Source organism: Quercus robur, chromosome 8 (assembly GCF_932294415.1).
Source record: "Quercus robur chromosome 8, dhQueRobu3.1, whole genome shotgun sequence".
Classification (NCBI taxonomy): Eukaryota; Viridiplantae; Streptophyta; class Magnoliopsida; order Fagales; family Fagaceae; genus Quercus; species Quercus robur.
Window position 1 is genome coordinate 7,490,371 of NC_065541.1, and position 72,089 is coordinate 7,562,459.

Sequence of the window (72,089 nt, forward strand, 5' to 3'; positions counted from 1 at the left end):
GAAAAATAAACTGTTTCCCAGACCCCTTGAAAGGAAGGACCCACTAGCTCTGCAGATAACAAAGTTATCTCAGAGGAAAAACAATCCTTCAGAAGAAGGAACCAACTATTTCACAATCGGCGGGAGACTAGGGAGAGCCCAAGTCAAACGCCAGAGGAAAACCACTCAGTAGATAGAATTATAGTTAAACGATTAAATTTACAATTTTATAATAGTTTAAACTTCAAGGATAATCGATAATTTAATATAGTATAAAAAAAAATGTCATGTTAACAAATACTCTTAAGGTAATTGTTAATAAACTATTTTAGGAAAGTTTTTAGCATCACTTTCATGGGAAATAAAAAAAAAAATGTTAGAAAAATTAATTACTTTATTGTTTTCTCATAAATTTTTTCTTAAAAGGATTTAGATCCTCTAGATTTTTCTGCCTCAAAAAAAAAAAAAAAAAAAAAATTCTCTAGATTTCCTAGGGTACTCTACTAAATAAATTTCTTTAAATCTTAATCATTCTTTAGTGATTTACTGGTTTAGATTTTGTCATGTTAGCATTCCACTAACAATAATATTAATTGTTTTGTTTGTAACATTATTTTATTATTTTAAGAGTGTTGTTAGTAGAATGCTGACATGACAGAATCTAAACCATTAAATCATAAAAGAGTAGTTAAGATTTAAAGAAATTTATTAGTAGAGTACTCTAGGAAATTTAGAGAATCTGAATCCTTCTTAAAATAGTTTCTAAACCAATACCCTTAAGACATTCATTAACATTTCCAAAAAAAAAAAAATCTTAAACTTTTAGAACAATAATTAATCTATATATAAAATAATAGGTAAAGCAAAGAGAGTGTGAAATTGAATTCCAAATTAGAACTCTAATTTTGTGCCATGTGTCTAGAATCTGAAATTGAAGTTAAATTTTGCATCATGTGGCTAAATATATGTGGGCTCATTCTCATTAAAATTATTTCTATGTATCGGGTCAAGTGAGTTACTGTGCTAATTAAGTTTTTTCTTTATTTTGTAGTCAAACGTGAAAACCAAAGAGATTAATATCGGTGATAAAAACTTGGTTTGAGTACATTGCATATTTCTAAAAAAATAGCAAAGCCAAAGTTTGCATCTTTGTTATAAATTGCTTACAAAGTTTGCATCTTTACATTTGCACTGAGTTTCGGATTAAAGTGTTTTCTTCTTGGTTCTGACACTGAGTTTTGTTTACTATTCACTTACAAAGTTTGCATATTTACATTTGTTATAAATTGCTAATATGTGATTAGATGCACATTATGCCTAAAATTCCTTATCATTATATTTGGCTTTTTGTTCAGGTTGGGCACTTATAACAATGAAGAAAGCACTGTTGTGGACTGATGGATGATACTTTTTGCAGGCTGCAAAGGAACTTAGTGATCAATGGAATCTCATGCTAATTGGAGAGGACCTGGCTGTAGATGTGAGGATGACAGATGTGAGTCACTATGTTTTTAAAATGTTTAGTAAAGGTAAAGGTTATGAACAATGCAAATTTTCCGGAGAGAGATTTATTATTCTATATGTACGCAAATTTGGTCGCCTTCTTGGAGTGGATCACTTCACCCTGTCTTTCTACTGGAATTTTTTATTCAGATTGTTACAATTTAATTCGAAATTTTATTTGAATTTTCCTATTGTTGTTACTATCATATATTATCATTCCAATTGTTCAATTAGAATCTGAAATTGGAGTCCAATTTTACTATAGATGTGTACAATCTAATTAATTTTAATTTTGCTGTCATGTGCAGAAGCTAATGAGATGAAATTAATAACACATTAAACACTCATGCTTTGGGAATCGGTAGTACCAATTTAAATTCATTGGACCTGCTTCGTGATAATACAACTATGAAGGATGTATAAAAACACGCATAAACCCATCTCTCTATAAAAAGAAATTGGAGAGAATTTCTTTTATCAGCCATGGAACTTCAAAGGTTTTTCCTTCACACAAATGCTCATCATGTTACAAAATGACCCATTGTAAAACTACAAAATGAGTACAACTCTGAGGGTTTTTTTTTTTTTTTTTTTTTTTTAATTTAAAAATTTTTAAGTTGTGAAAATTTCAATAACTAATAGAGATTGAAGATTCAAAAGCGTGAATGGATCTTTTGGATTAACATTGTCACCAAAGTTCATCTTTCTGTGTAAAATATATATACTGCTAAGTTTTGTTAATGAAATTTTCTGGTTAATAATATGAATTTAGACTTGACTGAGCCTTTTAAACATGAATAAACTCATGATTAATAACATATCAATTCCTGGGCGGTAGCACGGGGCTACATACTAGTCTATATATATAATAATAGGTGAAGCAGAGAGAAAATCCAATTAGATTTCAATTGGATTCTCAATTTTGCGCCACTTGTCCTAACCAAAACTCAAAAAAAAATTTAATTAGATTATAAATTTGACTTCAATTTTGTGTCATGTATCTTATCTAAATTTTCTAATTTTTGTGCCCAAATAAATAATGCATTAACATTTAACACGGAAGCCAATAAAACCACAATAATAATGCTCATTGGCCTAAGCAAAAACATCTTACCTGCACACTTTCATGAAGATTATAAATTGGACTCCAATTTTGTGTCATGTATCTTATCTAAATTTTCTAATTTTTGTGCCCAAATAAATGATGCATTAACATTTAACACGGAAGCCAAGAAAACCACAATAATAATATTCATTGGCCTAAGCAAGAACATCTCACCTGCACACTTTTATGGGTGATCTCAATAGAGTCTGGAGCTCTTCTAATCCCACAACCAGAACCAAGGAGTCCAACGAGAAAGACTATAAAAGTAAAACATCATCTCCTCCTAATTCCATATCTTCATCCCATGTCTCCTCCTCTCTCAACCTCTACCAACTAGATCCACACACTGCCCTCTCCTCCTCCTTACGGATTTTTTAGAGCAAGGCCGGGTTCAAACACAATGTTCAATCCCACTCTTCCTTGCTTCACACTCTCATACATTAGCGCTTCATTGGCGCCTCCAAGAAGATTCCAAGCTCAATGATTAGTTCTTATTTTTTAATAGTTTTTACTGTGTCTGGATTAAGATTTTGTTAATTTGTTAAAAGTGACAAAAATATAATCATATATATTATATTAAGTTGAAGTTCAATTTTAGAATTCAAATTGAATCAAATTAATTTCTAATTGTAGTTTAATTTTGTGCTATGTGTCCAATTTGATTTTTAAATGTTGGTGTTAAGTTATTTCCATTCATAATGCTCAATGTGGAAATTGAATCTACTAAGATAAACATCTTATCATCACAATTGTTAATATTTCCGTGCGTAAGCACGGACTACATGCTAGTTAAACATAATATAAGAATATAAAATCCACAATTTTGGGAAAAATTAGTAATTTAACCAATATTTCAAGCAATTCCACTTTGCTTATTTGGCACTTTTTATGAAATGGCAAAACATTTATAGTTGAGCACTCTCTATTAACATTTAGTTGAGCACTCTCTAAATAGAGAGTGCTCCATTCAAACAAGAATTAAATGCCAAAACATATATTAATGTTGCATATTCTACAAGCTTATTATTCTAACCAGAAATTTGTTACACTCACCTTGGAGTACTCTCTAAATTCAGCAATTTCTTCTTCGTCTAGATCTTTCATTGATTGAAGAAAAACGGCAAAGAAAGGTGAGAATCTCAAACAATGAAAGATCTAGACGGAGAAGAAATTGCTGAATTTAGAGAGTGCGCCAAGGTGAGTGCAACAAATTTCTGGTTAGAATAATAAGCTTGTAGAATATGCAACATTAATATATGCTATTTGGCCACCTATTTTCTTTAATTTTTCTGTGTTACTGCTTACTAGCAAGTTGTTGGACAAGGTGATGACGATGTTGAATGTTCTCTACTAAGCGTCAAAGAAAATTGTGAGCCATAACTTGCTGCAGATCATTAGAAATGGCGGCTGTCCGGGATTAGATCTTGTCTGTATGTATCACAGTTCTGTTTGCTTCTTTATAAAACTCTGTCTAGACTGTATTAGGATCATTTCTATTTGGAATTTGCTAGTTTAGATTAAATATAACAAATCTAAAAGTGTATCTAGTATCATGTCATTTAAAATTTTAAATAAGGTATCACTTTATCTATTATCAAGTTTATGAAATAAAGTCTTAACCATGAAATATATTTCCATTTCAAATCAACATTGCTGATAGCGTAATTTGATTAGGTGGGTACTTAGATTATTCCCTGTGTACCTAATCTAGAAATTTAAAAAAGTATTCACCAAAATATTGACTGGAATAAAACGTAAAGTGTGATTGTATATAAATGAAAAGTGATCCTTGATCCAACCAATATAAACTAATATTTGAAATTTTAAAATTGCAAATTGACATTGATTGTAAAAAATAAAATAAAATTGCCCTCGCTCCCCAGCAATTTTGTAGAAAACGTTTCGCTTGAATTTTTGTTCAGTTCTTTGGGAATGCTCTAAAATGGGATGAAAGACTTAGTGAATATATAATTTAGTAGTCATAAATATTTTTGAGAAAACATTTTCTACTAATTACTTTGATATCTTTGAAAACTGTCACTAAAATTTCTCATGATCTAGAGTCAGAGTTGGGGTTTTTTTTATTCCTAAGGCTATAATGATGTATTTTTCTTGTGATTTTTATTTACAGTTTTTTTTTTTTTTTTTTTTGGTTACATGTTATTTATTACTGTTTAAAAATGTAAACAAATAAGTAACAGTAAATTCGCTTAAAAGAAAATTCATAGTGGATTTTTTAACATCAATAGTTGGGGAGCTCATCCCTTATTTCTCTATTTTAGATTTTGAGGAGTAGCAGGTTTATCGTTAAGGTGGTTTGTGTATATCTGAAATCAAAGAAACAAAAAGAAGATGCTAGATTAGACAGACCAGAAGTTATAGAAGTTGCAGAAAAGAATGAAGGCTAGACGACAATAAGTAGCTTAAGCAGTTTTGATAAAAGCTACATGTAGTTTAACTTTGGGTAGTGAACACGTGAGCAGCATGTGTGTGATTAGTTGTACAGTGTATTTAGTTAGTTAGAAGTTACAAGTTAGTTAGGCTTATATGTGTAATCGTTATTTCCCAAGTTAATGAGAATTCACTCTTTATAACCAAATCTTCGGAGATTCTAGCCTTTTGCCCTTAATTTTTAAAAAATTTAGCAATATGCCCCTATTTCGAAACTATATAGGAACATGCCCCTGTTTCGATACTCGATTACCTTAAAATCGAGTTTCAATAAAATAATCGATTCGTAGAAAATCGAGTTATGCCGAATAAAACTTTAGAAAAAAAAAAAAAAAAAAAAAAAAAAAAAAGCATGGAACTCGATTTTAGGGCAGTCGAGTTCCAAAACGCCGCTATAAGGCTTTAAAACGTCACTATAGGGCTTAAAAACGCCACTATAGGTCCCTTTGAACCTGGTATGGGGACGAACCTGGTATGGGGACTTATAAAAAATTTTGCAAGACACCGCTATAGGGTTTTAAAACGTCACTATATGGCTTTAAAACGTCACTATATGGCTTAAAAACGCCACTATAGGGCTCCCTGAATATAGGGAGATCAAACTTATAAAAATTTTTTTGCATGGAACTCGATTTTTTTTTTTTTTTTAAAGTTTGACCGGGCATAACTCGATTTTCTACAAATCGAGTATTTAATTGAACTCGATTTTAGGAAAATCGAGTATCGAAACAGGGGCACGCTCCTATATAGTTTGCAAACAGGGGCATATTGCCAATTTTTTAAAAAATTAAGGGTAAAATGCCAGAATTTCCCCAAATCTTCATAGTGTAAGAAGAGTATCACAATTTGCATTAAATAACTGTTTTTTTTTTTTTTTGGGGAGTTTGCTCCAAGTGAAAGTAGGAAACCATGTCCTATTTTGTTTTGGAGTTATATATCACCGCACAAAGAAATCAAGTCTTAGTTGTATTAGAATACATTAGCCGACTTTGTTAGCATATATATACTATTTAGGGCTTGAGGAATAGTACTGTGTGAGAAAGTGTAGTGTTACAAGACTAGTGCAAAAACTGCAAATACATTAGGGTGTTGCTATTGTGCTACTATTGTAATCTCTTTATTTTATAATGGAACTTTCTCTATTGTTGTTTGTGGATATAGGCATATTGCCAAACCACATAAATTTTCTTTATCTATTTTTCTTCTCTCTTCTTTAATCTTGCATTAGTAAGTTTATTTTCACAATAGTTGTTGATATTGAAGATTAGCCAAAGCTAAACTTTTAATTTTTGCTTTTTTGAGAATAGTGAAAGAAATTTTAATTTGTTATTGAGTTTTTTTTAGAGGATAATTATTAAACTTTAGTGGAGCCTTGCGCACTTGTGAATATTTCTTGATGTTTGGCCGTTGTCTTGTGTCTATCTTATATATTGGATTGATATATATTAGAGTAATTTCTCTAATTCACATAAATTACATTAGTTCTCTTTGTCTTTTTCTTTTTTAATTCATTGTTTTTAGATAGGTAAGATTCAACATATACTCAAAGAATAGCGTTTACTCATTACTACTTAACTATCATTTTAACCCTTTTTTTATCTTCTAAAACAATGCATGGATTGAAATAATCTTGTTTCTCATAGCAAGTCAGAGATACACAACATATACTCTTTCTTTCTTTTTGGTAAAGTACACAACAAATACTTAGTTGTGGGTATTTAGCAATTTCTTAGTTAATGAAAACATAAAAATATTTACTTACCAGATTCTCAAAAAAGAAAACATATAAATTTTAATGAAATGGAAAAACATGCCTCCTTTAATATACTGCATCATGCATCCGATAGATTTTTTTCCAGTTTTAACAAACATTAAAAAGTTTCTTTAATGATAATTGTTTTTTTTTTTCTTAAAATTACTATCCATGCGAATTTCTTGACTGAAACAGAAGGGGACTACTTGATTTAGACTTTAGACACGCGTAACTAGTTATCAATCTCCAAAAAAGCTTTTGTGCAATTTTCTTCCAAAAAAAAAATAGGAAGAGATGCAAGTTACACCATTAGCCAGAGATGCAGTGGCGCTTTAATAAATGTGTTGTGCCTAGCCACAATAATAGCTCTATCAAGATCCTGATAATAGATGTGATATTATCTTTATTGTCACGTGACATAAGGTTGATAAATTCACACTGAGGACCCTTTTTTATTTAGCAATAACAAGAGAGTAAAATGACTTAAAATGCATGTTGCTTGAATCGAGACTTGGTAAATTGCATGGTCCATTTTCACAATGATGGGACTAATGTTTCCCTGTTTTAGTCTTCAACAACCACCCTCTTTCTCATGCATTTTTTTCAAAGGAGTTTGTTTCTTTCACACAAACTGATGATACGTAAATCGTCAGTCAAGTTGGTTCGTCCAAATGGAGCTAGATCCTCCTCACTATCCCTTCAGATATGGAGCAAAGGTTTTTCTAAGACGGTCACCAGTGTGGTGCCTGCCACAGCGCCTCTGATACCAAAGTTAGCGTATGGAAGTTTTTGGAGAGAAAACAAGAGTATACTTTAGTGAAAATTACCTACCTCCTTTGCCTCTGGTGAGTGGGTACATATAGCTGCATAGTTTCTAGCCGTTGGGGCCTTAATTGTGGTTTTAGTGCTGTTCCTGTAACTCCTTAGGGCTTATTAATGCGAGTTTTGATGAGACTCCAACGATCTGGCAACTAGTCGATAACTATTCGAGATATTGAATCCTCTCATTAATGTCTTGCTTGCCTTCCTCCATGCTGTTTCAAGGTGGACGAGTGTATTTGATGATGTTGTCCAAGGAAAGAGGTCTCGTCAGTCCCATCAGTTGCCCCCCAAGTTTTGTGGTTGTCGAGGTGTGTCATGATGACCACCAGAAGATAAAAGGTTTCCTATCTAGACATGGCTCTTGGGGTTTCGTTCCACATTTAATGCATAGTGGCCGGTGGAGTTAATGCTCCACTTGTGTGACTCTTGGATTTCCCACTGAATTTCAGTTTTTTATGCCTAGCTTTTTAAACTTCCTCTCTTTCTTCTTGCCTATTCACTTTTTCCAACTCTTTCTCAATCATTGCTCTGTGCTCCTTCTTCTCCAATCTACTTTGCGATTTCCCTTAAGCTTTTGCATTCGGTGGTTGCTTCCTTTGAGGTATGTCTCTCTTTTCCTTTTTCCCTTGCTTTTTTATGGCGTAGATAGGCTATGTTGGCTTTCTGATTTCCTTCCTTTTTTCTTTTTTGCTTTTAGGATTATCCTCTCTCTTTTGTTTTCTGGGTTTCCATGGTTAGTAGCTCTAAGGTTAGGATAGCTTGCCCCTCAATTTCATTCCTTTTTGCACATTTAGGGGGGTCTTTAAGTGTTTTCCTGCACTTTGAAAATTTTGTTTTTGAGGGTAGTAGTTTAAGTGTTGCATTGGCTAATTTGCTCTCTTTGTTGCGCTAGTCAATTAACTGGTTTGAGGGTTTAGTGAGGGAGGTAGGAACAATGTCTGAGGTGAGATTCAGTGAGCTTGAGACAGGGTTGTCGCCTAGCAACAACCCTGTGGGGGTGGAGGAAGACACAATGGTTTCTGGCCTAAAGGAGGTTAGGGCATTTCTGCCCTTGGGGAAGAGTGTAGCTTAGACATCGAGAGCCTTTCTAGGTTCACCCAGAGGTTCCAATTTCCCGAGAGAGTTAGGGTTCGTCGTCCTCGCAACGAGGTACGAGCCTGTCTCTTCTCACCCGGGGAGGTGTGCTTCTACGAGGTTGCCTTCCTGTGTGGATTGAGATTCCCCGTCCACCCCTTCATCATGGAGCTTTTAAACCACTTCAATATTGCTCCTAGGCAACTTATGCCAAACTCATAAAGGATAGTGGTGAGTTGTATGGAAATATGGCTGGCTACTACTGAGGGAGATATGATCAAGGTGGACGAGTTCACCTACTTGAACCGTTTGAAGGAAACAAAAGAATATGGGTACTATGAGCTCGTGCCCTGGGTCAGGGATGCAAGGATTGTTAGGGGCCTACCCTCGTCATTCCGATATTGGAAGTCTCGGTTCTTATTTGTTTCCGGGGATGATTGGGAGACCATTTCTGATGAAATTTGGGGGGAAGTCCCTAGGTTGCTCCATTAGTGGAGAACCCCAAGTCTAGGTGCGTCACTCCTTGCCAACCCTTTTGTCCTTTGTTCTTTTTATGTGTATCATCTTTGTTAACCCTCTTATTTGTTGTCTCGTGCGCAGTTACGTAGCGGCTAAAACTTAAGAGCAAATACAGGCAATGTGTTGAAGTAACCATCGAGTACGCGAGGATGATTGAAGATTTTGATGATCTAGTCGACCCATAAACTCTAGCTCTTTATTGCCTTGGTCCAAAGCCTTACGCTTTCGTCCTGCGAATTATAGAAATTAAGGAGAAAAAGAGTAAGTGTTTGTTAAATTTGTCATTGCTATTCCTTTCCCCTTTTTTTTTTAACAAGTGTTTTGTTGCAAGGATGATGACCAAATTTAACCAGGGGATGTACGCAAAGATAAGGGGCAAGAAAAATGAGCCTCTCTCCAACATTGGGAAAAGGACAGTGTGGGTAGTGGGGAAGGGCGTCTCCGTCACTCCTCCTACCCTCATCATTGAACCCTCGAGGACGGCCTCCCTAGCTACCTCAGTAGAAGAAATCACTCCTATTCGGAAGAAGCCTCGTGTGGACGACAAAGGGAAGGATAAGGCCGATTCTTGTTCGTCTACTGTTTTTTACGATGCTAGCCTTGCACTGGCGAGAACACAGGAGTCTTTTTCTACCAAGGAGCTGAAAGTCTTTTCGAGCGTGCCCTTTCATGAGTTAGTGGATCGTCACATCCACAAGCTCATCTAGGTATAGTGCTTATGCAATTTTACCCCTTGTTTTTCTTTTCTCCTTTTGCATCGTCTTGAATTTTGGATTTTCATTCCCAGGTGCTGGGGGAGAGTCTTCACCTTACTTCTGAGTATCTTACTCATAAGACCAAAATTGCGTCGGTGGTGTCCAAGTTAGAGGCTCTAGAGGCAGAAAATTCTAAGCTGAAGAAGGATCTTATTGTTGCTATGGACGAGGCCAACACCGTCAAAGAGAAGGCCAAGACTTTGGGGGACGACCTCAGGGCAGAGAGGCAACTTACCCTGGAAAAAGTTGAGCAACTCCAGGCTGCGAAGGAGAAGGTGAAGACCGTTGCTGCCAAGGCTGTCGAGGCTTTCCAGCAAACTGAGGAGTACAACACTGTACTCTTCAGCTAGTACTACAAGGGTTTTAAGCTACTTCGTCGATATTTGGTCAAACACCCCTCTGGAGTAGACTTGGAGAATCTAGACATAGAGGTTGTTGATCAGGAGATGGCAGCGGATGAGACCTCCCAATCTGATGCTCTTGTTGAAGATGCTCCTGGGGACACTCCTCTACCACCTCGAGATGGTGATGATATGGCCACTACTTGAACCTGCCTCTTTTCTTTTCTTTACTTTTCTTTTTTGGTGCCCAGTGTGTTTTGGGCTTTTTGATTCTACTTTCAGAACAATATTCTCATTCTAATTTAAGAACAATTTTTTTGCCCAGTGTTTATGGGCTTTTAATTATAATATTGAAACACTGTTGGTTGCCCGTTGTTTTTGGGCCCTCGATTATATTAGTAATTTTGTACTTACTTGTTTTCGCTCCTGCCTTGCATGATGCTTATTGACTATATGTGGTCTCTGTCTGTTTCATCCTTCTGCATCTGTAACTTATATTGTTGTTACTTAGTTAAAGTTTTCGTTGTGATCTGCACTCATTAAAAGGGTCTTGATCCGTCAGTAACTTACATCCGTCAAGGCGGACTTTTGCTACTTAGCCAATTTTTGTGGCTTATACCCCTTGAAGGGATTTTGTCATTCCTTGGCTTCGTCAATAACTTACATCCACCTAGGCAGAATCTTGTTACTTAGCCCATTTTTGGTGACTTATCCCATTAAAGGGATTTTTGTCGTTCTTTCGCTTCGTCAGTAACTTACATCCATCTAGGCGGAATTTTGTTACTTTTCCAATTTTATGGTTGACTTACACCTATTTAAGGGATCTTGTCTTTTTTGGCTTCGTCAGTAATTTACATCCGTCTATGCGAAATCTTGTTACTTACCCAATTTTATGATTGACTTACACCCATTTAAGGGATCTTGTCATTTTTGGCTTCGTCAGTAATTTACATCCGTCTATGCGGAATCTTGTTACTTAGCCAATTCTATTATTTATTTTTTATATGCATCACACTAGCTAAAATAGTTCTTTTATTGCTTTATTTTAAACATGAATACATTCGTCCACTACATTTACTGATAGTATTGTTTCAAATGCTCGATATTCCATGGTCGTGGTAGTTTCCTCCCGTCCATCGTTTCCAGGTGATAAATACCTTGCCTTGAATAATGGGTGACTCTGTAAGGTCCTTCCCAGGTTGGGCTGAGCTTCCCCTGGGTTGGTTTCTTGGTGGCAGATGTGACTTTGTGTAGGACGAGGTCTCCAATATTAAGTCATCTGAGCTTTACTCTTCTGTTGTAGCACTCAGACATCTTTTGTTGGTACTCTGCCATCTTGCATGATGCTCTGTCTCTAGATTCGTCTAAGCAATCTAGGTTGACTCTTAGCTGATCTTCATTGTTGCCTTCGTGGAAAGCTTCCTGTCTTAAGCTGGTGACTCCTACTTTGATTGGAATGATTGCTTCAGTGCCATAGATGAGATTAAAGGGGGTCTCTCATGTTGGGGTTCTTACTGTAGTCCTGTATGCCTATAAAACATTAAGTAGTTCTTCCAGTCATACGCCCTTCGCTTCATCCAACCGAGCCTTGATGATCTTGAGCAGGGTTCACTTCATCACTTCTGTCTGGCTATTAGCTTGGGGATGACCAGGGAATGAAAATTGATTCTTGATCCTTAGCCCTAAGCAGATTTCCCTGAACCCTTGACTATCAAACTACCGCCCGTTATCTGATATGATCGTCTGTGGTATCTCGAATCTACAGACTATGTTCTTCCACACAAAGTTCTAGACCTTTGCCTCCGTTATGGTTGATAGTGCTTCTGCTTCAACCTATTTCGTAAAATAATCAATGGCAACTAGTAAGAATTTTACTTGTCTTTTACCTTAGGATAATGGGCCAATGATGTCGAGTCCCCATTGAGCAAATGGCCACAGGAAGGCTATTTTCGTCAGTTTCTCAGATGGTACACGTTGGATGTTCCAAACCTCTGGCATTTGTCTCACTTCTTGACGAACTCTGTTGCATCCTTCTGCAAGGTAGGCCAAAAGTAACCCGTTTGGATAATCTTACTGATCAAGGATCTTGGGCCTGCATGATCTCCGCAAATCCCTTCATGGATCTCCTCTAGATTTATATTTGGCTTCCTCCTCACTGACGCATCTCAACTAGGGCATGGAGAAGCCTCTTTCGTATAGGGTATCATTCAAGATCGTGAACCTTGTTGCCCTTTTCCTGATATTCCTTACCTTTTCGACGTTCGGTGGAAGCCGTCCGTCTTGAAGGAAGGATATGATTGGGGTTATCCAATCTCTTCTGCTCTGGATTGCAAAGGTATGGACTTCCTCGATGCTGGGGCATCTTTGGACTTCAATTTTTAGGTCTATACTCGTTGGTCTTGCTTCTGACAATGATTGTTTTGCCAACTCTTCTACCCCCATATTCTTACTTCTGGGGATCTATGCGAACTCTACCCGGTCAAACTCTTGTGTCAATAGCTTCATCAACTTCAAGTATTTCTTTATCCTTTCCTCCTTTGCTTCAAATTCCCCCTTTATCTGGCCTACAATGAGCTTTGAATCGCTCTGGAGGAGCAAGTTTCTGGCTCCTAATTCTTTCCCGACCATTAACCCCGTTAGTTCTCCTTCGTATTCAGCTTCATTTTTTGTGGCTGGGAATGCTAACCGAACTTCGTACTTAAGCATCTCTCCTTCGAGGGTAATAATAATAACCCCTACTTCGCCCCTCTTTTGGACTGACGAACTGTCAGTCTATATCATCCATCTTTCCACCTCATCCTTATCCCCGTCCTTGTCGAGCATTGTAAATTTAGCAATGAAGTCTGCCAGCACCTGTGCTTTAATAGCTGTCCTGGGGTGGTATTCTATGTCAAATTGGCTGAGCTTTATAGCCCACTAGATCATCCTTCTAGCAGCCTCAGGCTTGTTCATTGCCTTCTTTATAAGCTGGTCCGTCATCACCAAGATAGGATTCATCTAGAAATAAAGGCGCAGTTTGCATGAAGCGACGATCAAAGCGAATGAAATCTTCTATCCATGGGTATTTGGCTTCTACCCCCTGGAAGGCTTGGCTAACATAGTAGGCTGGGAGCTATCTTCTGTCCTCTTCTCGAATCAAAGCAACACTCACAGCTATAGCTGACACTACCACGTATAAATACAAGTTTTCTCCCTCCTTGGACGGACTCAGGAGGGGTGGATTACTCAGGTATTACTTGAGCTCCTGGAAGGCTTTCTTACACTCGTTTATCAAAACAAAGGCCTACTTTAACGTCTTGAAGAAGGCAGGCATTTATCTGTCGCTTTTGAGAAAAACTTGTTGAGCGCTGCTATCCTTCCTGTGAGTTTCTAGACTTCCTTCACGGTCTTGGGTGACGCCATCTCCAATATGGCTTGGACCTTCTCTGGGTTGGCTTCTATCCCCCTCTAGGACACCATGAATCCTAAGAACTTCCCTGATGCTACCCTAAAGGCGCACTTGCTGGGGTTTAACTTCATTTGATATCATCTAAGAGTCGTGAACGTCTCTTGAAGGTCGTCCAGGTGAGTAGACTCTTCTTTACTCTTGACGAGCATGTCGTCTACGTACATTTCCATGTTCCTCCCACTCTGTTTGCTGAACATTTTGTTTACTAACCTTTGGTAGGTTGCTCCTGCATTTTTCAGCCCGAAGGACATCACCTTGTAGCAGTAGAGCCTTTGGCTTGTGATGAAAGCAGTTTTCTCCTAGTCTTCCTCTACTAGCTTTATCTGGTTGTATCCCGAGAACACGTCCATAAAAGTCAGGAGCTTGTGCCCTGCTGTGGAGTCCACCATCTGGTCTATCCTCGACAGGGGGAAACTGTCTTTTGGGCAGGCCTTATTTAAGTCTGTGAAGTCCACGCATGTCCTCCATTTTCCGTTGGCCTTCTTTACGAGGATGACGTTGGCCAGCCAGTCCGGGTTAGGCATGTCCCTTACTGTTCACTGTTTTATTCCAGCAGCATATGCTTCACTTATAAAATACAAATGGGCTATCAATTCATATCCAAATGTCATGAAATTTTACAAAACTACTCCCCCGTATGTCCAGTATATACCATAAAAATTTCGGAGTCAAAGCATAAACCCATGATTTACTAAAAATCATGCAAGACAGCATACTCAAATCTGTCCTGACAGAATTTCTTGCAACTTAAAAATTAAACCATTATTTTTATGTTCATCCAAATACTGTGAGACCACTTCCATAACAACCATGTGTGTCTTAAAATTCATAAAAACTACTCCTAGCATCCTAATTCACTATATAAAATTTAATACATAATTTACCGTGCATTAACACAGAATCTGTCACAGTGACAGCTTTGCAACATTTTCTTGTAAATTTGCAAACAACTATTAAACGATGGTATTTTAATATGGGGATTTTTATACACTAATTAGACATGTTATAAAACACTTATACATAGTCATTTAACCATTTAGAGAAAAAATACACACAACAAAAATCCCAGCAGCACCATAAAAAATACTCATCCTAACTTTTTCTTACTTCCTTAATCATATAAAATCATTAATTAGTAAAAACCCTAATCTACCTTCAACAAACCTTCAACACAATTTCAAAGCTTCTTAAAACACTATATATATATGGACAATAGATTAAAAGAATTACATTTCCCTTTACCCTAAACATGGATTCTTGGAGTGATAGAGCTAGAATCACTTTAGCTTCAAGTTGGGTACAAAAGCTTGAGAAGAATTGAAAGAAACATCTTTCCTTGTTGCTGGACCCATAGGTGTGAAAGGGGGAAAAGAGTTGAGAGCTTTTCCTTCTTTTGGTGTTGGACCCGTGGGAATGAAAGAGGGAGAGAGTTCTTGATTGTTGTAGTTGCTTTGAAAGAGTCAAATAAGAGATAAGATGGAGACTTATCTTTCTTTTGGTGTGTGTGAACCCATGGACTCAAGAGACCTTCCTAGCTCTTTCCTTAAGAGAAAAAGAGTAAAGTAAGGTGCAAACTTCTGATTTGTGTGTGTACCCGTGAAAAATGAGAGCAAGAGAGTTTCTTGGAAGCTCAAATTGTCTTGAAAAGTCAAAGAAGAATTGAGATTAAGATTTCTTTGTTGCATGGCCGGCCAAGTGTTGGTCTTGGGGCTTAAGAAGTCAACATGCATGATGCTTTGGCCCTACACGTGTTAAATTTCAATTGGTTGCATGTAGGTGAAATTTCCACTATACAATCTCATGCATCATGCTTAATTAAAACACCAACTATGTATGTAATAACTTAACCCACTTAATATAGTTTTGTACATATCTAGTATATATACATAATACAAATAACCATTCAATTATTTATAATCTTTATAATTCTTATTTAATGGCATTATAAAATAATATGTTTATTAAATACTCTTATATTAATTTTAGAAGGTAAGTGGCTTAAAAATAATAATTAACCACTCAAACACATAGTTTAATTATAAAATTGGGTCGGGGTGTTACAGGCTAGATTTCGCAAGTGACTCGCGACTTAGGCTAAATCACGAGTGACCTGTGAAACTTATTGTCTATTGCTTTTTTGAGTGTGACTTTTCCCATTCTTTGCCAAAACTATATAAACCCTCATTACCCACGAAATGTAAGGAGGAGTATTTTTCTGAAGAAACTTTTGAGAGAGAAACCCTAACCAAACACTTGAGAGTTAGAGATTGTTTTACCTACAATCCTCTACATTAGTTCTCTAAAGCTTCCATCTACTCCCACCTCTTCATCTACATATCCTTGAGAGGTTCTTAGCCCAAACACTTACCTTAACCACTCTGAGTGTTGAGAGAAGTTTTGGTGCCTTTGGAAAGCATTGGAAGAAGTCATTGAGTGGCGGATGCAATTAGGTGGAATTGTAGGATCCAGATAACTAGTGAAGACAAGACTCCAAAAAGTTCGTTGGTAGAAGGATTTTGGAGGGCTCAAGTACATTGGGTAGATTAGGCATGGAGGGTTTTTTTTTTTTTTTTTTTTTTTTTTTTTTTTTTTTATATTTGTGTACTTCAACTTATTCACTAGTGGATCGATTTCGGCTTGGAGGGCCGCGGAGAGGTTTCTCGCCAAGTATTTCGGTTTCCTCCTCGATAACACATGTCAGTGTTATCTTGTGTTTGCATTTCTTTTTCCTCCTCTTTAAGCTTTACATTTATCGCTTATTGTACTTGCTTATGACTTAGAGTAGTGTTTCGGTTTATTGCGCATATTTTACTCTTGTTCTGCACTTAGATAAATTAGAGTAAAAGCAATTAAGCCATAATTTAAAATTGGGGATCTAAATAAGCATTAGTGTTTTCACACAAATTAAGCTTTCAGTTGTTTTCTTTTGATATAATAATTTTTGTTGTCATATGTGTATATGGTGGTGTGGTTTCAATATATAAAGCCTATTGTTTATAGTTAGAAATTAATCAATTAGTTGGTATACTCGTTGAAGTACAAATTCAAATATTGTGTGAAATTCAAATACCCACTTCAAAATACAACTAAATATTAAACATAACTCAAAACAAAACAAAGTGATGAAAAAAGAGAACATATGATCAATTTTCTATTTCAATGTGATAGAGACTGTAACCAATGATCAAGGAAAATAACCATTAGTGAAAAGGAAAAGTAGAAAAAAAAAATCCAGTAAAAGAGTAAAAAAATAACTTAGATACTAGGCAATTAATCAAACAATTGGTAGCTTCGGAATAAGTACAATGAAGCTCGTTGGATGATTTGGAATAAGCACAACAATTGATACCATGAGATAAAATATTTTTTATAACTAGTTGGATGATTTGGAATAAGCACAACGAAGCTTGACAAGGCATGCCATGACCTAACTCTGTCTCCCTAGCCAAATCTGCTACTGCCCACACTTAAGAATATTTAGAAGCAAATTTTGGTAGCTTTAGTTGAGGTTCTCTAAAAGTTTTGGGCGTTGCTCTGCATAGGAATTCTTTCATTTTGTCTTTGTTTGTTGTTACGGGGAATTAATTAGATAAATATGGCAGTTGGTTTAGATCTAGTAGTTTTATTATAATGTTGTCTCAGTTGTTATTTTCGTTCATAGGTGTCTCCTCTAGCTCGAACTGTATGGTTCTAGTTGTATTGCTTTTGTTTATCCTAAAAAAAAATCCCATTGTTTGAATCTTCTACAAAATATAATAAAAAATCCCACTGTTTGAATTTTAAATATTTATATTTTGGTATGAATAGAGCATTGGATCCTAACCCATCCCCAAGCTTGTAATTCCCATTCTCAAAACACTTTTTAGGTCAATGAAATCTAGCTAACTAAACACTGTTGCAAGTCTTTTATGGTCTAACTAAACACTGTTGCAAGTCTTTTATGGTCTATTTGAATTGAGGAGAGAGAGGGAGAATAGAGGAGAGTAGAGTATAGTTGGATAGAAATTAACATAATTTTTGGCCAACTCTACTTTACTACCCCTTTCTCCCCCCTCAATCCAAACATGCCATTAGTATTGGAAAACCTTTTTTCTTTTTATCTTAAATTCCATTGGCTATGTTTTCACTAACCATGATTAAAGTTTTGTAAAGAGAATCTTTTTAAAATTTAGAATATATTCTTTTACCGATATTGATGGAATTAGGGAAATAATATTTTCTTCAAATCTCAAAGAAATAGGGTGTTTTTTTACTTCAAAATTGGGGTGAAGTGTTATTCCCTTGTACCTCTAGATAGAGAATCTTGATTATCATATATATATATATATAGAGAGAGCGAGAGAGAGAGAGAGAGAGAGAGAGAGAGAGAGAGAGACGCACAGCATATACTCAATAGTGGGTTTTTGAACTTTTTTTAGTTATGAAATCACATAAATTTTAATTAGACAAAAAAACATGCCCCTCTAATTCATTACACAGTGGTGTATCTTTCTTTTGTTATTATTTTTTAAGAACACTAACAACTACTAGTGTCTCGAATGATTTTTTTATTCCTATGCCTGAGTTTCTTTATTGAATGGGGACTATTTGATTTTTTTTTTTTTATGGGAGCATTGTAAGTATATTTTTTTCTTTTTAAAGATAATTATAATATGATACTAATATCGTAGCTTCAACTTTCCCTTATCTAAACCCCATGAGCACTTTGTTAGAGCATCCTTATCAAGACTTCTAAAAAATTTAGCATTTATCCTCTCAAAACCTATATTTATAACATATAACACACCACTTTACCATACGACCTATATCAAAACTTCTATTTTTTTTACCATTTCATTTAAATATTGTTTCTTTATTATTTTTCAATAATTTTTTTATTTTTCCTCTCTCCTCTGTCTCTCTCTTCTGTCTTTCTCTTTCTCACAGCACCGCCAGCGCCACACTACCACATCCACTCACCACCACCACCACTGGTATAACAAAACCCAACAGCCACCACACCCAACAGCCAATAGCCACCTCACCCAGCAGCCAACAACCACCACAAACCCACCACCCACAAACCCAACCACAAACCACCACAGCACAGCCATAGCCACCATCACTGGCGGCACCCACAACCTCTGCAAATCGGGATTCCCACCACCCAAAACCAAATCAAAAACTCAAAAAACTAACATCAAAACCACCAATCAAACCCAGTACCACCACAAATCACAAACCCATGTTAGAAATCACAGACCCAAAATTAGAAAGAACATATTTTTGAAATTTCTCACCCAAAATCAAATCACAAAACCCACCTAAACCCAGCCACACCTGTCGAAACCCAGGCATGCTCGCCGAACCACCGCAACCCAGCCACCCCGATCAACAGCAAAGACCCACAGACCACAAACTCAACCTCATCTTCTCCACGGTTTCACCGAACCACTACCGCCATGGTTTTCAATTGTGGATGATGGTGAAAGAAGAAAAGAGAAAGAAAGAAGAAAAGAGAAAGAGACATGGTTGGAGAGCAAGAATGAGAGACGGAAGAAAGCCAAAAAAAGGAGAAAGAAAAAATATAAGAAGAAAAGTAAGCAGGTCCCACGGAATAAAAAATAATACTCCCTCCGTCCCACTTTATTTGTCCTCTATTCCATTTTGAGATGTTCCAAAATATTGTCCTGTTTCTAAAAATAAAAGTCATTAATTTACTAATATTCCTATTATACCCCTATTAATTTACTAATTCAATTTTTTGATAAATTTATTTAAGGGTAGTTTTGGAAACTTATACATTTTTAAAAGGTAGACAAGACAATAAATGATGTTCCCTTAAAAAGTTTGACTTTTTAAACAGGACAAATAAAGTGGGACGGAGGGAGTATAACTTTTACCATTGGTGAACAGTGCGGTCTCAAATTTGAGACCGCACTGTTCATTAATGCAAAAAATTATGACATTTACCATGTTTGATGGAAGTGATTTTTAAGAGTTTGGGTGTCAAATGCCAAATATTTGGCATTTGACATCCTTGATAAGGATGCCATTACGGAGAGATGTACTCAGCAGCAAGGCCCTTGCTAGACAAGTAAAACTTGAGTTGAAAGGGACCTTACGTCACAATGTCATCAATAGCCTAAAAAAAATGTGCAACTCTCTTCCCCAAATTGATGCATGTTTCACTGTTAGAGTCAAAATTGACACGCCCCATCTTAACCACTCCTCTGTTGCCATTTTTTCAAAGGCAAACCAACCAAGTCTTCTCAATTACGTGTATATTTCCATGTCCTAAACTTCAAAAAATGAATAGTAGTTTGCAATTAATTCTCCAAACCAATCCAGCCACCTGTCCCATCGTTCTGAAAGTTAAAAAAAGTCAACCAACTTATCCTCAGAAATTGATCAATCATATTAAAAATGAGGTCGACAAGAAATGAGGTATTCATCATCAATTCCTGAGTTTTCCTATAAAATAACCTTCCAGCTCTTTCCTCACGATACTCATATCTCACTAGAAATGATGAGGTGGTTAATGTGGCTCTCTCAAATCTTGCATCTCTCTCTGCTCTTGTATTCTGAAGTTACATCATCATCTTTTCCCTCCTCTTCTTCAGCATTACTGTGCTCCCAAGACCAGAGCTCTGCGTTGCTCCAATTTAAGCAATTGTTTACTTTTTCAGAAGATGCTTCTTCCAGTTGTGATGAAGTTGGTCATCATTCTTATCCAAAGATGGAGTCTTGGAAGGATGCCACCGATTGCTGCTCATGGGATGGAGTTACTTGTGACAGTGCGAGGGGGGACGTGATTGGCCTTGACCTCAGTTGTAGCTGGCTTTATGGCACCATCCCTTCCAACAGTACCCTCTTTCTTCTTTCTCACCTACAACATCTCAACCTCGCCTTGAATGACTTCAATTCTTCATCCATTTCATCTCGGTTTGGTCAATTTGCTAGCTTGAGTTATCTTAACCTTTCTAACTCTGCATTTTCTGGCCAAGTCCCATATGAATTATCTCAACTCTCCCAATTGGCCTCGCTAGATTTATCCATCTTTCATCTTAGTCTAGAAACCTCTGTGGTTAAAAGGCTTGTTCAGAATCTGACCAAGCTAAGAGACCTTCATCTTGATCTTAGTGACATGTCTTCTGTTTCGCTTACTTCTTTCATGAATCTCTCTTCTTCTTTGATGTCCCTTTCTCTCAAAAGTTGTGAATTGCGAGGGAGGTTACCGGATAACATTTTCCGACTACCAAACCTACGTGAGCTGAATCTACTTGATAATTCTGAACTCACGGGGGATTTTCCATTGTCAAATTGGAGCAATCCCCTAAGATTCTTGGATTTATCTAAGACGGCTTTTTCAGGAGAATTACCGAAATCAATTGGCAATCTAAAATTCTTGAGGCAATTGGTATTGAATGGATGCAATTTTACTGGATCAGTTCCTGCATCTGTGGGTAACCTTACACAACTCACTCTTTTAGATATATCAAATAACCATTTTAGTGGTGAGATACCATCATCACTGTCAAATCTCAGGGAGCTCTCTCGCTTGGATCTATCTAACAACAATCTCAGTGGTAAGATCTCATCATCACTTTTAGTTGGCTATGCATAGTTCTTGGAAATCTTTTGAATCTCATAAAATTGCAATTTTGCAGGACCAATACCCGTGTCACTTTCATTCCTAAAGGATCTCACTCTTATTGACCTCCGTCAAAACAACTTTGGAGGTGAAATTCCCGACCTTTTTCCTAATCTCACAAAACTCACGGATGCTTACATGTCTGATAACCAGCTTACTGGTAACTTTTGTGAATTCCAGTTTGGCAGTTCATTACAGTTTCTTACATTAGATAATAACAGGCTATATGGCTGTATTCCAAAGTCAATCTCCAATCTTGTGAACATTTCAGAACTTGATATTTCATCAAATAACTTGAGTGGCATTGTGAATTTTGAAATGTTCACAAAGTTTAAAAAAATAGGCACTCTTGCTCTTTCACATAATAGTCTGTCAGTAAGCATCAACAAAAATTTTAATCATACCTTCCCCGCACTTGAAAACTTGGAATTAGCTTCTTGCAACATCACTCATTTTCCAAATTTCCTAAATACATCATTTCTTCGGTTAGACCTCTCTGATAATAGGATCTCTGGTCGAATCCCAAAATACAAGTTCGGAACTGGGAAATATCTGATGTTCCTAAATCTTGCTTACAACTTTTTATCAAGTATAGAGCTACTTCAATGGGAGAATCTAAGGTTCGTTGACCTTCGTGCAAATCTACTACAAGGACAGCTTCCTATTCCACCATCTTTGGTGGACTTCTTTTCGATCTCAAACAATAGCTTGTCTGGGGAAATCCCTTTGGGGATTTGCACTGTAAGTGACCTTTCCATATTGGATATCTCCTATAACAACTTGAGTGGTATTATTCCACGGTGTTTAGGAAACTTGGGCGATTCTCTATCAGTGATAGATTTGAGTATGAATAGCTTCCAAGGAACCATCCCTGAAACACTTGCAAATTGCACAAGATTGAACACTGTCAGCTTTAATGGAAATCAATTGGAAGGGCTATTGCCACCATCTTTGGTCAACTGTACAAGTCTCGAAGTTCTAGACCTTGGAAATAACAAGATAAATGGTTCATTTCCGTATTGGCTGGAAGCACTTTCTGAGCTACATGTTCTTGTCCTAAGATCCAATAGATTTCACGGCCCCATAGGAATTCATAATACTAGTGGGATGCTTTTCTCTAAACTACAAATTCTCGATCTCTCTCACAATCAGTTTACTGGTCTTTTACCAAGTCATTATTTTGGAAACATGAAAGCCATGATGATTAATGATGAGGGTAAGCAAGAATTGGAATATTTGGGTGAAAATTATTTTCATGATATGGCGGGTTCAACTTATTATAAATATACAGTAGGGGTGACAGTGAAAGGTTTGGAGACTCCACCAATTGGAATCCCAACCATCTTCACAACCATTGATTTATCGAGTAACAAATTCCAGGGAGAGATTCCAGAGGCAATTGCAAGTCTTAACTTTCTCCGATTGCTTAATCTTTCCCATAATAGCTTAACCGGCTCTATACCATCTTTATTGGCAAATTTGTCAGCACTTGAATCATTGGACCTCTCTTCAAATAGACTTGTTGGGGAAATCCCTATGCAATTGACAAGTCTAACATTTTTGGCTTTATTAAACCTTTCACAAAATCATCTCACAGGACTCATTCCACAAGGTAAACAGTTCGCTACATTCCAAAATGACTCTTATGATGATAACTTGGGACTGTGTGGATTCCCATTGTCTAAGCAATGTACTACAGATGCATCACCACTGACACCACCATCAATATTCCAAGAAGACAATGATTCAATGTTTGCAAGTGGATTTGGTTGGAAGGCTGTGTTAATTGGCTATGGATGTGGCTTGGTGTTTGGATTAGCTGTGGGATATGTTGCTTTTAAAACAGAAAAACCTCATTGGCTTGTAAGGTTTGTTGAAGGAGAACGAAATGGAAAGACGAGAAGACCTAATAATAAAAGACTTGGGCGAAGAAGAAGTTAATGCATTCAAGGGTGGTCTTAGGTGAGCTTGACAAACTTCTGTTTAGAATTATATTATGTTATGATTTCAAATAAACATATCTTAGAATTAGAAACAATATTAGTAGTTTGTATATTCTATAATTTTTCTGTGTTATAAACTTGCAAGGTAAGTAGAAAGTGATGAAGACCCTATTCTCTACTAGCAGTGAGAGAAGATTGTGAGCCTTTAAATTACATCAGGGCATTCGAATGGTGGCTAATGAGGAGTGGATCGTGCTTGAATGAATTAAGGTGCTATTTTCTTCTTCTTAGGATAGATATGTTCAACTTTTATTTTTGTATGGTTTTTTTTTTTTTTTTTTTTACACTTTCTGTGTCTGTTTGTCAAGAGATTGTTTGACAAATTGGACATAGCTAGCCCTGGGGTATCTTGGGTTCTCATGGTCTCTATCTATGTATTTGAGGGTATTTCATGTGTTTATTTGTTTCTTTTGAGACTGTCAGTGTCTGGCATGTTTGATTTAGTTCTAAGGTCGGCCTTGCGTTATTTCTCATACTTCTAGTCGATCTTCTCTATTGAATGCCGGAATAGAATATTTTTAACAGAAAATCCTAAAACAAGAAATGAGAAATTGAAAAAGAAATGCATTCAGTGGGTTTTATTTTAGTCCTAGTAATTACAAGAACGAGAGAGGGATTAATGAAGCCAACAGTAATACTCAGAACTCCACCTGAAATGTAATACTATCTTTTATGGTATAACTCAAGACATTTATCAACCAAAATCTATTCATCTTCCTTAACAATTGATCCACAGTGGTTTTTACGTTCAGAAGGTCTTATGTGTTGAGAAAAACCACCATTCTTGAGATCAAAGTCTTCCCCAATATTGTCAAACACGTGTGAATTTACAAAGGTAATGGCTGTTAACCACAAGAATTACCAAAGCTAAGCTAGCAAGATATTCAATATGGATTAGAGCATTAGCTCCAGCTAATGTAAAATAGCATATTGTCAAAAATATAGCCAATGAAACCCAAAAATTACTCACATTAAATTATGAACCATTTATGCAGAATGAGATTTTAGGATTTTACTATAATGCTTGTGAAAAAATACAAGTCACTACCATAATCTATTTTTCATTTTTTTTTTTTTATAAAGGTCCTCATCTGTTTCCTCGCAAAACTAGATGTGGTAAATATTGGAGTAACTAGTCATATAAACAGCACTGGTTCTTCTTTTTTCTTCTTCTTCTTCTTCTTCCTCTCCTTTTTTTTTTTTTTTACATAACACCTTATAAAACTATGCAATGATATCTTTTCTCATATAGACACACTTTAGCATATACTGAGTAGTGGGTAGCACTTTTTTAGTTATGAAGGAACACATCAATGAAATGGAAATATAAGAACATTAATAAGTCTCTATTATGATTTTTAATTACTATCAGTATTATCTTGAATTTTTTGAGTGAATGAGCACTAAGAAAGGGACTCAGCAGTGGTAATCGCCTAAAAAACGTATGTGCAACTTTCTTCCCCAACATGGTGCTGTTAGTCAAATATCTGTAGTCCACTATAACAAACTTGAGTTTTTTCAACATATTGTTATCTTCAATCACTTAGGACCGTTTGGTAAAGTTGTTAAATAACTCATTTTCAATTTTTAAATAATATTACATACATTTCAACACACTTTTTCTCTCGCATATATTTCAAAAAACTACAAACAACATTACTCAAACTCCTCTACCAAACGGGTCCTAAAAGCCTTAAATTTGTTTGGTTTTTTAGTACTTTTTTCAATGTTGTCAACCTTTGAAAAAAAATAATAAATAATTTTTGTAGTGATCATACACCCCATTTTTTCCATGATAGGACCCCTGCTGAGTCCTTTTCTTAGTGCTTGTTTAGTCTCTAATAACCACCCATCAGTTGATTTTTTTCAAAAAAGGAAACCAACCAAATTGTCGCAATGTAAGTTACAAAGTCAAGTCTTCGTACTCAGAATCAAGGCTTTCTTCTTAAAAAAAAAAAAAAAAAAAGATTCAAGTCTATTTTATCAGTAAGTCTCCAAACACACCCAATGTCCTGCCCGCCTCCCCCGTCGTTTACAAAGTCATAATTTCACCATCTTTCAAAGATAGAAAATGGTGAAGAAATGGAAAGTCACCACAAAGAAAATAAAAGATAACAAAATGAGAAAGAGAGAGGAATATGAAGGTTATAAGCGTTAGAATATCAAGATAGCAAAGACTCGTATCTAAAATAATCAAATATAAGGAGCACATAGTCAGAGCATTAGTTTTCCAATATTTACAAATAAGTTTTAAAAAATCTAATAAAGGAAAACGAAAAAAAAAAGAAAGAAAGATGTATTTGCATACAACAATTACAAAATAAGGAAATAACACTAATAGCCATCAAAAGCTATATTGGAGCTAAATCTAACAAGCTTCTCTCTTTCCATATCATTGATGAATTTATCAATGGTTAGTGTCAGAAATCATGAGTACAAATAACAAATAAGTATTGAGGAAACAAAACTGAAAGGGAAATAAATAAAAAGGATGATGGATTTCAATTCTTACCTAAGCTCACAACAAGAGCAATAGTTCATGTCCCTTCGGGGTGTGCATTGGGCATTGTCTAGGAAATGGAATATAAACAACTAGTTAAGCCCCACAAACTCTATAAAAATGCAAAAAATAAATCACATAATTCTAACACGCATTTCCACAAACATGTAAAATGCAGCAAATGGGAGATCTAGTATCATACAGCTTTTAATAAGAAAACAAACATGAGAAGTCCAAAATCTGAGACACAATAACAAGCACACACAAAAGTTGTAAATAAAAGAAGCCATTCATTGTCGGTCTTTTAATCACAATATCTATCACTCTCTATCTATAAACACACTTGGACACGTAAAATAAAAATAAAGAAAAATTAAAGAAATAGAAAAAGAAAAATCTTTCGTTTGAACTTTAAATCAAATACGTAGTTTTGATGTAAAATTTCCTGGTTGCTACCAATCAAATATATGTATCTCTCTCTCTCTCTCTTATTTTTCTTTTTTTCTCCTCAGAATCCTCTATTTGTGTACTCAAAAAAACAAAATAAAGATATGGTGAATACCGTAGCAATATTTATATACTGTCGCAATATAACGCGCGCGCGCGTTATATTAAATGAAAAGCTGCAATCTGAACGACTGGTCGTATTTGGTTTGGTCTATTTACATTTCATGACAAGTCGCTTATAATATAGCTTCTGCCGTTTATGTTCAGAAGATATTGTGAGCGTTTGGGCAGGGCTGAAAGTTGAAAGTTGCGTTTAAGCCCTGCGTTTTCATGCCTTTTTTTTTTTTTTTTTTTTTTTTTTTTCTGCATGTGAACAGTAAAATTACTATGTAGGGGACAAGAAAACACTATTTGCACACTGTTTATGTACTGTTCATGTACTGTTTATGGGTCCCACGACACTATTCACACATTTTAAAATTATTCTACTACAGTGTTTTCAGTTTTCAGTTTCAACAACAATAAGTTCAATCTAAACGGACCTAATTATGTTGCAAGTCGTCAAGTGTTTCTGATGTAAATAGCTGTAGTTTATTGTTCAGTTATATTAGTGGCCATGTGTCATTCTGTAATTCGTTCTTGTAGTTGGTGGAGGTAGCTGCTTCTTTTCAATTTTCTGTTATACTGTGCGGTTTAACATTGAGAACTGTGTCTTCAAATATTAACAACAGACTTTAATTATCAAAATTTGATGGAATTATAGTTAAACGTTGAAATTCACAAATTTTTAATTATCAAAATGTCATATTAATAGATACTTTTAGGGTAATTGTTAAAAAATTATTTCAAAAAAGTTTTTAACATAACTTTCATGAGAAATATTTACAAAAAATAAAAAATAAAAACTATCAAAAAAATTAATTATTTTATCATTTTTTCATAAAATGTTTTTTAAAATAGTTCCTAAACCAATATCCTTAATGCATTTATTAACATTTTCAAAAAAAAAAAAAAAAAAAAAGAGAGATTCTTAAACTTTTAGAACAATAATTAATTTAACATAATATAAGAAGAAAAAATCAATAAATTTTGGGAAATTGGTAATTTAATCAATATTTCAAGCAATTCCTCTAGAGTGTGCTCCATTCAAATAAGCATTAAATGGCAAAACATATATTAATGTTGCATATTCTACAAGCTTATTATTCTAAACAGAAATTTGTTACACTCACCTTAATTGGAGTACTCTCTAAATTCAGCAATTTCTTCTTCGTCTAGATCTTTCATTGATTGAAGAAAAACAGCAAAGAAAGGTGAGAATCCCAAACAATGAAAGATCTAGACGAAGAAGAAATTGCTGAATTTAGAGAGTACTCCAATTAAGGTGAGTGTAACAGATTTCAGGTTAGAATAATAAGCTTGTAAAATATGCAACATTAATATATGCTATTTGGCCACCTATTTTCTTTAATTTTTCTGTGTCACTGCTTACCAGCAAGCATTTGGATAAGGTGATAACGATGTTGAATCTTCTCTACTAAGCGTCAAAGAAAATTGTGAGCCTTAACTTGCTGCTGATCATTAGAAATGGCGCGTGGATGTCCGGGATTAGATCTTGTTTGTATGTATCACAGTGCTGTTTGCTCCTTTATAAAACTCTGTCTAGACTGTATTAGGATCATTTCTATTTGGAATTTGATAGTTTAGATTAAATATAATAAATCTAAAAGTGTATCCAATATCATTTCGTTTAAAATTTTTTATGAGGTATCACTTTGTCTATTATCAAGTTTATGAAATAAAGTCTTAACCTTGAAATATATTTCCATTTCAAATCAACATTGCCGATAGCTTAATTTGATTAGATGGGTACTTAGACTATTCCCTGTGTGTACCTAATCTAGAAATTTAAAAAGTAATCACCAAAATATTGACTGAAATAAAATGTATCACTAAAATTTCTTATGATCTATAGTCAGAGTCGGGGTTTTTTTTTTTTTTTAGGCCTACGGCTATAATGATGTATTTTTTTGTTGTGATATTTTATTTACAGTTTTTTTTTTTTTTTTGGGGGGGGGGTGGGGGGGTTACATTTTATTTATTACTGGTTAAAATTTCAAACAAATAAGTAACAGCAAATTCGCTTAAAATAAAATTCATAGTGGATTTTAACATCAATAGTTGGGGAGCTCATCCCTTATTTCTCTATTTTAGATTTTGAGGGGTAGTAGCTTTATCGTTAAGGTGGTTTGGTATATCAGAAATCAAAGAAACAAAAAGAAGAAGCTAGATTAGACAGACCAAAGTTATAGAAGTTGCAGAAAAGAATGAAGGCTAGACGACAAGTAGCTTAAGCAGTTTTGATAAAAGCTACATGTAGTTTAACTTTGGGAAGTGAACACGTGAGCAGCATGTGTGTGATTAGTTGCACAGTCTATTTAGTTAGTTAAAAGTTAGTTATGCTTAGCTGTTGCATACGTGAACACGTGAGCAGCATCTGTGTAATGGTTATTTTCCAAGTTAATGAGAATTCACTCTTAGACATAGGGGTGTGCAGCAACCTACCACCCCACCAAAGCCGACCCGATTCAACCCAACCCGCCAAGTTAAGTAAGTTTTTAGGGCTTGGTGGGTTGGGTTGGGTTACAAAAAAAAAAATTTAAAGCGGGTCGAGTTGAATTTGGGTCATAAAATTTCAAACCTGCCAAACCCAACCCAACCCAACCCAACCCACCCATATATTTAATATATATATTTAAAAAATATTATATAATTAATAAAATTTTTAAAATAACTAGTTTTTCCTATCCTATATAAAAGCGAATTAGTTCACACAAATCCTAGTAAATTAGTATTATAGTTTAGTCATTAGTGTTGTTTATCTTTAAGGAGTTATATTGATACTAATCTTTGGGCTTTTTTTTAATATATTTATATTTATATTTATATTTTTTTTACTCAATTTAATAATAATAATAATAATAATAAATTTGTCCAACCCGACCCATGTGGGTTGGGTTGGGTTGAACTTATGTGATGGGTTGGATTGGATTGAATTTTTTTTGACCTACCATGGTGGGTTGGGTAAAAAAATCTCCTTAATCCGACCCAACCTGACCCATGCACACCCCTATTTAGACAAATCTTCATAGTGTAAGAAGAGTATTACAATTTGCATTAATAAATGTTTTTTTTTTTGGGAGAATTTGCTCCGGTGAAAGTAGGAAACCATGTCCTATTCGGTTTTGGAGTTATACATTACCGCACAAAGAAATCAAGTCTTAGTTGTATTAGAATACATTAGCCGACTTTGTTAGTATATATATACTATGTTAGGCTTTGAGGAATTGTATTGTGTGAGAGAGTGTAGTGTTACAAGATTAGTGCAAATACAATAGGGTGCTACTATTGTGCTACTATTGTAATCTTCTTATTTTTATAGTGGAATTTTCTTTGTTGTAAATTTTCTGTCTATTTTTCTTCTCTCTTCTTTAACCTTGTGTTAGTGAGTCTATTTTCACAACAGTTGTTGATATTGAAGATTAGCCAACACTAAACTTTTAATTTTTTTTTTTTTTGGAGAATACTCAAAGGAATTTTAATTTGTTATTGAGTTTTTTTAGAGAATAATTATTAAACTTTAGTGGAGCCTTGCAAACTTGTGAATATTTCTTGATGTTTGGCCGTTGTCCTATATCTATCTCATATATTGGGTTGATATATATTAGAGTAATTTCTCTAATTCACATAAATTACATTAGTTCTTTTTTTTTTTTTTAATTCATTGTTTTTATATTGGTAAGTAAAATTCAAATTACAGAAATAAGATGCTTCAAAGAATGTCATTTACTCATTACTACTTAACTATCATTTTAACCCTTTTTTACCTTCTAAAACAATGCATGGATTGAAATAATCTTGTTTCTCATAGCTAGTCAGAGATACACAACATATACATAGTGGTGGGTATTTAGCATTTTCTTGGTTAATGAAAACATTAAAATATTTACTTACCAGATTCTCAAAAAAGAAAACATATAAATTTTAATGAAATGGAAAAACATGCCTCCTTTCTCAAGTTTCTTTAATGATTTTTTTTTTTTTTTTAAATACTATCCACGTGAATTTCATGACTGAAACTGAAGGGGAGACTACTTAATTTAGAGTTTTAGACATGTGGAAAAACCTTTTGTGCAATTTTCTTCCCAAAAAAATTAGGTAGAGATGCAAGTTACACCATTAGAAGTCAAGTCTCTATTAAAAATTTAGGTAGAGATGCAATGGCGCTTATATTAATGTGTTGTGTCTGGTCACAATGATAGCTCTATCAAGACCCCAATAGTAAACATGATATTATCTTTACCGTCACGTGACATAGGGTTGATGAGTTCACATTGGAAACCCTTTTTTATTTAGCAAAATAAATAAATAAATAAATAGTTAAATCAAGACTTGGCAAATTGCATGTTCCATTTTCACAATGTTGGGACTATTGTTTCCCTGTTTTAGTCTTCAACAACCACCCTCTTTCTCGTGCATTTTTTCAAAGGAGCTGTTTCTTTCACACAAACTACCTAATTTCTTTAATATTTTATGTTAAAGAGTGTCCCCCCTAACTTTTCCTAAAGCAAGTTACAGTCTGTTGTCTTCATAATCACAAGGCCCCTCATCACAATTTTTGTACCCCATTTTGTAAAAAAAAAAAAAATACACAGATATTTTGTAAAATAAGAAACTACATCACAAATAGATACAATCCTCTATCAATGTGAATTTCATGACTGAATGGGGACTAGACGATTTAAACAAGCGTCACTAGTTAATAAGTGAGGTTATCTCCGTACGTTGTAACTTGCATATCTCGTTATCTACTTATCTCTATCTATTCCTTTTTTTTTTTTTTTTTTTTTGAGGGCCCCCAATTCCTTTCTTAAAAAGACTTAAAATGCAATTTAATTACTAGAGTCAACTCGAGTCTTGGTAATTGCATGGTCCATTTTTCCAAGAAAAAAACACCCATTTTTTTTTCCCTTAGAAAAAAGTTACAGTATCCAGCAAAAAATAAAACGGCAAAACTTAGATACAGTACCTTAGATCCAATTCCTTATGTACTTCTTTTAAATTGCTGCCACCTGTCTAATTTAATAACTTAGCTAACGTCTGTTAATACCATCTCATTTTGTTTCTTTCTTCCCCCTTTTTTTTTCTTTTTCTTTTCTTGGCCCGCTAGAAACCTATTCATCAAATCTCTTAGACCCTCACACCAGCTGGCTAAAGATGATCAACCTATGGAAATTTCCGACAACCAAAGGCACATGCATTTGAGGGATGCACCATCTAATTTCATTTTTCTAGATGAGGTAAGTGAGTCTGTAGATCTATAGGGGAGTGCCTAATAGGTAGGAAAAAAAAAGATTTCTTAGTGCTTTTGATTTTCTTTCAAAGCCAAATCTTGACACTAAATCTCCAAATTGGGCTTGCTACGTGGAGTTTGGCAAGGAAGCGGTTGTTGGGTTTGGGTAGGAGTATGGGTTTGCGATGGTTTTGTTTGGGTGAATATGAATTGGATTTCAACGTTAACATCAACACTCAACCCCAAACCAGTTTTTTTTTTTTCCCCATTTTTTTTGTTTGGTAACTGATAAATATTGAAACATCAAATAAAATGGAGGAAGGAAGAAATCTGGTTAGTGAGAAATTTGAAACTCTCAAATTTTCTCTCGGGCTAAGAGAAAACAAAGGAGATGGTGTTTTAACGTCAATTAGTGGAGTCATTAAATTAGACAGGTGACAGCAATTTAAAAGGGAACTGTATCTAAGGTACTGTATCTAAGTTTTGCCCAAAATAAAATGTAGGAAACATTAACAGATAAGCGTTAAGGTTTTTTTTTTTTTTTTTTTAAAAAAAATCTATTTTACATATTTGAAAGATATTTTTATCTATTTTACCAACTTATTTTACAACTTAACCAACATTTCAGTTCTTATTTTTTTTTAACTCTATTCATTTATTTATTCATTTTTCTCTCTTCCTCCCCATTCTTTCTCTCTCTTCCACTCCTTTTCTATCTCATCAAATAAAATACTTTTGTTTTACAACCATGTTACAATTGTTTGTATATGTACAAAGTACAAACTTACTGCTCATAATTGCTCAAACTTTTTAGCAATAACAACCAGATAGAGCATGTTTTGGACCTCCAAGAATGTAAAATAGCAATTTGGAGGGATTTACACCCCCAATGCTAATGTTCTAAGAGAACTTGTATATGTGCTTGTAATATATATATATATATATATATATATCATATTTTAGCCAATTAAGCTAAAAATTTATCAACATCAAATCATGTGAAATTGTATAAAAATACATAATCACTATAGTAATTATATAAACTAGTCGAGGACCTGCACGATGTGCAGATAATGTTGTAAACTGCTATATGAAAAGGTTATGTAGAATGTATAAGATATGTTAAAATAATAACATTAATTAACACCTTTTTCCCATTTCACAAAAACAAATTCAGTTAAATTTACCAAAATTTCTCATGATCTAGCATTAGAGTCGGGGTTTTTTTAGACCTATGGCTATAATGATTTTTTTTTTGGGTGATACTTTATTGACAGTTTTTTTTGTTACATTTTATTTATTACTAGTTTAAAATGTAAACAAACAACTAACAGCAAATTCGCTTAAAATTCTCCGAAATCACATGGTAGATTTTCTTATTCTGGGACCCATAATTGATTCTTTTGTGAAAGGAGCGGAAAATTATTATGTACTCCCGAAATACCATAAATGTGTACTCCCTCATCTTACATGAATGGTGGGTTCCACCATGAATTTAATTAGTGAGACTCATTATTCATGTGAGAAGAGAGAGTACGTATTTATGGTATTACGTACTCCGGGACTATACAATAATTTTCAAGGAGTAAGGGTAAAATGCAAGCAACTTGTGTCCAGTCTTGGTAACTCGATTTTCCTTTTACACTTTTTCAAAGAGCAAGTTACTGATTCAAGTCTCTGTAATCTTTTCTTTTTTCTTAGAATCAAGTAGTCTTCGTAATTACATGGCCCTATTTACAGTTTTCATTGGAAAACTTATATGTTTGGCCCTGCATTTTTTTTCACCAAAACTCACATTCTCGACAAATTTCTACATTTTCATATGAATTTGATCATTTTCAATTTTCATTTACAGTAATACATGCTCTCTTTTCATTTTCTAAAAAATAATCTAAGCCTATTAGAATCTCAAAATTTCATTGATCATTTGACATCAATTCGATTAGTCACATAAGTTGGCTGAAATTTTTAATATTTGGAATTTATTGCAAATTATATTTTATTTTTCTACTTAATCTGAAATAAAATTTTTAAGTATATGATATTTATCTTATGAATAATTTATTAATTTTACTTGTATATATGCTTGATCATGCTAGTTCAGATTGGTTGACTGCTTCTTCTCTAAAAAAGGAAAAAAAAATGGTTACTTGCTTAGTTGGGGAGCTCATCCCTTAGAGCATCTCCAGCAGCTTCAGCAAATTTTTGTACTGTTTGGAAAATGAACAGTGACATTTAGCTTTTACTTACCCACTTTTTCAAATACAGTTCCAACAGATTCTCTATCCCATTCTCTATCTCATTTAAATATTATTTCTTCATTCATTGTTTATTCTTTTTTTAATTATCATTTATTCTTTTTTTAACAACTATATTTTTCAATGAGAAGTGTTATGTTCACAACATTTTCCGTATTACTTTCACAACAAAATTTATGTGGAAAGTTGTTACTAGTTCTAATTTGAACCCACCACTGAAATTATTTTTTTACTCGCCAATATTAATTAATAACAATCTGTTACTTAAAATTTATTGTAAAAGTATTGTAAAAATATTGTGGTAATATTTTTCAATTAGGATTTTTTTATTTTTTTATTATTTTTCTTCCAACCATTTCATTTTCATCCACGTTTCCTTTCATTTTTTCTTTTTTCTTTTTCTTGTTTTTCTCCTCCATACAAGTGTCCAGCCCCCTTCTTTTTATTTTCTTTTTCACCTCATCAAGAACATTCCAGCATCTCTTTGCTTCACATGAGAGAGAGAAGAGAGAGAGAGAGAGAGAGAGAGGCTTGTCGTCCTCCAACTGCTCCAGCATCTCCACCGCCGCTGGGTCAGATCGGCTTGTTGTTTCTTTTCTTTTTTTCTTTTTTCATATTTGCTTGTTCTGATTCAACTTTATTTTAAGAATTGGATTTTTTTTTTTTGTGTTTGGATTAATTCTTTTGCTCATGAACATGTCTCTCTCTTTTCTCTTTTTTCTTTTATTTTTCTTTTATTTTTCTAATTTCATTTGGTTTATGAGAAAAAAAGAAGCAACTGCAATAGAGTGAATGAGAGAATGAGAGAAAAAAAAAAAGAAAAAAGAAGAAGAAGAAGAAGCAATAGAGAGAATGAGAGAGAAAGAAATCTGGAGGAGAGAGAAAGAATTAATAGAAAAAGTAGTTGGTATAATACTTTATTCAAGAAATTCAATAGCTAATGAACTGTAGCCCATCAAACTTGATGGGCTACTATTCATAAGCCAAAAAAAATTTGGGTATGCATAATCCATTGGAGTTGGTTTTTTTGCTCACATTCTCTATTATAGCTAATATTTTGGGTATGCATGTGCTGCTAGAGATGCTCTTATTTCTCTATTTTAGATTTTGAGGAGTAGTTGGTTTTTCGTTGAGGTGGTTTGGGTAAGAAGACTATTACGATTTGCATTAATAATTTTTTTTTTAATACAAATTAGAAATTCTACTCTATCCTATTCCAAGTGTATATGTGTGTGAAACTCCCTTTTGGAGACTTGAACCTTGATCCTTGCTCTCCACACCTCACAAATACTTATACTTGTGGAGTAACCACCACACTAAAAGTGTGCGGTGATGCATTAATAAATGTTAGAAACTAGTGTTTAGTGATTATTGGATTGTTTAAAATTTGAATTTTTCTAACCGTTTTGCTTTTCTAAGAAATTTACATTTTTTTGTTGTTGTGATGTGGATGGGAAAATCCATTCCTTAATGGAGAGCTCACAGGGAAAGTTTATATGCAGCTGCCTCTGAGGTTCTCTTTTTTGGGATTGTCTCACAAATTGTGCCGACTGTGCTGGTTACTCAATGGACTTAAGAAAGTACCACGAGCTTGATTTTCACCCAAAAGTCTGGCCCATTCACCCTCCAAATATACCCTACAAAAAAATTTTAACAAATTTTCAAATTAGTTGCGGGGGAAAAATTTTCTTTGTAAATCAATGTAATCAGTGTTAAAAATCAAGCACCGCCTCTCTCTCTTTCTGGACATTTCTCTCTTGCTCTCTTTCAAGAATTCTATAATTCTCATATTTTCTCTACAAACTTCCCTGCACTAGTGAATTTCAGCCACAAGTTTAAGGTGGCTAGAGGCTTGGTAAAATATAGTACTCAAAAAGATAAGCTAGAAGCTTCAAAGTCAGCTCTCTTAACCGACATAAGACTAGTAGTTGTGCGTTTGGATTCACATTTGCACGTCTGCGTTTTCTTATTGTGCTTTCCTCCTTTTTTTCTTTTTTTTTTCTTTTTTCTCAGCTGCAGTTGTTGACCATTCTGGATCCAACAGTGCGCATCAATGGCACTATTTATATACTGTTTATGCACTGTTTATCAGAAAAAAATATTAAAAATAAATTCTACAGCACTCTTTATATATTTAAAAATTATTTTACTACAGTATTTTTAATTTTCAATTTTCAGTTTTTAGTTTCAACAAAAATAAGTTGTATCCAAATAGACACTATAAATAAGATGTCCTGTGCGTGTGAGACGTGTGGAATAAGGTAAAGTGTCAGTGAAAAGAAATACTCGTGTGAAGTGAGGTGAAGCCGTGTGAATTGAAGTGTGTGGTGTGCCATAAAGCTCTGAGTGTTGTAGAATGTGAAGTAAAGCAAAGTCAAAATAAGTGTCCTAGTGCCAGTAAGTGTTAGGTGTGTGTATGTGTATGTGCATTTAAGTATACTAGTAAGTTGCCCGTACGATGCACGGATAATTTTGTAATATTTTATGTAAGATTGTTTTGGATAATATTGTGTATATATATTATAAAGAAAAAGTAAACTAAATTAGAGTAAAGAAACATATATATTTTAAGGTATTAAAAATTAGTTTAGTAGCTTTATTGCATATTTGTACCCTTCTTAAAGTAAGATTTTTTTTTTTTTTTTTTTTAAATCATGAAACCAAAAATAAATGCAAAAGAGTAACGGGACTATGAAATCAACTAATTTGTGTTGTGTTCACATATTTCATACCATGAAATGAAAGTTTGTCCAACTCTTTGACCGTCTTCCACTTATCGATAGTGCGACATTATGACATGGTTTGGACAAATGTGTATGCATGTGTCTTATAGATGATTTAAAATTGAACCATGGTAGAATATGGTTTTACATTGTGCACTAAATATTCTCTCTACTTATATACCAAAACAAAAACTATCCAACCAAATTACCCACCCCTAATTTTAAAAAGAAAAAGGGGGGGAAAAAAAAAAAAAGCCCGTAGGGGTTTCGGTGTCTTGATGGTAGTGGGTGGCTTGTATAACAAAGGCGGTGACCCCTTAGATTCCTCTTTTTCTCTCTTTCAAATGTTTTTTCAGTCTCAAGTTTTTTATTTTGGTAATATATAGTGAAACATTGCGTTTTATACAAAAATCCACAACATTTTTGTGTCTCTCTATCTTTCTTCAGGGCCTTCTCTAGTTAGTTATTACTATTAGTCCTTAATTATTATTATTATTATTATTATTGCTTTTTTTAAAATACTAAAATGGTGGGTGTGCTAAAAGACATGAAGAATAGAGAAAGGTGTGGTGTAAGTTTTGTAAATGAGACATTAATAAGCTAACAGTAAATAAGTTAATATGAACTTTTAGATAACAGTAAAAAAACTTAATGAAAGAGGTAAAAAAAAAAAATGCTAAATGCAAAATTAAAGCGTTACTTGGCAAGATCTCATGCACACCCGCATGAGATCTCTGCTTTATATATATATATATATATATAAATATATATATATATTTATATATATTGATGATTATTCTTTTATAACTCCTAATCACTAATCAGCATGAGTCTAAAAAAACTTTGTGATAAGACTTTATCGTACGTACAAAATAAGCATAGATTTTTTTTATCTTTTTTAAAAAAAAAAAGGATATTGCTATTGTGTTCATCCTTATAAGAATTTAAGAATAGATTTTTTTTTTTATCTTTATTTAAATAAATAAATAAAAGGGATATTGTTATTGTGTTCATCCTTATAAGAATTTAAGCACAGATTAAATTTTCATTATTTTTGACAAGTTTTCTTTGATTCCTTTATAATTTATATATTGTGTTGGTTTAAATGAATTTTTTCTCAAGCTTTCAAATGATGAACTTTAGATAAGATGCTCAACTTTTATACGCCAAGCATTGACTGTAAATCTTGTACATGGAATAAATCAAGATAAGAAATTAAGAATATAGTCCATTTTGGTTGGCTTGATTTGTTTAGACATCAATTTTCTCTCTTGCCAAAAGTCCGACTTTTAGGCGGAAGTTTCCTTGATTATTACTTGTATACAAAATTCCAAGATCATTAAATTGGAATAGGTCCCTTATTGACCTAACCAATTGGAATAGGATGAAATTTCTTCCCATCCACACTAAACGTTGTGTACACTCCAAATTTTTTTTGCATCTCATAATGATACGTTGTGGAAAGGTTTCATCCAAGTCCAACATGATTGAGAGTTATAGTTGAGACTGTGGCCCAGAAGCTTCACTATTCAATACTTTGCGAGAAAATTAAACACTCATTTGATGTAATAGGAGACTATGGAATTTGACACTGTATACACTGGGGTTTGTTCTTGATGTTGTGAAATTGCTGTAGGTACTAAAAACTATAGGTTGATTAATTGGCAAGTCATGTTCTGTACGCGTGAAAAGTCTACGATGGAAAATTTTTCTGTTCTTACAATAAATGTTTTGAAGAGAAAATTGTTAGCCTCCTTATCCCATTGGAACCCCCTTATTTATACAAAGGAAAAAGGGTCCAATATTCCTGAGTGTGACATAGTTACATGGAATTTTTGTGCAATTGTGCCTACATTTCTTTTAAAAATTTAATTATAATTTTAAACTCTAATTTGGTGATTTTTATATGATTTTTGTGGTTTGATTTAGATTTAGTAAAGACATATTAGCCAAAAGAAACGAAGGTAGGGCTATTAAAGAAATCTATACTTTCAGATTAGTAGTTACCGATGGCCAATGTTGCATTGTCATTTGTGGTTGTGGAATGAATAAGCGGTATGTTGTTTGGGCGACTAATTGAGGCAAAGCAATTAACCATGTTAAAAGGGATTAACAACTTTTTCTTTCTCCTTTGCCATTTGTGGTATGTATATGCCTTTTTCACATATGCTCAAGTGAAGTACCCATTAGGATTTCCCTTAATTATGATAAACATATTAAATTTTTTTTAAAGGAAGTTCTATATTTATTGAATGAGATATATATGTCGAGGGCCATGTAACTGAATTGGCACCTCCCCATACATAAAGTGTCTAGGGTTTAAGGGAGAAAATGTTCAAATTGTGGGAGTCGAGGAGAAAAGGTTCAAGTTGCGGGGTTAGCATAGATATTGTAATTATTTATAAATTAAAAAAAAGAGATATATATATATATATATATATATTGTTTTCCTTGAGCTAAAGTAGTTGCAATGGATGTGTGGAGCGGATGGTTTTTTTTTTTTTTTTTTTTTTTGTTGTTGTGTCCTTGAGTATTTTGGGTTGTTTCAAATGAGTAATGGCTCCTCTTAGGTTCCTAAAATTTTTGGTTTGTTGATTTTGCTATCTATAACTTGATTCTTCTTTACCTAATAAAGTTTGGAATTTTTTGTAAGTATATTTTTTCTTCAAGAAAATGAATAGAAATTTACCTTCATGTTCATGCTCATGTTAATGTTCATATTTGTAAACCTAAATCATATTTAAGGCCCTAATTTTAAAAAGAAAAAGGATAAAAAAAAAAAAAAAAAAAAAACCTGTAGGGGTTTCGGTGACTTGATGGTAGTAGGTGGCCTGTATAACAAAGGCGGTAACCCCTTAGATTCCTCTTTCTCTCTCTTTCAAATGTTTTATCAATCTTAGGTTTTTTATTTTGGTAATATATAGTGAAACATTGCGTTTTCTATAACAATCCACAACATTTTTTTTGTCTCTCTATCTTTCTTCAAGACCTTATCTAGTTACTTATTATTATTAGTCCTTAATTATTATTTTTTTGCTTTTTTTAAAATACTAAAATGGTGGGTGTACTAAAAGACATGAAGAATAGAGAAAGGTATGGTGTAAGTTTAGTAAATTAATGAGACATTAATAAGCTAACAGTAAAATAAGTTAATATGAACTTTTGGATAACAATAAAAACACTTAATGAAAGAGGTAAAAAAAAAAAATGCAAAATTAGAGTGACACTGGTAGGACCTCATGCACTCCCGCATATGGTCTCTGCTTTTATATATATATATATATATATATATTGATTTCAATGATGTGACAATTTTTTATAAATGTTTTTATTTTTTTATTTTTGTTAATTTTGGAATAGTGCAGCAAAAAGAATTAATATAGCATTTTGAATTGTGTATTTTTTTTTCTTCCATACCTTTTTATCATTTGAAGGTGCATCAAAAATCTTAGCAACTATGTAATTTTCAAAACCATCATTTAGATTGAATTCATTCAAATGAAGTAGAGAAATCCATTTTTTTCCTAATTTTTTTTTTTCAAATCATGTGGGATTCCTTCTCCAATATCAATATTTTTACAATAATTTAAATAAGTTGTACCTCGGTTTATTTTTCAGCAAGATCTCTTGTAGATTTGTTTAGGATTTTCTCAGTATCTTGATCAAATATCACAAAATTTGTTTTGTTAGTTGCATCAAAAAGTTCAATTTGAAAACTGTATCTGAAGTAGTTTGCAATTGTATATATCTAGTAGTTATAGTGAGATAAATGTATTATAAATATTTGAAGAGTATGTAGTTAATGTGAGTGCCTCTAACTTTGGGATAGAAAGATTTATTTTTGTTTCACATTTTGCACACCAAAATGATCCTACTTGTGGTTTGACATTCCTTTCACAAAGTATGCACAAAATGTAATACCAACCCATTGTTGTATCAATATTACTTTTTATTGCAATACCCTAGCAGTTCACATCTTGCAATGAACTTTGAAATTAATATGTATTATTTTTTTAATGTAAATAATATGATGTATTATTATTTTTTTACGTAAATGATAAGTATAATTTGAAATGATTAACAAACCTATTTCGTAGGATCTCATTTAATGGATTTTATCTTTACTATTTTCTTCGTATTCTTTAAAAGATAAATCCTCCTATGAAAATTGTTTTGCATGTATTTTTGGTATTTCTTGTATGGGATCATGTTTTTTACCATTCCTATCATTGAATTTTTTAAAAAGAAAATATTAAGTTAATGGCATTTTGTGAGATAGTATATGCTATATTAGACTTTTTTGTTATTATGAATTTCAGAAATATGCACTTGTCAGTTATTTCAGCAACCTCAGGGATCTCAAGATTTATAAATATTTTTGTTGCACTGGTCATTGATAGAGAATTTTCTGCAGAAATTGCATAGAACATTATTAATAGACAAAAGCTTATTGAATTGAAATTGGGGGAAAATGAAGACATGATTTCATGAGAATAAGATTTTGTAGAATTATCATCTATACGTGGGGAGGAAGAAGAGAGTTTGTAAGAGGGTAAGAGTTTTTGCTTTGATTTACACATTGGAAGGGTCAAACTTGGGTCATAATATGTAGGGTAAGAACGGGGCTTGAGTTTTTCATAAGGTTTGGTCTACTTTTAAAAGGTAGTCTATTTTATAGTGAATAACTTTTGGTCTAATTGGTCTAATTTTCAAGAACAACCCATATTTTATATAATAGTAAAAAGAAGTTACTATGATCTATTGGATAACAGTAAAATAAATAAATAAATAAATAAATAAATAATAATAATAATAAAAAGAGGTAAAAAATGCTAAATTTTTATAATAGTAAAAATAAGTTACTATGATCTATTGGATAACAGTAAAAAGAATTATCATCTATACATGGGGAGGAAGAAGAGAGTTTGTAAGAGGGTAAGAGTTTTTGCTTTGATTTACACATTGGAAGGGTCAAACTTGGGTCATAATATGTAGGGTAAGAACTGGGCTTGAGTTTTTCATAAGGTTTGGTCTACTTTTAAAAGGTAGTCTATTTTATAGTGAATAACTTTTGGTCTAATTGGTCTAATTTTCAAGAACAGCCCATATTTTATGTAATAGTAAAAAGAAGTTACTATGATCTATTGGATAACAGTTAATCTAAATAATAATAATAATAATAAAAAGAGGTAAAAAATGCTAAATTTATATAATAGTAAAAATAAGTTACTATGATCTATTGGGTAACAGTAAAAAAAGCTTAATGAAGAAAGGTAAAAAAGCTAAATGTAATATTAGAGTACCACGTGGCAAGACTCATGCACTCTCACATGAGGTCTCTGCTTTTATATATATATTGATTGTATGTGAATGTAAAAGTGCCATGTGTGCACTGGTGTAATAACAGTGGTGTAATATCCACAAAAGAGAAAAAGGAAAAAACAGCTTTAATATATATAGAGTTCGGTTAATAAGTGCTTTGTTAGTGAACCATTTTAAAAAATTTTATACTACTTTTATGGAAAATATAAAAAAGTTGATAAAAACCTAGTTATTTTTTTCTTTTAATATAAAAAGTTCTTAAAAATATTTACTAAAGTAATGTTCTTAGAGCATTAGTTAAATTTCCCCTTAAGGTGTCTAGTTAACAAGTGCTTTTCGGGCATTTGGTTAATGTACCATAGCACATAAACTATTTTGCATACCCAAAAAGAAATTATCCAACTTGGAAGTCACCATGTCAGTTGCTTTTTGGAGTGTGTATAAAATTGTATAAAATAATTTGTGTGTAATTAATACTATTAAAAAAGCAAGTACCTGAAAAAAGTAGCCTTTATATGCAAGAAAGTAGGGTGTTAGCCGCGATAAAAAGCCAGTATGCTTCGGGAAAATTGTTCACAAATGTGCAAGATCTTTTTTGTCCTTACGGCCATATCATAAATGCACTGAAGATGGGAAAATAATAATAATAAATTTCATTCAATTCCTAATGTTTGGCCTAATGTTAACCAGGTTCAAGATTTTTCAAAACTAATCAATTTGGTTTCTAAAGTCAATTTAGTTCATAAAATAGTTGAGAAAGAATAACTAAATATTTAGGGACTAAGTTAGTTTTAAGGACTAAATTGGATATTTTAAAAAAATCTTGAACCTGATTGACATTAACCCAATCCTCAAAAGTGTGGATAAAATTTACCCTAATAATAATAATAAAAAATACAGCGAATTTTTTGTTGGTGGTTATGTAAGATGACAAAGATTAAAAAGCTACGGCATATCCCAGTTCTCATGTCACGAATTGACTTTCTACTTTCAGATGAAATAGCATGACTTCCCACCATTCTGCTATAAAATGGCACTATCTTCAGCCTCAAATTCATTATTCTCTAAAGAAGATCATAATAGATAATACCGACAGAAGTTTATGCCATTCAGTCCACCATAGGACATGTCGCGTCCGCCTATCTACCCTTTCATCCTCCTTTTTTGCTTCTTCCACCTTCCCCCTGGAATCCAATCCAATGACCTTCAAATTCTCATGAAACTAAAATCCGCCCTTCAAACATCAAACACCAATGTCTTCAGTTCTTGGGAATCCGGAAATTCCGTATGCAACTTCACTGGAATCTCCTGCAACTCCGACGATTCCATTACAGAAATCGAACTTTCATACCAAAATTTAACCGGGGTTCTTCCTCTTGATTCCATATGCCAGCTCCAATCACTAGAAAAGCTCTCATTGGGGTTCAACTACTTGCACGGTCCAATTATGGACGACTTGAAAAATTGTGTCAAACTGCAATATTTGGATTTGGGCAACAATTTGTTCACAGGATGGTCGGTTCCAGAAATATCCTCTCTAAGCCAATTACGGTATCTACATCTGAATGCAAGCGGATTTTCCGGGACTTTCCCGTGGAAATCACTTCAAAACATGACCGGTCTTGTTTGGCTGAGCCTCGGAGACAATCCTTTTAATCCTTCTCCATTTCCAAACGAGGTGTTGCTGCTTACTAACTTGACTTGGCTTTACCTATCAAACTGTGGCATCCAAGGTACAATTCCAGCAGAGATTGGAAACCTTAAAGAGCTAATCAACTTGGAGCTTGCCGACAATAACATGACGGGGAAAATCCCAGTTGAGATTGGGAACCTAGTCAACCTGTGGCAGCTTGAGCTCTACAACAATTCATTCACAGGAAAACTTCCTATCGGTCTAAGAAACCTCACAAAGCTTGAAATGCTTGATTTTTCGGACAACTATCTTGAAGGCGATCTATCCGAGTTGAAGTTCTTGAATAACCTGGTTTGGGTGCAACTATTTAAAACGAGCTATCTGGCCAGGTACCGGCCGAGTTCGGCAAGTTCACGAAGCTTGTGAACCTTTCTCTGTATAGAAACAGCTTCACTGGTCCGCTGCCTCATAACCTTCTCTCCTGGGCTAAAACTTATTTCATCGACGTCTCTGAGAATTTCTTTACCGGTCCAATTCCACCAGATATGTGCAAGCAAGGTACTTTGTGGGGGCTTTTTATGTTGCAAAGCAATCTTACCGGTGAAATTCCAGCAAGCTATGCCAATTGTTCCACTTTACGTTATTTTAGAGTTAGTAATAACTTGCTTTCAGGTAAGATTCCTATTGGAATCTGGGGATTACCGAACGTGGCCATGATTGATATCTCATTCAATGATATCGAAGGCCCAATTACATCCAATATCAAAAACGCCAAGTCTCTTGTATACTTACTTGCAGAACATAATCGTTTATCTGGGGAATTACCCACTGAGATTTCAGAAGTCACATCTCTGAAGTCAATTCAACTAAATGACAATAGACTGACTGGGGAGATCCCATATATGATTTGCAATGTAAGTTTTCTTGAAATTTTGGATATCGCTAATAACAGTTTGAAAGGCAAGATTCCACAATGTTTAGGTAACTTTAGTTATTATCTTAGGGTGATGAATTTGCGAATGAATAATTTCCAGGGCACCATACCTGATACATTTGCAAAGGGTAATCAGTTGAGAACTATTGTCTTCAATGACAATAATTTAAAAGGGCTATTACCAAAATCTTTTATCAACTGTACAAATCTGGAAGTTCTTGACCTTGGAAACAACAAGATTAATGATTTATTTCCTTATTGGTCTGAAGCTCTTACCAATCTGCAGGTTCTTGTCTTGAAATCCAATAAATTCCATGGACCTATAGGAAATCATAACAGTAGTGGGGTGTTTTTCTTTAAGCAAAGAATTCTTGACTTGTCTCACAATGAGTTTACAGGTCTTTTACCAAGAAATTATTTTGAAAATTTCAATGCCATGATGATGATTAATGATGAAGACAGACTTGAACCGCATTATATGGGTGAAAGTAGTCAATATCAAGATTCGGTGGTGGTGACAGTGAAAGGGATGGAAATTAATCTACAGAGAATCCTAACCATCTTCACAACAATTGATTTATCAAGCAACAAATTCGAAGGAGTGATTCCAGAAGAACTTGGAAGGCTTACAGTCCTTCGACTACTCAACCTTTCCCATAATAGCCTAACTGGCCATATCCCATCATCATTGGCAAAATTGACAGCACTTGAATCCTTAGACCTTTCTTCAAATAGCCTCACTGGAGAAATTCCTTTGCAACTAACAGATCTAACATTTTTGGCCATGTTAAATCTTTCACAAAACCAGCTTATTGGACCCATACCTCAATCCAAACAATTTGCTACATTTGAAAACAACTCCTATGATAGAAACCTAGGATTGTGTGGATTTCCATTGTCAAGTAAATGTGGCACTAATGAGCTGACACAACCAGCACCACCATCAACATTCCAAGAAGACAATGATTCATTGTTTGCAAGCGGATTTGGTTGGAAGGCTGTGTTAATCGGCTATGGATGTGGCTTGTTGTTTGGATTAGCTATGGGATATGTTGTGTTTAAAATAAGAAAACCTAAATGGCTAGTAAGGTTCATTGAAGGAAAACAAAAGGACAAGAAGAGAAGGCCTAATAATCGAAGACCTGGACAAAGAAGAAATTAATGCATTAAAGGGGTGCTCTGTTTGACTAGCCTCTCTTTTGATGGTATTTTGTGTATTTTTTTGTTTATTTTGAGATTGAATGGCATGTTTGGCTTAATTCCGGGGCTAGCCTTGTACTTACTTGTACTTCTATTTTATGTATTTTATATTTGAGAGTATTTCTGTATGTATGTGTGTATGTTTTTTTTTTTTTTTTGAGAGACTATGTGGCATGTTGGACTTAGTTCAAAGGATGGCCTTGTGTTCAGTTGTACTTTTAATATTTTAGTTCGCTCAATAAAAAATGATAGATGAATTATTTATAATGGCAAAAATTACTGAAGAAGTCTGAATTTGAGAAAGAAAACTCTACACTCCATAGATTCTACTTTCTACTAAGTAATCTTTTTTTTTTGTTGTTGCTAAATTACTTTCTACTAAGTAATCCTAAGAAGGGGAATAGAGATTGGATATATAGTGGAAATGGCCAGTAATACACTCCCAATCCCACCTTGAAAGAAACGTTCTTCCTCATCCAGTCACTCTCCTTGATTATACAGGACTCACCCCCGTGTTTTCTTGCGTTCTGAAAAAAGGATTTGATATTTCTTTAGTAGTTTTACCAGATAATTTGGGTCCATCTCCATTTTAGATAATGTCCGGCATGCTTCGATTATCAGGATGAAAAAATTTTGGTATGGTTCTGAACATTCTAGAATCTTTCCCGTCAATATAAAATTAATAATCACACTAATGGAGAGAGAGAAGCACAATTAGTGTCGGGCATTTTCCTATATTGTATGAACCAAGCTCACTAAAAGAATTGTAGCCAGCCAAGGGAAAGTATGAGGAGCAGCAGATTGGAAGGTATAAAAAGGATGATCTACATCAATTTGGATCCATTAAAGGTCTGGTAAGAGGGCTTTGAACAATTTTGAGACCAATCTATCCTTGTTGATATCATGTGTAAGAGAAAGAAATCATAAAGTACAAAAAAATACCTATTGTGTAACAAAATAACACAGTCTCTGCTTTGCTTTTCCCTTCATAAAAATCAGCAAAAAAGCAACACCAACAAACAAGGCTGTTGCAGTCCTTAATTTCAACATATTTGAATAATGGTTTTCCTTTTAAGAAGAATTTAATTGAGAAACTTTAGTTATAACACATAGAGATTTATACCTGTCTTTTGGAGTTATGGTTCTTGTCTTGAGATTTAATTGGTTTCACGGTTCCGTAGGAAACCATAAAAGTAATGTGATGCTTTTCTCTAAAATACAAATTCTCGACCTCTAACAATGAGCTTACTGGTCTTTTATCTAGAGATTAATTTGAAATGTTGAAAGCCATGATGATTAGTGATGAAGATAAAGATGGACCATATCCTTTTGATCTATATGATTGATCTAGGAGATGTGGTGTTTATCAAGATTCAAAATCAAGGAGACAATGAAAGGATTGGAGACAAATTAGTAATAGTCCCAACCATCTTCCCAACAATTGATTTATCAAGCAACAAGTTTCAAAGAGCAGTTACATGAATGGAATACTCAACGCAAAATACACCTATGTAAGTCTAAGCATGGAATACACAATGAATGGCCTAGACTACATGAATCGAACCAGAGTAAAAAAAGAATCGGAGAACCACGGCATTTATTCTGGTTGAGAAACCGCTGATGTTGGCAGAGTGTAATGGACGGCCGAGATTATTTCCGATTCGCCTCATACATCTTGTGCCCACGAGCCAACGGGGTTTGAACCATGAAGAGTGGCTTGGGTAAGAGAGACGGAGAGAGGAGGAATTTTTAAAAAGAATAATAAAAAAAAAATAAGGAAAATGAAAAAAAAATAAGGAAAAGAAATTAAAAATAATTTCATGTATTTATATATAAAAAAGGCACCCAAAAAAAAAAAAAAGTGAACAAAATGATTAGTGCTGTTTCTATTGCATTAAATTGCTAATTTGAAATGGCCTTAATTTCATGGTTCATAGTATATAGGATTCCATTATTTGCCTTGAATTTAAATTAAAAATTTGTAATTATTTATGTACTCAATTTCAAGAGCCGTAGGCTTTGGCCACTCAAGTCATTATCTAAGGTCCCCATTGAAAAAGGATCCCAAAATTATTAGTCAAACCAAAGGCGGTTGTGCACTCTCTTCCCCATCCTACAAAACGTACCCATAATTATGGGCCTATAGACTATAGTAAACCTAAACCAACCCAATGAAAATCCTGAGTTGTTTTACCCACACGAAAAAATAAATGTGGCCAGATTTCATCAAAATAAAAAAGTGGCGAGTTTGCGAAATCATTGTTGACAATCAGTTCCCTTTTAACAGTTTGAAATTTCAATTAATCTTTCACATGAGAGATTGTCTGCATTAACTATCCATTGTCTCACGTTGTTCGTTCACTCACCAAACAATCCGTCTCACTCTCTCCACCAAAATCAAAATTGGAAATTAGATTTCAACTTTACATCACCCTGTGTTGCGTTATCCAAAGTCTAGTAAAACTCTCTCTTTTTTTTTTTGTTTTGGGAAAAATAATATATTTTATATCTTTTTGTTAATTATGCCTTAACCTTGTTATTAGATTTTGCTAAAATACAAATTCCACCATTTAAGTTTGACTGAAATTTATTTCAATTTTCTAACTTTACTTTTATTTAATTGAGTCTTTTAAACTTCAAATTTATTTAATTTAGGACTTCTATCCAATTTTGAATTTTGTTAAAAAAATTTCATTAAAAAAATATTATTTTCACATGAAAAAAAAAATCTATAAAATTATTAAAAATATTTCAAGATTTTTTATGTGATAAATTTTTTTAATTAATTAATAGCATACTTAACGGCAAATTTTTAACAAAATTGGACAAAATACTTGAATTGAATAAAATTGAGTTTTAGAGGACTCAGTTGCACAAAAGTTAAGTAAGAGGACTGAAATGAATTTCAATCAAACTTAAATGATGTAATTTGCATTTTAGCTTTAGATTATCTATATGAAATTAATCTTGTTTTGCTTATATCCATCAAGTCATTGAGTTATATGTTGAAACTTGAATTTGTCTTTATCAAGGCATGTTGAGAATTTTGGTAATTTTATTGTTTAATGAAGTTGCAGCAGTGCTTAATTGAATCTCAAATAGGATCTCTTAAAAATATTAAAAAAAAATGCAACAAAAAATTTTAGATGAAAAATTTACAAGTAAGAAAGAAAATTATAGAAAAGTGTTAGATAATGAAATAAATAACATAAGAGAAAGATAATAATGAAATAAATATAACTAGTCGCTGACCCATGTGATACATGAGAAAATTAACTATGAGTTATGACATATTATTTAATTTCGGTTTATTTACAATAATCATCATATCATAAATGTATAGTATACTTAGAAACATGTAACAATAATAACATACAAATTGTAGCAACTAAACCTATATAATAAATTAAGTTCTATCTAGCAAATATTGTAACTCTTTAAGTACTATCCAACAAATATTGTACCTCTTTTGGGAATGAACTTTAAGTGAGCACAATTTTTAGCAAATTTATTTTTTTAAGATGTAAATGAATGTTTTGCAAAGATAACTGTAGGGACACGATTCTCAAACGGCCCAACAATGACGTTGGGCTCGCGCGTGATGGATCCCTCACAATAAAATTTGTAGAGAGTGGGCTTGAAAGGCTAGCGTTGGGTCACAGCGCGTTGGTTCAGGCCGGACGTTAGGTGAACCAAGACAAGAAAAGGCTTTGGTCTGGATATTCAGGCCTTACATCCTTGTAACTTTGAGGGATTTGGCTCCTCGGATCATGTCCGAGGAGCATTAATGTTTTCTCCGGTTACCCGACGGCGGGTTTTTCGTGGTGATACGCCTATATTAACCGGGTATTCTCCTTCCTGAAGTTTTTCTCCGGAAGTGAGATGGGAGCCCCCCCCCCCTCCCCTTATTAGTTTACCTTTCCTTTTATACTAGCCTATGTTTGTTGTCCCTCGTCCACGTGTAGGGTCGATCTTTCCAGGACAGATATATGTCCCATCAATCTAATCCCGAAATTGTTGGAGATGATCAATAAAGCCTAAAAATCCAGCTCTGTTAGGTGCAGTGTCATATCAATGAGGGGTATTAAGGACAATTTCCCCGAGATATTTTCTGACCCTTTAAGTTTGCTTGTATGCCACTTTGGGTCTGCCGAGGACTAAGCTGTCCTCGGCCATATCTTCGGGCCCCTTTGGGCTTAATATTTTTGGGCTTGGGCCCTGGCCTTCTTCAGCTTGGGGTCTGTGGACTCCCTATAAGCGAGCGGGCCGAGCCCACAAACTATTGCGCCCCACATTAGCCCCTCAAAACCCTGCTGTCCAACGTCTTGGTTGGAAAGGTGGGTTTTGGTAATATCAAGCCTTTATTGCGGTTCATTCAATTCAGCCCTTGATCAACGTTTGCGACTCTTCACTTCCCCGAGGAATGCGCCGGTCTACAAGACGTTTCCCTCAATTTGCGCACGTTGCCATTAAGCCGTTTGGTTATCTGTAGCGTGCCTTTAATATTTTCCCATTTACGAGATCTCCCCGATCTAACGGTTACTGATGGCGTGGGAGAACGAAATGGCGCGTTCTTCTTTATAGATTTCCTTGGGGATCTGATCGTGGTATATATCCTTTTCTTCGTTCCCTATATAAAGAGAGAAGACAAAAGGCGATTCTCTCATATCTGAATCCCTCAGGCCCTTCTCAGAATTCACTTCTTCCATCCGGTTATTCCCTATCCCATAATACATCCACCATAGTAATCAGCCATGAATAAACCCTTCCTCTCCCAGAAACGCCATGTCCTAACAAAACTTGAGATGGCTCGATCGGGGCAGGGATGGCGGAGACTCAAGATTTGTCTCCCCATTCTTTTAGCCAAAATTCGAAGCAGGGACTCGTCACATCTCACTTCCGGTGTGACTGAGTCGAAAACCTCCCTTGTCATCTCCATCCGCTCTCTTATGAGCATACCTAATATGGCTCCAGTGTGCTAAGAGTTAGGATTGAGGCAGGGACTAAACGCCCTGGCTTCTTCCTCTCTTTGTTCACTGGCGCCATCCTTTGATTCCCCTTCTCCCACTTTTGCTCCTTTTTATTTTCTTCATCTCTTCCCTCTTCTTCTCCTCCTTCTTACTCATGTCCTCCATCTTCTTTTCCCTTTGCTCTCCTCAGCGACAAGAGCTTGCTGAAGTGCTTCCATGTGTTCCAATTCTTCTTCCTTCTCCTTCTCTTTTTCTATATAAGGCCCTTCTTCTGATATGAGCAGTACTGAGGCAGAGATTTCAGAGAGATTTTGAAGGCGAGTTTAAAGGACACCTGACGGTTTACTTATCTGTATTACGGATGTTATTACTGCTTCGGCAGTTCATTTTTTGTATAGGCTTGTTTAAGCCCTTCCTTGTACGTTGTAATAATTTTTTATATTAATAAAAGTTACTGTTATTCTATTTCGCATGTTCTGTTTATATGTTTTAATAAATTTGCAAGCTCTGCTCGGCACAGTAGTATAGCATTGGAATCAATAACAACTAAGGCCAAAATACTCGCTAATAAAAAGACGCCATAATAACTTTAACCAAATTATTATTCGACATAACAATCCGACCAGTTAAGAACGAGACTTACCTTAAAATTAGTCGAGGTGGGGACTAAATGTTCGATAAGGTGTAAGAAGTAGTTATCCGAGGACATGTCACCTTCCCAATGAATAATTTCCTTAGGCTAACGATCGTCAGTTTGTTTCGCCGTCTTCTTAACACACTGGCCTTAGCATTTCACGATATTTGAGCCGAGAGACTTCTCCATCCGAGTAGTTGGTTTCCTAAGGGTCCTGAGTCCGAGGACTTCGCACAGCCTAGGTTTTATTTAGGGCTTATACTTTTTCTTTTAGGTGCTGGGTTTCCCCATAGGCTTGAGTCCGAGGACCATGCAAGTCCTAGGTTCTGTCCAAGACTTATATGATATCCCTTTTTTTTTTTTTTTTTTTTTTTTTTTTTTTTTTTTTTTTATGTTCCTGGTTTCCCTCTAGGCTTGAGTCCGAGGACCATGCAAGTCCTAGGTTCTGTCCAAGACTTATAAGATATCTTTTTTGTACTTGGTTTCCCCATAGGCTTGGGTCCGAGGACCATGCAAGTCCTAGGTTCTGTCCAAGACCTATAAGATATCTTTTTTGTACTTGGTTTCCCCATAAGCTTGGGTCCGAGGACGATGCAAGTCCTAGGTTCTGTCCAAGACTCTTTGAGTTCTGATTCTCCCTTTCATCAGGCATTTCCCAAGGCGCCGAGCAGGGGTTGTCCTCGGCAACGGCCATTTCTCGGCGTGGGCCACAGCACCTGGGCCTTCACACAAAGCGGGCCTGGGCCGCGAATTCAATTTCCCCACGAATTAAGAGATATTTCTGCATCCTCTGGCCACGCAGTACTCTCTGACGTCCCAATGATCGAGGTGCGCCTTTACGAGGCTTCTTTAATCTTGTGGTTGCAGTTGGCGTTGGAAGTTGAGCTAGAACCATTTTGTTTGTAGCGTTCCTTGGGACGCTGCGTGGGTTGACTGCCACCACCTTGTCTTTTCAAATAAATAAGAGGGGGGAGAGTTGCTTTATATATGCACCAGTCCTTCAGTTTTCTCCCATATCATAAATCCCATATCTGGTGCTATCCTCCCTTAGCACAGCATGTTTAAGGCGAGGGTTGGGAAGAAAGAACCCTCTCCGCCGCAGAAGTACCGTGTCCTCATGAGACTCCAAATGGTAGGGTATGGGCACAGGAAGCATAGGTTCAGGAGAATACTCCATTTCGACCGAGGGGGAAGGGTGTCTCTCCCTCTTTTAGTCAAAATCCGAAGCAGGTTCTGTTCATGCCAGAATTTTGGTATGTCAGAAGAAAGATTTTCCGCCATCAGCGCCTCTGCTTTGCAGCAGGCGAATATTTAGAGAAAGCCCCTCAACTTCCCACTCCCTACACCTTTCCTTCAGCGGTGTCAGGCCCATGTTGGGTCTCTTTTGCTGTTTGAGTTGTGGGCATGCGAAAGCATTGAGGAAGAACAAGATCTTGGAGCTGTAGCCAACCTCTCCTCTGATCTACTTCCTCAGCTTTATTTTATTCTCTTGTAGCTTCCTTTCTTTTTGGTTATGTAGTGAGCTTTGGCATAGACTGATTCCAGTTTTTTCATTGTACGCTGTACTATTTCTTTGTTTTAATAAGAATGGAACCTTCTTTACTTGTTTTGAATACTGTTCCTTTGACAACGCTACTTCGTGAATGGGTGTGCCCTATGTGTGTGTTTCTTCAAGAATATTTAAGGCAAAATAGCTTGAAACATAATCTAGCTAACTCCAATTTACCAATACTACCAGGCATTATATCGATAATTCATAGTAAATCAAACTTAGGAAACTAACCGGGATAACATTTGAATACTCTGTGATAAGCGCGTGAATACTATCCGAGGCTGATAATCTCCAAATAATCCAACCGAGCAGTCGACTGGAAAGCAGGGAACTCCGATTGTGCTTCTGTGTACTTGGTTTCCAAAACTTGTAAGATTTCTTTTTTGTACTTGGTTTCCCCATAGGCTTGGGTCCGAGGACCATGCAAGGCCTTGGTTTTGTCCAAAACTTGTAAGATTTCTTTTTTGTACTTGGTTTCCCCATAGGCTTGGGTCCGAGGACCATGCAAGGCCTTGGTTCTGTCCAAAACTTTTAAGAGTTCTTTTTTGTACTTGGTTTCCCCATAGGCGTGGGTCCGAGGACCATGCAAGGCCTTGGTTCTGTCCAAAACTTGTAAGATTTCTTTTTTGTACTTGGTTTCCCCATAGGCTTGGATCCGAGAACCATGCAAGGCCTTGGTTCTGTCCAAAACTTGTAAGAGTTCTTTTTTGTACTTGGTTTCCCTATAGGCTTGGGTCCGAGGACCATGCAAGGCCTTGGTTCTGTCCAAAACTTGTAAGATTTCTTTTTTGTACTTGGTTTCCCCATAGGCTTGGGTCCGAGGACCATGCAAGGCCTTGGTTCTGTCCAAAACTTGTAAGATTTCTTTTTTGTACTTGGTTTCCCCATAGGCTTGGGTCCGAGGACCATGCAAGGCCTTGGTTCTGTCCAAAACTTGTAAGATTTCTTTTTTGTACTTGGTTTCCCCATAGGCTTGGGTCCGAGGACCATGCAAGGCCTTGGTTCTGTCCAAAACTTGTAAGAGTTCTTTTTTGTACTTGGTTTCCCCATAGGCTTAGGTCCGAGGACCATGCAAGGCCTTGGTTCTATCCAAAACTTGTAAGATTTCTTTTTTGTACTTGGTTTCCCCATAGGCTTGGGTCCGAGGACCATGCAAGGCCTTGGTTCTGTCCAAAACTTGTAAGATTTCTTTTTTGTACTTGGTTTCCCCATAGGCTTGGGTCCGAGGACCATGCAAGGCCTTGGTTCTGTCCAAAACTTGTAAGATTTCTTTTTTGTACTTGGTTTCCCCATAGGCTTGGGTCCGAGGACCATACAAGGCCTTGGTTCTGTCCAAAACTTGTAAGAGTTCTTTTTTGTACTTGGTTTCCCCATAGGCTTGGGTCCGAGGACCATGCAAGGCCTTGGTTCTGTCCAAAACTTGTAAGAGTTCCTTTTTTGTACTTGGTTTCCCCACAGGCTTGGGTCCGAGGACCATGCAAGGCCTTGGTTCTGTCCAAAACTTGTAAGATTTCTTTTTTGTACTTGGTTTCCCCATAGGCTTGGGTCCGAGGACCATGTAAGGCCTTGGTTCTGTCCAAAACTTGTAAGATTTCTTTTTGAGTAGTCTTTTCTCTATACTTATTTATTTTTCGAAGGTCAGCCCCTAGGCCAGGGAGGGGAGAGTTGGCTTGAGGCCGGAAGCCCCTAGAGCTGCCCGCGCCGTTAGCAGTGCAAGGCGTAGCTCCTAGCAGAAGCTTAGGGCGGAGCAACAACTGCACGTCGCCGGAGATGGGAAGAACTCGTGAATCTCCGCTTGCTAGAGAGCTGACTCATGCGTCACCCGTGCCAACGCGCAAGCCTTCCCACAGACGGCGCCAATTGTAGGGACACGATTCTCAAACGGCCCAACAATGACGTTGGGCTCGCGCGTGATGGATCCCTCACAATAAAATTTGTAGAGAGTGGGCTTGAAAGGCTAGCGTTGGGTCACAGCGCGTTGGTTCAGGCCGGACGTTAGGTGAACCAAGACAATAAAAGGCTTTGGTCTGGATATTCAGGCCTTACATCCTTGTAACTTTGAGGGATTTGGCTCCTCGGATCATGTCCGAGGAGCATTAATGTTTTCTCCGGTTACCCGATGACGGGTTTTTCGTGGTGATGCGCCTATATTAACCGGGTATTCTCCTTCCTGAAGTTTTTCTCCGGAAGTGAGATGGGAGCCCCCCCCCCTCCCCTTATTAGTTTACCTTTCCTTTTATACTAGCCTATGTTTGTTGTCCCTCGTCCACGTGTAGGGTCGATCTTTCCAGGACAGATATCTGTCCCATCAATCTAATCCCGAAATTGTTGGAGATGATCAATAAAGCCTAAAAATCCGGCTCTGTTAGGTGCAGTGTCATATCAATGAGGGGTATTAAGGACAATTTCCCCGAGATATTTTCTGACCCTTTAAGTTTGCTTGTATGCCACTTTGGGTCTGCCGAGGACTAAGCTGTCCTCAGCCATATCTTCGGGCCCCTTTGGGCTTAATATTTTTGGGCTTGGGCCCTGGCCTCCTTCAGCTTGGGGTCTGTGGACTCCCTATAAGCGAGCGGGCCGAGCCCACAAACTATTGCGCCCCACAATAACTTTTATTGATTTTTGTAAGAATACTTAAACAGATAATTGTTTCTTCTTCTTTGATTGCAAATTAGGATTTCAATCTCAAAAATCCCTAACCTCAATAAATAAAAAAATCAATTGCTAAATAAAAAAAATGAATTAATAAAAATTAGGATTCTAGTCCTTAGTATCCTCAATTATCCAATATATTGCACCGTTAAAATAACAATTTGTTTTTTCAACAATTATTGTGATTTTGTTGCATGACATACCTAAACATAAGGCATTAATGATGGAAGATATTTAGCATGCAAGCAATAGAGATATAAAGATTTTATTAGAAAGTCTCTTTAGAAGACGTTTATGTTTTTATTTTTGGTTACTTGCCTTCAATAAAGAAAATAATAAAATCAATCACCAAAAAGATTTTTTTTTTTTAAGTGAATAAGAGAGAAATATATAAATACAAAATTTTAAATATAATTACATATTACAAATTTATAATATATATATATATATATATATATATATATAAGCCAAGAAATAGCTAATGAAATAATCTCTGAAATTAATATGAACAAAACCAACCACCATAATCATTTAACAATATGACGCACTAAAGTCACGAAAAACAAAGAACCTTCATCAAATGGAGGCAGTTTTACTGAGTTCAATACTAAGAAACATACTCAAATACAAACTACTAAAGAAAGAACATAAACAAACACATGGGCTATAAAAGTAAAAATATAAAAGACAAAAGAAAGAAAAGCTACGAAGAGAAATTTACATACTTAGAAGACAAAGAGTTTGTAGAAACAAAAGAAATGGCATAGAGGATTTTTGTGTGGTGCAACTAGGGGTCAAACCAATGGTCCGACCAGTGATATCATAAATAATTTAATTAATAATTTAATAATTTAAAAAATTAAACAAAAATAAAATAACTCATAATATTTATTAAAAATTTATCCAAGGCACATAAATAATTTTAAGTGAGTATTCAAACCTCATAATACTAAAAAGATTATAAATAACCATATTAACGTTACGGAAAAAATTATTTTTATACCAATTTTTGTTTTTATATGTTTTACAACGTAATCAAAAGGAAGTAATTGGACTCTAAGATTGAATTGAAGCTTTATTATTTTAATAAGAAATTCAAGCTGTTTTAAAGTTTAGATACAAATTGTTCTATCTTTAGAGGGACAAAATGGGCTTCTGCCCTTTTTGTGCAAATTAATTAGCCTTTTTCCCTTCTTAACAAACTAAATAGGGAAATACCCCTCTTTTGAAAATCGAGTTTCTCAAAATTGAGTTAAAAAAAAAAATTCTGGAACCCTATAGTGACGTTTTTAAGGACCTATAGTAACATTTTAAGAATCTATAGTGACGTTTTATAACTTGATATCCATAAAATCGAGTTATAGGCCATAAAATCGAGTTATAGGCAATAAAATTGCCTATAACTCGATTTCATGGATATCAAGTTACAAAACGTCACTATAGGTCTTTATAAACGTCACTATAGGGCTTAAATCGATTTTGAAAAACTCGATTTTCAAAAGAGGGGTATTTTCCTATTTAGTTTGGGAAGAAGAGCAAAAGGCTAATTAATTTACCCGAAAATGGCAGAAGCCCATTTTGTCCATCTCTAAAGTAAATATATATCTAATATATATATTTATTTTTTTGTGAATCTTTGATAACACTATATTTAATATAATTGATTGTTTTTTTACTAACATCGTACAAATTACAAAGTTTTACAAAAACAATATTAGAGAGAGAGAGGAAAAGATAAAAAGAAAAACACCAAAACCAGAGTGTGACAGACAATGTACGTGTGGTAAAAAATTATTATTTTATAATATTTTTGACCCTCTCCCGTGCTTTTCAGTTTTCAGCTAAGTTATATATAAATATAAATATATATATATATATATATATATATATATTTGGGTTCAGTTAGTTTAACTTCCTCTCATCCCCATCTCCCTCTATACCACAAGCCCATTACAAACCAAACCACCCACATCTTCTAAGAGGGAAACAAAAATCTGAAATTTCAGCATTTTGGCCGAAATACTCTTTCCGGGTCAAATTGAATTTGAAGAGTTTAGTGATGAATGGTCTTCCAAAACTTAGACAATCTCCCAAAAGATTTGCACAATCAAGGAAAATCATATCACTGAGGTAATAGACGTCGGCTGAAACTTCTTTGATACGTCAGTGAACTTTCTTATTTGTGTATAATGATAAGGTTGTAAATATTCTCTCATTCTTGTTGTTGACGATGGAATGTTATTAGTAATTTAGTATAGACTTCTTAATGCTCCCATTGCTCCATGATTTTTGCCATTTTTAGAATCATGGGTGTTATGGGAATGATTGGGCCGCAAGTCCATATCACTCCGCTCTTTTATGTCATTTCCATATCAGTCCTCATGCTTCTTAAATCTGCCTATATTCTTTTACTCACACTCTTTGATCCTCATCGTTAATGCATTAATTAGACGCAATGCAAGTCTCTTTATTTCATTTCCCTAATCTTAACAAGTTCATGAAAATTATTTTCTTCATCCTACCTATCCAGCTTGATATATAATTTCTTGTAAGTTTTACATTTGACCTTCAGGTTTTTGCTATAAACTCAAAATTCAAATGATTAGAAAAATAGATAAAGAAATATTGAGTTCTACATTTTTTTTAAAGCAATCAATACATTTAGCGTGCAACTTTCCAAGCATATTGTTATATTTTTAACACTTTTATATTTTATTTATTTTCTAAATTTATCCTCTTTAATCAAATTATTGAAAAAGAATCATGAAAAAAATAAAAAATATGAAAAAACTTTGAGCGCAACTAAGTAAATTAATCTAGAAATGATATACAAATTACAATTTACATTTACATTTTATTTTGCATGATATTGTATTATTTTACATATATATTATTCATACATCTTATAATTTTTATAATTAATTCCATTCATGTCTTTTAATTTTTCCCAGTCTCCAAACTAAAATTTTGACTCTACCACTATATACGTATAGTCAACCTTGACTAATCTATTGATGATCTATAAACGACCTTACAATTTGAGGCTGGGGCTTCTTGTTGTTGTACAATCTTTTCTCTTCATGTGCTTGTGTCATACCAAGTATGTTGACACCAATGTTCACCATGAATAATTATTTTCTAGTTAGATGTCACTAGTTGAACCATTGCAAGTGATCAGCTTGATGAGTTCCTTTCCTTGTCAGCAGCTACAGGAACAGTGACCACCAAAGCGGATGTATATGCATTTGGAGTGGTTTTGATGCAGCTAATTACTAGAAGAAAAGCTGTAGATGACACTCTGCCAGATGAGAACCCTCATTTGGTCACATAGTTTTGTAGGATTCTAAACAACAAGGAGACAATTGCCAATGCCATTGACCAAACTATTAACCCTGATGAGGAGACCATAGAGAGCATATACAAAGTTGCTGAGCTGGCAGGACATTGCACTACTCCCAAGCCATACCAAAGACTGGATATGGGGTATGTAGTCAACATCTTAAGCCCTCTTGTAGGGCAGTGGAAACCTGCTTGTTCTAACATTTCAAATGGAGTTAAGGACATCTATAGCTTTGACCAAAGCATGAGCCTTCCTCAAGATCCACAAAGATGGCAAACGATGTAGAACCAACTACTCCACCATCATTCAAGGTGGTAACCCCATGCTCCACAATGTCATCAATGGCCACAGTGGATAACCTTATTGATCTAATTACAAGATCATCCAATTACTCACAGTGCAATAAAATTTGGAAAGCGATTTGGGTGGCCAGGGTATGTAATAAAATCAAAACTTTCATTTAGAGAGCTTGTAGAGATATACTGCCTACAAAAGCAAATCTAGCTAGAAGAAAAATTTTGTTTGATGCTGGATGTGAATGTTGTAAGGATGGGGTGGAGTCAACAAACCATATCCTGCTAAGCTTTACATATTCTGATATGGTTTGGAAGTCCACATGCTTAAGGGGGACCATGTCTCATAGCACAAATCTTTCATTTGTGAATGTGGTTGATTAAATTATGCAAATGAAAAATGACCAAGAGATTGCAATATTTTTCACAACCAGCTGGATGATTTGGAATAAGCAGAATGAGGCCCACTACGGTGCTCCACGCCCTGACTCTTCTTTTCTAGTCAGGTCTGCTATAGCTCATGCTATAGAATATTTGGAAGCTAATTATGGAAGCTTGTCCTGAGTTTGTAGGATAGTCTTGTTTTTCTTTGGCTTTCCTTTATGTAACCTTGCATATTGCTGCTATTTTTGATAGGTGGTGGGAAAGCTCTGTAGCTTGTGTAGTTTTGTTTGGCTCTCCTTGATATTGCCTTGTTCCTGTATAAATTTATTCTTTCATTGAATAAAATTCTGCTGTTTATTCTTTAAAAAAAAAAAAAAAAAAAAAAAAAAAAAAACTGCTCTGGTCCAAACATCTATAAACGCATTAAATTCTTTGTGAAAGAGCCAAAGATATGTTTTTCTTTGTGCTTTTAATCTTTGTGCAAGTAATTTTTACATGTGGAGAGTGAATTAATATAGTTTCTCTATGACAGCTGAGAGTCCGAACTTTTATATTTTGCATTGCAAGAATTTTCATTAGACACTCGGCCAACAAAGGTCATACAAAATGTCTCAGTAGACACTAGGTCAATTGAGATTCTCAAACATGTATTTTAATGATTTGGCCTTTAATTTTCTTTCTCTTGGTCGTCTGAAACTAAACCCTATCTCTTTCACACTTTCAAATTTCAGTTTAACCATAACTTTGATTCCAACATCTTTCACTCATCAAATCAAGGTAATCTCATGATATTTTCTCGCATTTACATAATAAAATCACATAGATTCATATCTAGGTTTATGAATTTTGGTGTTTACAAGTTTCGATATTGTGCTTGGGTTTTTTCTTTTTTCTTTTTTTCTTTTTTCAATTGCTTTTTGTCAAATGTTTGTACATGATGGGGTTTTTGACCTTTGGTGCCATTGAGGCCTTGTGAGTGTAAATTTTGGACATTTTTTTGCCTGATCCTTCACTTAATCAGGGGTTGTTTTCATGTTGCACACCATGTTTTCAACAAGATGCGTGAATGACATTTCATTGTGTAACCATCGTTTGAGTGACGTGATTGATTTATAAACCTTGTAATTGGCCTTAATGGATAGTTTTGTCATGTAATCATGTTCATTTCATTTAGATTGCATCCATTTAGTGAAGTGTCATATGCATATTCAAACCATTAAGTCATGTGTTGATCCACTTTGCATTTCTTTCTTATTTCATTTAGGATCATGCATGAATTCTAAGGGGCCTCAAACTAGTTCCTCGTCAAAGATGCTTTTTATTCCACCATACCGTTAAATACATTTGAAATGATAAAATCAATAGGTGGAATTAGTGTTGAAAATGTTATAACCTTATCTTGGCAAATGGAAAATATTATCATATCAAGTTTTTCCACTTCATGCACCATGTAGGGTTGATGTGCACCTTCTAAATCTTTGTGAAACTTCTCTACATCAAGTAGTGGGTAATTTTTGTTCTCTAGGCAAAGCAACATACTTGACCTTCAACAAGTGTATTAAGTGGTGGGATATGTGAAGCCTAGTTTGTGTTTGATCAAAATTATGATTTGACTCAATATAAAAGCGCTACGGTTTTAATGGAAGATTTTCTAAAGCCTAGTCTGTGGAACAGTGGCTTGAGCCGATAGGCCATGTTGTTTTGAGAGAAACACTATATTTTCACATCTTATATATATGTTTTTTTAGAAATATTAAATCACTACAACTCCATGAACATAGGAAATATATACGTGATTCCTTATCTCATCTGATTTCCTTATGCGTGTGTTATTTTTATCTATTTTTCATTTCTAACAAATCTAAAAATTTGTGTAAATTCCCAACATGAAGTCTACTATATATGGTTCAGGTATTCCAACCCATTGTTTAGACATTGTGGTATATTTTTCTTGGGGAAAATTACAACAAACCAATATGTGGCTTGAACAAAATTTAAATTGCTTACCTGTGATTTAAAATTTGACACTTTACTCACCTGAGACCCATTAGAAACATTAAAATAAAATAACAAAACCAAAGGAAACAAGATCAAAGAGTTGAATTTGTAAAAATCATAAAAACTTGGTTCAGGAACTTCAATTTAACATAGAAATTGGCAATTTAGATGATGTTTTTTTTCTCTCTCTCTCCCTCTCTCTCTCTCTCTCTCTCTCTCTCTCTCTCTCTCTCTCTCTCTCTCTCTCTCTCTCTCATATCAATTTGCACCAACAAGATATTTATCTCTCTCTCTCTCTCACATGTTAGCCATCTCTCCTGGCCAAAATGGCCAAATACCACCATTTGGAAAAATATGTAATGTTTTATCACTATTTGAGAAATATTTAGTAATCTACCACTTTTTTAAAACTTGATTTTGTGAAACTCGAGTTTAAAATGGTACTCAAGTTTCAAAAACTCGAGTACCTACCATGTAAGAAAAACACCATTCCCCATAGCACTCACATGGCCACACATTATTTACCTTAAAAAAAACAAATAAACAAACAAAAATCACTTACCACACATTACATTAGTATACTTTGCATGCCTTTCTAACTCTTTTATCTAAGGTATTGGAAAGGGAAATTATTCAAATAAAGCTAGTAGTGGTGCTAGACATGGGGCAGAGGGATGGCATCACAAAGACAATCAATGTTGGTTTGCACTCTTTTATCTAAGGTATCGGAAAGGAAAATTATTCAAATAAAGTTGGCAGTGGTGCTAGACATGAGGCAGAGGGACGACATCACAAAGTCAATCAATGTTGGTTTGCATGCTAATAAAATTGTGTAAACAAGAAATTTTAAGTCTATTGAACTTTATGTACAAGGAACTTGAGTTTATGAAACTCGAGTTCCAGGTGCCATTTTTTATAAAACTCGGAAACTTGAGTAACTTGCCAAACTTGAGTTTGTGAAACTCGAGTTCCAAAAGAGTGGTAGATTGCAAAATATTTCTCAAACAATGGTAAAATACTACATATTTTGCCAAATAGTGGTATGTGGCCATTTTGGCCCTCTCGCTCTCTCTCTCTCTCTCTTTCTCTCTCTCTCAACCAAATAGGACATTGATGCCGCGTGAGTGTGTAGAAGCAGAATCTGTAACACATAATTACTACAATTATTCCTAAAACTTAAGTTCCATAAGAACACTAGTCTAATAGGCAAAATAATAGAGAAAACCTCTCTAAAAAGTTTTTATTAATCAACGCATAACAATAATCAACTTCTCTATAAAGAGTATTTATAGGAATAGAATTTCTCCTACTCCTTTTAGTAAAAGAAATAATAAACCTACTTTTACTTTAAAAGGGAAAAACAATTTCACTAGGAAAAGGAAAACAATTAAAATCCTAATTCAACTAGGAAAAGGATTTTAATTGAATTTGTAAAAGCAAATAAATCCTAATTCCACTAGGAAAGAGAAAATAATATAAAATATTAAAATATTTATTCTCTCTTAACCAATCTACATCATTCTCTCGGGGTTGGGGAAAACTCGTCCTCGAGTATTGTGGCAATCTTCCATGATCAATTGGAACCCCGAATAATCCTCTCCATCCTATCCTTCTGCGCACGACAAGACAAATCAATATGCTACTTATCAATCTTTTCTCACTCATAATAAATCTTGATGTACGAATTTTTATTCTTGAAATATTTTGCCATGGTGGGATTTATGAAGCAAGTACTAAAAAGAATCCATGTACACATCCATAAACTTCATACCTCGTCTACAATGATTACTTAAAATCACTCATTCACATCTCTTGTTGACCTCTATCAATTCTTATTCAATTAAATCCTCCTAGAAGGGATCGATAACATTTTCCATTAATCTTTCCAAATTAATTTTAACTGTATTATAAAAAAAATTTGAGAGAAGCTCATCCACCCCAATGAAATCATATTGTTTAATGTGTTCAAGTTCAAGCTTTAGTAGATTGAAACTTCGTTCATCAATTGAGAACCCATCTACAACTGAACAAACCAATTGTACCAACATATGATTGTAATAAGTAAAATCAATAACCTTTTGTTTTTGAATGTTGAAGGACTCATCAATGGTGTGAGTTATGGGCTCACCATGTATGTATATGACATTATTTTTTGTTGGTTTTTAGACCCCTTAAACAATTGATTAAACCTAGGTAATTAGTCAAGTTGTTACTTAGTCCAATTAAACAAGTCTAAGTTATCACAATAATAAAAGATTAAATCATGCACAGCAGCGGAAAATAAATAACACAAGATATGATCACCTAAGAAACCAAACCAGTAAAAACCTGGGGAGGATTTGACCTAGCTATCCTCAAGGTAAACTTGAATCCACTATCTTGAAAGAATCGAAGTTCATACAATAAGACTTACAAGCCCCTACGCTCGACTTCTTATTGCTACCAACCAGTAGAACTTACTGACATGACCACGTGCAAGCTCCGAATCCACGGACTCCTTCTTTCTTTGGCCTTTGCAAAACACAAACACCCCCATTTGTGACTTTGAGATCCCACTCAAAGGTTTAGCAACACAAACTCTCCTGTTTGTGACTCCAAGACCACCCTTGAAGGTTTAGATCCTCAACACCTTTGATGACAAGAAAAGACAGCAACTTCTACAATACCGGATCTTGAGATTCTTCAAAGAATAACATTGGTAGAAGACATAAGAGAGCTTTTTAGAAACAAAGCCCTAAATACAAAGGAGACACACTCTTTTCTCTCTGAAAAGCCTTCATAAAAACGTGCTTAGAGTTTCCTTTATATACTGGGAGAAGTAGATTAGAAACCCTAATCCTAAATGGGCTTGAACTGCTATTTGGGCTTAATTAAAATTTTGCAGATACCACTTTCGATCGATCGAGCCTATCTTTCGATCGATCGAACCAGACAGATTATGAAATCTTCTTCCTGCAGTTTGTATGTTCTTGAATCACCTTGAGCATTGTCTAATAATACCTATAGATTCTAAGATCTATATCTAGACAAGTTTGTATTCACGATTTGCCAATTTTTCTAAACTTTTAGAATCTAACAATCTCCCCTTTGGCAATTCATGACAAAACTTTCATACAAAATGAAATGCTCAAATACAAGAACAACCCAATACAATAAAATGCCCAATTACATCGCAAATCCCAATCTAAGACTCCTAACCTAGAAGTTGCAAGAAGAGGTAGAAGGTCTTGATCAGAATGCACCTGTCTTTCCTGAAACACTCAACAAACACATCACCGCATGTGTGGAAAGAAAGACATATAAACAATAATATAAAACAGAATATAAAAAATAAAAGTAAACTAACTCTCCCCCTAAGTTAGATACATCAAAAAGTTTTTATATTCTCCCCCTTTCAAAAAAACAATTTCAACTCTCCTAAAACAAACAGGATTCCCACAGATTCTCATCTAAATTTCTCTCCCCCTTTTTGTCACGTATTGACAAAGACAACCCAATTAGAAGGTCGACAGAAAACATACGCAACAGAGAATAAGAGAAAATAGAGAAATAAGGGAACACAAAACAATTCAACTCTATAAGAAATAGAGACAACTCCCCTTATGAACAACACAGGTTAAAAACAAACTTCTCCCCCTATAAAAATAGGAAACACAAAACAAGCTTAGGAAAAACAGTTTTGGGGAAAATAGGAGGTGGGGAAAAGAAAGACACACACACCAAACTTAAAAACTAAGTTGATGATACACATGAAGAAAAATATTCTCTCTTTCAATAAATACAAACATGACACTATGTGACCCATAAACAGTTGCATGAGTAGAGAAAATATTTGCACTTTGATTATCCATCATATCTCTTAAGAAAAATATTTTCTACAGTTCACACATAAAAAAGGAATATACTAGAAAGTACATAGCTAAAAAATTAATTAATCAATTTTTTGATCAAGTTGAGTACCCAATGTAGCAAAGTGTATGCATGTTATGTGTGAAAACAATGAGAGATATGACTGCAAAACTGCAAGATGGATACAGAAAACAATGCAATGCATGTAAATCCTAAACATAAATGATGCATGGAAAAATCAAATTTTAGAAAAAATAGAGCAATTTAATGCAGAAACTCCTCAAAGCACAATATTTCATGAATGAAATGCATGAGTATAAGATTAAAAGTTTTTTTAAAAAAAAAAACAATTGAATTCAACCCAGATCTTCCAAAATCAAGATTTTCAATCAATTGTCCTCAAAAACTCAAACATTAAGCACATTTTGTATCAAAATCAAGGAACTTTAATCTTGGATGGCCACAACAAGATCACACACAATATAATGTACCATGTTTAGCAAAGAGTAACTTGTGTAGTGTGTGCAACTAACAAAAGCTTGAGATACATGTGAAGTGATATGTGAATAGCAATCGATCACAAAGTCTACAAAATTCATCACATATAATTTAAAAGAGACTATCACCTAAAGAGTTACATCATATAACTCCCACATCTCCTAGATCATAAGCTTGCAATCATGTAAGTTTCTTGAATATTGCCTCATAATATACATACCAATTTTAATTTATTCAGAAACTTATTAGAAAGCCAGGATAATGTACATACCAATTATAATTATGTGATTTTGGCATCAAGCCTGATAGTACACACCAATTTTAGCATTTATAATTGAGGCTACACCTTATGTTCTTTTTGTGCATGTACTACACTTTCTCGAGCACGAAATCTTATGATATGCACTAAGGTGTTCATGATTGGCTAGTGAACAGTGGTGAGATGGTTATTTATGCCTTTCTCAAAAGGTTCAAGTCCGATAGTCAAAGACATGTGACTTCAAGATCAAGACAAAGTGATCAAAAACTATAAACATCTCACACACAACATGCACTACAAAGTTTCAACTAGTAAAATGCAATAAGTAAGCTCATCAAAGCTAAATAAGGTACATAAACTTGTTATGTAAAGATAATATGGCCAATCCTTGATTATAAATCCAAGATGTGAAATACAAAACACAAAAATCTTTTTGGTTTTTAAAAAATTGATGACCAAAAACAAAAAACACACATTATGTTAAATGAACAATGCAAATGCAATGCATAACAGTGCTTAACTAAGCTATAGAGGGTACACAAACAAGAAATATCAATTTCTTAATTAACCCTTGAGTACATGTACAAACTAGTACATACTCATACAAAATCAAAAATAACTTAGCACTTATATAACACATACTATTCAAGTTTCTCCACAATGTCAAGCATGTTCTAAATCAAGAGAGAGATATCATAACTCATGTAATCCTCAAGAAAAATAAAACTAGACACAAAATAAAATATTTTTTTCTTTTTGAAATTTTTCCAATGTTGTTGGATTTTTTTTTTAATAAAAAACAACCTAAAAAAAAAACACGACCAAAAACAGAAACAAAACATGTCCACAATTAATTGAAAGAATTAAATCAGGGACAAGTTAACAACACTCACCTTAGAGAATCTTTTCTCACCCATCTAGCACGAGTCTTCGGCTTTGTAGGTGAAAATCCATGTGAAGCAGAGTGTATTTGAGGAATTACACCAATCTTCTGATAAAGACTAAAATCCTGCAAATTCCTTTCACAAGCCAACAAGCTCAAATTTTTCAAAAAAATATGAAACAATTTATATGGACTTATGGTAGGAGAAATATCATCACAAATCCTAGATTGAAACATAGAATGCTTAAATTTCAATTTATGATAATTAGAACGAATGTGACCATGGATACCACAAAAGTGACAAACAGGTACAAATTTAGGAACATCAGTATTCCTAACAACAAATCTAGTCTCAGATTTTGGTTTTTGCCTCAACAAAGAACAATTTGGTCTAATATGGTTCGTAGAACGAAGGGAGTGTACAACTGGGGTGCAGTCCCACTTTTTTGTTCGTAACGAGGGAGAGATAGAATGGATTTCTTCACGAAGTTCGAGACAAAGGAATAAAAAAAAGTTTCTCTATGGCCTCCTCGTTTTGAGACATTATGGCTTTGGGGTCGACCCCGGTAACAAAGAAGGAATCCATAAAAACTTGGGATCCGACACCATGATAAAATACTACCCTCATGATTAGAACATGTCCCTGAGATTTGATAAAAAAAAGGTGCATTAGCGGTTAATATGTTGTAATTGGATAAGTTATTAGGAATATGACGGAATGAAAGACCAAGGAAAGAAAGAAGAATGCACCAAAATGCAGGTGCTGGTGACAGGTAGGCACAAAAATAGATTTATTGTGCTCTTTAACAATAGGTTTAGACATAGGTTTAGAAACTTCAGCGTCTACATCAGAACTTTTACTTTTGTCTAACCTAGCAAAATAAGTCTTTTCTTTATTATTCCTCTTAAAAGGAGGGATATAAACTTTCTCAGTTTTACGCTTAAGAGAAACAAAAACACTTCTGTTATCAACAGTAGGCTTGGTACTAGTCAAATTTTCAATTTTAGCTTTAGACTCACCTAACTCTTGTTCCAAGCTTTTCATCTTCTCATCTTGAGAGGAAATTTGATTTCTCAAAAATTCATTCTTTTTATTAAATTCATCTAATCTAACAATCAATTCCTCTTTTTCAAGATTAGCCAATTTTAACTCTTCCTTGAATTTCTTAGCAATTTTCATAGATTTCAATAATTCCTTACGAAGAGTTTCACAGGCACCAATAAAATCAACAGAAGCATAAGCAGAAACATGATCAGAAAGACACTTCAAATTATCCATGACAACAAGGGTCAAGGATCAGCTCTTAGATCAAAAGATCTAAAACAACAAAGCTAACCGCTCTGATACCACTTGTTAGTTTTTAGACCTCTTAAACAATTGATTAAACCTAGGTAATTAGCCAAGTTGTTACTTAGTCCAATTAAACAAGTCTAGGTTATCACAATAATAAAAGATCAAATCATGCACAGCAGCGGAAAATAAATAACATAAGATATGATCACCCAGGAAACCAAACCGGTAAAAACCTGGGGAGGATTTGACCTAGTTATCCTCAAGGTAAACTTGAATCCACTATCTTGAAAGAATCGAAGTTCATACAATAAGACTTACAAGCCCCCATGCTCGACTTCTTATTGCTACCAACTAGTAGAACTTACTGACACGACTACGTGCAAGCTCCGAATCCACGGACTTCTTCTTTCTTTGGCCTTTGCAAAACACAAACACCCCCGTTTGTGACTTTGAGATCCCACTCAAAGGTTTAGCAACACAAACTCTCCTGTTTGTGACTCCAAGACCACCCTTTAAGGTTTAGATCATCAACACCTTTGTTGACAAGAGAAGACAACAACTTCTACAATACCAGATCTTGAGATTCTTCAAAGAATAGTATCGGTAGAAGACATAAGAGAGCTTTTTAGGAACAAAACCCTAAATACAAAAGAGCCACACTCTTTTCTCTCTGAAAAGCCTTCATAAAAACATGCTTAGGGTTTCCTTTATATACTAGGAGAAGTAGATTAGAAACCTTAATCCTAAATGGGCTTGAACTGCTGTTTGGGCTTAATTAAAATTTTGCAGATACGACTTTCGATCAATCGAGCCTGTCTTTCAATCGATTGAACCAGACAGATTATGAAATCTTCTTCCTGCAGCTTGTATGTTCTTGAATCTTGACTTGAATCACCTTGAGCATTGTCTAATAATACCTATAGACACTAAGATCTATATCTAGACAAGTTTGTGTTCACGATTTGCCAATTATTCTAAACTTTAGGCACCTAACATTTTTATCAAGCTCAATCTTTTCTCCTTGACTAAAATCTTAAAGATAGTCACCATAATTGGTGGATAATCCCAATTTATTGCATAAACTCTTTCAATGTATTCATCATTCTCTTTGATATTGCAGTCCTCCTCCTCAATATTGAGATCCTCCACATAACATGGATTTGGATGATAGTTTTGAGGTCAATTTCCAATGGCTAAGGCGGTGAGCTGCTTTGAGAGCGCATCAAACCACTCCTCTGTTCGTTGAAAGAACGCCTCTAATTGCGCATTGTGTGCAACCTCATCACGTTCATACACGTCATCTATGGCAACAACTCTTCCCCCATGTGCTTCTCTTTGTGCCATGTTAGGAACCTAACTTGGGACCTAAACAATCTGCATCAAACATGGCTGAAAGCCTCAAAGGCGTGTTCTCTATTGCTCATCGCCACGGCCACCAACAACCATGGCTTCCCCTGATCTGTTAAACACTGAGTTCTCTCTCTCATGCTGACCCAAACCCATGGTAGGCCTCTTTACTCCACCTTTCACCTCAAGCTTTTTCCTTCTATATCTCTGCTTTCTCTCTCTCTAGTCTAGCATTTGAAAGGGAAACAAAATGAAGGTTAGATTTGTGCTGTTGAAGGGGTGTGATGTGGGTTGTGTTAAGGTGGTACCATCTTCACCATCTCATCCTTAATAGTGTTAGTTGAGATTTGGAGCACAATCTATTACAAGGACTACCTGGAATTTCTTGAGTTCTATTTGAGTGCTCTAATGTTGATGGGTATAAAACACACACATTTGCTGGATATATTTCTAGAACTCACTTATTTCATTTCTTATTTTTGTTTTCGTTTAAGTAGATCACTAGATGATGTAAAAAGTATTGATTTTTTAAGTGGGTTTGTTCAGAGAAGAGATAGATGGTAATGGTATTTTTTCAAAGTTTTTGTTGTTTTGTTGAGAGAAAATATGAAGGGTTGGAGGAAGGAACAGAGAAGTGGGGTTGGGGTTTCACGTATCATTGTTCCTCATTGATTACCTCCAATTTTCCATCCATTACCTTTGATTAGTGATTATTTTTTATGTTTGATTTGTTCAATTGTGGTGTTGTTCTAATTTGTATTCAAGTTTAGTAGGTTTTGGATGTGTATAATTGTTGTAGAGAGTGTTAGCAACAGCTGCGATTGGATAATTTTTGTGTTCTATTGAAGTTCTTGAGAAAGTTTCTAAATTTTTGCAAAGCCACTCTTTGATTTTGTTTTCTTTGGTTTTGTTATGTTTTTGGTGTTTTTAATGGAGAAAGTCCAAAGGTAGGTTGCAAACCCCTAATGGAGTGGACCTTAGGCAGGAAAAGTGTTAAATTTCAAACCACAAATAGGCAACTTAAATTTTAGCCAAACCACATATGGGTAAATTGTAATTTGTCATTCTTCTTAAAGCGCTCTAGTATTGTAGTAACATTTGTTGGCATTTGTACTTTCACTTTTAGCAATAAGTTTTTGGTTGTTCTTGATGTTTCTTCATCAACAAGATCGTTACCAATGTTATTGTCTCTTGTGTGGCCTTCCCACCTATTATTCCCTTTTTTTTTCTTACTGCCTACTCGTTTCTTATGTGTATACTGTATAGTATAGCTGAGACAGGATTTATGGGTCAAGTCAAAATCAGACTGGGTGTTTGAAGTTTGAATGGGCTAGATGAATCTTCTTGCTTTAATCGGTTGAGTTGGCTTTTTTCAAATTGAAAAATCCGCAACCTTCAAATTTCATGACCTCGAAAGCCTTGAAATACATCAAATTTCAATCATCCCCGTGGTCAGAAAGGTTGCAGACTTGCAGTAGTGGTGAGAATTTTGATTTGATATGTATATATATATATATATATATATAAATTTATTAGTTGTTTTTTTTAAAAAAAAAATTATCAGTTGTAATATATATTTCGGGAATTTCGTATTTGGGTTATAATCAAGATCCCTCAATTGAGTGGGGTGGCTATTGTATGATTTGGTGGTTTTAGGCTACGGAAGGGGTGCCAGTAAATTCTGGTGGCTAATTTAAGGGTTTGAAATTTTTAGTGGAGTTCTTGGTCAAGGGGTGATCTAGTGTTTTGGTTGTTGCAAAGAATTGAATTTTTGCTCTATATTAAAGATTCAAAATTGATGCCGGACAATCAATTCTCAAATATTTTTATAGAAAAATTGACTAGAAAAAGAGAGTTTAAATTATAAATTGCATTTTCTAATTTTACATAAAAATTAATTTAGTCCTGTAACTTGAGTTTCATTCAATTCAGTTCTCTAACTTTTAATTTTCTTTAATTTAGTTATTCTATCAACTTCCATTATAGGTTGCTGATAATTGTCCCAAAATGATGTAATTTTTGTATTATGAAAATTTGAAATTAAAAAATATTATTAAAAAATATTGAAAAAAAATGGATTATTTTTCTCTCAATTTAGGAAGAACATTTAGATTTCCCTAAATTTACATCAATTTGAATTTATATATATATATTCAACTAACTACTCAAATTCAAAAAAATAGCCACCCAAATTCATCGCTTCTAAGCAACCAAAGAAAGCCATCGCATCTAATCAACAAAAATCCTGTGTTAAAAACTTCCAAATCAACCTTAAAATCCAGTAATAGCATCATCAACAAGTAACTCACAACCCAGATTTGTAAAACCCAATAACAAAAATTGTTTTTAGCTCTTGAAAATAGTAAGCTTTGGTTAACTC

At 34.6% G+C, this 72,089-nt stretch overlaps 2 protein-coding genes across 3 annotated transcripts; both read left to right on the top strand.

Moving 5' to 3' along the window:
• The first annotated feature begins 20,092 nt into the window (after nt 1-20,092).
• LOC126694390 (receptor-like protein 7) lies at nt 20,093-23,852 on the top strand. 2 transcript variants are annotated; one of them, XM_050390629.1, is made up of 3 exons: nt 20,093-21,318; nt 21,400-23,345; nt 23,480-23,852. In XM_050390629.1, the coding sequence occupies exons 1-2, from the start codon at nt 20,172-20,174 to the stop codon at nt 23,322-23,324; spliced, it is 3,072 nt and encodes a 1,023-aa protein (XP_050246586.1). In that variant the 5' UTR covers nt 20,093-20,171; the 3' UTR covers nt 23,325-23,345; nt 23,480-23,852. The 2 variants fall into 2 exon arrangements, with proteins under 2 accessions (XP_050246586.1, XP_050246585.1); XM_050390628.1 differs by having other exon boundaries at nt 20,098-21,318; nt 23,472-23,852.
• Nucleotides 23,853-44,071: 20,219 nt separating this feature from the next.
• Nucleotides 44,072-45,849, top strand: LOC126694393 (receptor-like protein 9DC3). The gene is made up of 2 exons (XM_050390630.1): nt 44,072-44,180; nt 44,295-45,849. The coding sequence occupies exons 1-2, from the start codon at nt 44,168-44,170 to the stop codon at nt 45,716-45,718; spliced, it is 1,437 nt and encodes a 478-aa protein (XP_050246587.1). The 5' UTR covers nt 44,072-44,167; the 3' UTR covers nt 45,719-45,849.
• The last annotated feature ends 26,240 nt before the right edge of the window (nt 45,850-72,089 follow it).

Excerpts from the sequence above, each read along its gene's own strand:
- LOC126694390 (XM_050390629.1), top strand. The coding sequence starts at position 20,172 with ATGAGGTATTCATCATCAATTCCTGAGTTTTCCTATAAAATAACCTTC. Across the intron at positions 21,319-21,399 it reads ATCTAACAACAATCTCAGTG|GACCAATACCCGTGTCACTT; the intron begins GTAAGATCTCAT and ends GCAATTTTGCAG.